This window comes from Harpegnathos saltator, unplaced genomic scaffold (genome assembly GCF_003227715.2).
Source record: "Harpegnathos saltator strain DR-91 unplaced genomic scaffold, Hsal_v8.6 scaffold84, whole genome shotgun sequence".
In the NCBI taxonomy this organism is placed as follows: Eukaryota; Metazoa; Arthropoda; class Insecta; order Hymenoptera; family Formicidae; genus Harpegnathos; species Harpegnathos saltator.
Window position 1 is genome coordinate 131236 of NW_020230693.1, and position 64707 is coordinate 195942.

A 64707-nucleotide genomic window follows, 5' to 3' on the forward strand; every position below is an offset into this window, starting at 1 on the left:
ATTTGCATAAAGATCCCGTGCGCGCCCGTCTGCGATAATTGCAGTCACTGTCGATTATGACTTACACGCGAGACTGCGTTTCGTTGTCTTTATCCGTTCACCGGCGAGTCGAAGTCAAGAGCGAGGGAAAGACGACAACGACTCTCGCGAGATCCTGCGGAGGTCCTCTGCGGTCGCGCGGCCACAAATCTTTGTATTTTTGTGCTGGCTCGTAAATTCCCGATCAGATCATTCGTCTCGTGCTTACGTCGGGGTCTCTCCTTAATTAAATGTCTTCTTTGCCCCGAGCTGGGCGCGCGCGCATGCGCGCGAGTGGTCACATTGGACATCGGTTTCGCTCGGCAAAGAAAATGCAATATCGGTAAATTGACAAGCGGACCGCTCGCGCAAGAGCTCGCTCTTTTGATCGCGACCCATTTCACTCCATCGACAGTTTGACAGATTAAGAAGCCATGTGGTTATTACGCGGAAACTACTCGGATCGCGAATCGAACGTCCCGGCGTGGCTGCTATCAGCGGAACGAGCTCGAATCGAAAGCTTCATCGCGATGTAATGGCGGTCGTCGTCAATATCGTCATCGTCATCGTCGGAGGGAAGTTGATTACGGCGGCGCGCACCGCTGTCAATAAGCTGCGATCTCGGCGATAATGAGCGCCGAGAGGATAAACCGATCTTTTATTATTATGTGCCATAGCGAGATGTATTTATACACCCCCATTATACCGCACCGGGGTGGTGCAAAAGAAGCATGAATCTACCGTGAAATTACCGGCGTCCAAAGAAGAGAAGCGCGACCAGAGAGAGAGAGAGAGAGAGAGAGAGAGAGAGAGACCAGGCAGAGTCTTGTGAATAAAACCAAGCGGAGAGGGAGTAATTAAAAGGAAAGTGCAAAAAGGGACGAAAAAGGTTATCGCGAATTACGGTGACGTCATCTTTCACGTTGAATATTCCACGGGGCTCGGCGGGGGGAGGAGGGCCGGCTCTGTAAATCACTCTGCCGAAATTCGCAAAAATTCCCACGGGCACGGCGAGAAAGAGTCGCCGCGCGCGAAAATTTGCCGTAGGCACATCGTCCCTTCCTCTCTCTCTCTCTCTGTCTCCCCCCTCTTTCCCACGCTCTCACTCTCTGTCCTTTTAATTTCTGCCAAGGAATCGATGCGTACCGTCCGAGTGTCCGATACTATTTCACGGTTGCTCGCTCCTCCCGACGCAGTTCCGCTTCGCATTATTTGCCTGGCGGATATTTATTAGCGACTGACGGGCGCGCACGGGCGAATGAAAAGTGCATTCTGCAATTGCCCTGAACATCGCTCGCACAAAGACCACTTTTCCTCCCGACCGATCGAACTCCACCCTGCGTCACCTCCCCTCCCCCCCCCCCCCGCGAAGTGAGAGCTGTAACCACCGCCCTCCCCCCCTACGGCGACCCGCTTTGCAAATACACTTACTGGCTTTTACTGGTCTACCGAGTGCCGAGAAGTGCGCAATTTCTCCACACGTAATATCTTAACGATCGAAAGGATGAGCCCTCCGCACGCCCCTCTGCCGCTCTGTAATCCCGATAACTCGTTCGCGGAATTCGTCCGTTCGCGGGAATCACCGGAGGCGCGTCATCAGCGTTATATTCTTGCTGAAATAACGCAGCTCTCTCTCTCTCTCTCTCTCTCTCGTGACGATGACGTGTCGAGGATCTTGGCAGTAAGAAACGGGCTCTTTTAATGCGGAAAATGTCGACGACGTGCCCCGAGCCGTCGCTTTTCTTCTCTCTTTTACGACTCTTACCGAGAGAGCGTACGTAATATTCACCGCCGCCGCGTGAGTGCGATGTGAAAGCACTGAATTACGATCGGTCGATTTCTCGGCTACGTCGACGATAATACCCCGGCGTTTTGGCTTCCTTTGCACAGCCAAGTACTCCCATACTTCAGCATCGCATTAATTAGCCGCTTCTCAGGCTACCTACCTACGCTCAGGATAGCGCACTTTCCGGGAGTATGAAACTACGTTAAGGAAATTCCCGACGATTTCGCAGCCGACGGTCCCTTTAATGAAATGAGTTTCAATTTGACTGACGAGAGCAAGAGAGACAGAGAGGCAGAGAGAGAGAGAGAGAGAGAGAGAGAGGGGGAGAGAGAGGGAGAGAGAGAGGGAGAAAGAGAGAGGGAGAAAGAGAGAGCAAACACGGTGTGCAGCGTGTTTCCTTCGCCGGCGATCCCGCCGGGCCTCGTGCGCGCGGCGCGCAAGGGCTGCGAAAAATAACAGGCACGTATTTTTCCGTATGCGCGAAGCACGCAACAAACCCTCGGAAGGAAGCGCGTGTAAATAAAAAACACACGACTCTTATTTTTAGCCGGCTGGAAGCCCAGGAAAATCGACGGCGACGGGCGCGTTAGCGGGCGCGCGTCTCCTCGGGGGCGCACACGGGGCGACACGCTGGTCGATATTTAACAAAAAAGTATTGAAAACACAGCCAACTTGGGGGAAATCCCGCTCGTCCCCGGAATAATGAGAATATTGCGGATATTACGGCGAAGTTGTGATTAATTAACGACTCGCGCCGCGCGGACCGAATCACCGGCCGTACGTTAATGCTTTCCGGTGTAATTTACTTTCTGATACGTTCCCCTACGCGAAGGCGAATTTAATTGGTTTATTCCATATTCGCGTACGGCATCGGATTGATTTTAACTTGCCGCCTTTGCCCGGGCTTTCCGGGGCAAAATCGATAGGAAAGTTCTCTCGACGATATCCGGATTTGCAGACGGAGATGCGCGCCTCGCGCCCGCGCGCGGCGCGGCGCGGCGCGGCGCGGCGTGTAATTGTGAAATTTTCCGCTCTCGCGTTCGTCCGTCCGAACGAGTCGGCGAGAGCGCGAGGATCGAGCGAAGGTGGAAAATCTACCGTCGCCGCCGCCGCCGCCGCCGCGCGCGCGTCTTGTGTTTCACTCGTCGTGCATAATCGCGCGAGCGCGGAGGCAAGAACGCAGGAGCGCGATTACCGTAAAATCGCGGAAGCGACGACTCGTACGACGGACTCTTATCGGCGGGCGAATCGACGCCGGCGTTTCTTGCGGCCGCGAGAGTGAGAAAGAGAGAGAGAGAGAGAGAGAGTACGGGCCGCGCATTATCATAAATCAATTCCGGCGGGCGTCAGAGGACGTCAAAGTGCGTTAACGTCCCTCTTCAACCTCTGCCGGCGCGAGGGCAAATGCTAATTACCGACAATCCCGGCCCCGGCCGAACGCGGAAATATCAGCGGCCGCGCGACGCGACGCGACGCGACGCGACGCGGTCGCGACGTAAATAGAGGATTTTTGCGTTCGGGCGTTAATTTGCGCACCGCGCCACCTGTTCCGTGCCTACTCGCGGTAAAGATATTAACATATGAACGGGCGCCGGTATAGCGCGCATTAACGTGCAATATTCATATGGAGATTTCGCTCGAAGAGTATTATGGATCTAACAACCCGTGGCTGGCCTATTTACATAAATGATGACATCCGGCGCGATTTAGTTCCGCGGTGACTTATGGACCGCCATCGATGCACCGGACGTGGAAACGCGCATCGAAATAGTCTTCGGCCGCGGCGCTCGCCGCTCGCGCGCGTGAGCAGCGCAGCGGGACTGGAGGAGGAGGGTAGGGGGGAAGGGGCAAGCGGCCGTTGAATCGTTCATGGAACGGAATCACGACACGCCGGGCGCATGAATCTTCCAATTTTCGGCGGCCGATTTGATAGCGAGTTATAAGTCGGGCTGTGAAGCGGATTTAATTCGCGCGAATTGAAATGTCGGCACGGGACGGCCGGCGACCGCGACGCTGACGCTGCCGACGACGACGATGACGATGTACGCCTCGCTCGAGTGACGGTACGACTGGGAGAAAAGAATTTAGTGTCTCTAAGAAAACTGTTTAGTTGAGGCATTTTTTTTAATAGCAGCCAGATATCTTGTTTTATATAACGAGATATTTAGTTGTCTCAACTAAATATATTTTTCTGCTTTGTTCTCCGGACCAAATGATTTTGTTCTTAGACTTCGTATATAAAAATTGAGCATTTCAGTTATTGTATCCATAAAAATTACATGATAACGAAATATTATTTTACATAAACTAAAATAATGCCCAATGGATACTATTTTGTCGTTCTGTGCACTAAAGTTTAGATTTTATATATTAAGAAAAAAATTATAGTATTTTCAACAAAATTCGTACGGTTAAAGCTTTTTGGCTGTTATAACAAAAGCTATTACGTTATACGAACAAACCGTAATCAAACAAGATATTTGTTTACAGGAACAAAGCGAAGTTTTGTTGGGCATATTTTAACCAAATTATTTTGTTGTTACAACAAAGTTTTGGTTCACGCAACAATACATTTTTCCTACTGTACATTAGACATTCGACGTCGTTGCAGCTGCAACGAGGGATCCGTGAGAAACGTATAGATGTGTAGGTCGAGTGAAAATGTAATAAAAACTCGATATTTACAACGCGCATTCTCGTCATTTCGACTCTCGGTCATCGTCGCTGATCACCACTTATGATCTCACAAACAGCCCGCATAACAGATTTCACGAGGTCTAATGGAGATCTGGTCCCGGTTCTGAAGTAAAATAGAGACCGGAAGAGATATCGGAGAAGCTTCAGACTTCACTTTTTCACTTGGAGTTGTGTATTTGAAATATTACCGTGAAAAGTGTAATATTTGAAATACGCGCTTCTGAATGAAAAAAGTAAAATCCGAACTTTTCCAAATATTTCTTGCAGCGTTTGTTTATATGAGAATTTTATTTTTTCTTGTTTTTTACCCTATTGGACACAAAAGTTGGTATAAAAACGGAATATATTTGACACTACAAAAGCGCAGCAACACGTTACGGACTAAAAAGGAAGCGCGAGTTCCTGCGATATTTTTGCCTCGTTTCTCAATGGAGAAGCTATCTTTCGGATCAGTATGGCATTCCTGATTAGGAGTATAATCAGATAACCCCGGGAAAGATTTAGAAATTCTAATTGAAATCCGCGCTGAAAAGAGAGAGAGAGGGAAGCTATATGTCGGCTGAAATCCTGAGAAATCTCTACGCGGGAATGGCTCGCGATAAGTGGCCGTTCGACGCGCAGCCAACTCGGTCGGGAGAAAAATTCGTCGAGAACCGAGTCTCGCAAACGAGTGCACGTGCAATCGATGCGAAAATCGCCGTCTCAACGCGCATCGCGCCATTCCTCGTTGCACACGTTGATTGATAATCAACGCGACAATCGCGAGGAATCGCTATTCGCCCGGGATCTCCGCCCCGGGGGTCGGTCCGTCGTGGATTTCGCCCGCGTTCCCGCTTTCCCTCGTATCGATATCGCGCGGAACGCATCGACCACGCATCCTCGGCCGCGAATCATCAAACGGTAATTGCATTGAGTTTTTCCTCCGTAGCGGAATAATTTCACGAGGCTGCGTCGAGCGCGCGCGCACGCTCGCGCTTTTTTCTCGATTCCCCCCCCCCACTCTTCTCTCTCTCTCTCTCTCTCTCTCTCTCTCTGTCTGTCTCTCTTTCTTTTTGTTGTCGCTTTGATTCGGCCGACGCGATATCAGGCAATTTCGCGAGGATCGACGCTCTCGCCGCGCGTGTCGCGATTGCGACGGTAATTCGTGCATTAATTCATCGATAAAATCTTCCGCCCAATAGCTCGAACGTAATTCCAATATGCGACAGGGGCGAGAGGGGGGATAGGGTCGGGGGAAGGAAAGTCGTTCGCTGTTAACGCCACGTCGATTATCATCGATGTTTCGTCGCATTGCACTTAATATCGGCCGATAATACTCGGCAGTGTTTATGCAAAATAGTACTTCTTAATTCACTTATCGGACACGTACGCGCGAGCGAGTGGGGGCCGTTTGGCGCGCGGCGTGAATAAACGACGACGACAACAATTTCGCGACTCCGCGCTTACAGTAACGCGCAAAATGTGTTCTCATACACTTTCATATTAAATCTCCCGTGCGCGCGTTTATTTACGCGGAATTTCCACGCGGCGGATCCGTTTCCCGAGCCGGATAAAAATAAGTCTCGTTCCTTTATGGCACACACACACGTTAAACGCGATCTGTTCACCGCGAAACCATTTCTCCATGTTATTTGCGGGGAGGAATTCTTTTTTCTACCCGCTCCCCGCCCGGAGCGGACGTTTGCGCCCGCGGCGCTCGCGGCGCTGCGTTTTAATCCTCGTTAGCCCTGAGCAGATAAATCTGATATCGCCCTAAATTCCCGACAACGGACGCGCGCGACGCGCAAACCGCGAGATATCCGACAGCCGACAGTGCGGGGAGAGGAAAAAATCAACCTGTAATAACAGAGCGGCTCGGCCGGGGCGGTCGGCCGTGTGTGACGTTTACTTTTCGTTAACCAAATTTGCAGTCGCGCGCCTCGCGCGTCCATAAACGTCGATAATGATTCCCATTCGACCGATGGCTGTCAAAATGACGCGCGCGCACGTGACACGCATCGCGCACGCGGAGCGTGTCCGCCTGTCGCGCGGTGAACTCGCGTCTCAGCGAGGAGCGATTCAGCGACAGCTGGTCGCGCAGAACCGCCTCGACCGGTGAACATCTGGCGCGAAAGATCGTTCTATTTATTTGCAGAACGTAACGAAACTTTATCCCGGGCTCTCTCTTCCCTGCTGCTTCGCAACGTTCTTGCGTTAAGCCCCGTCTACATAACTCGCAGAACGCAGAACGCAGGTCGCACAGTCGCAGACGCAATATGACGTATCAGCGCACGCAAGGCATACGCAGTATGCACTCGCGCTTCGCGTCACGAGTTGGTTCAACTTAAACTTTCTGCGATTGCGTTGTCCTTGCGGTTGCGTCTTGATCGCGTTAACCAATCATAGCTAATATGCAGGGTGTCCCATTTTAATCCGGCCGGCTGAATAAAATTCGAGGATATTTTCCAGAAAAAAATGTCAGACAAATGTTGCTCAGTTCTAAGGGGGACATTCGATGCCATCAACAATTTTGACCTCGGGTGAAGGGTTCGAGGTCATTCAAGGTCAACTTTTTTTTTCTTAAATGGGAAAACCCCTATTTTTCACATCGGCAATCGATTCTACGTGAAAGAAAGTGAAACTTGTCTGAAGCATTTTTTTTATAACGCAAACTAATTTCACTTATTCAGCCTTCAAAATTGAAATTTTCAAACTTTCTGAATTTTTTACTCGAGAATGGTGGGGTTTGGGGGGAAATTGCAAAAGACGAAAAGTTCTTGGAATGCTGCGAGGAATTCGCTCGAATTTTCGCATAGTTGATCGTGCACTTTTTTCCGCCAATGTTCTACCTGTCAGGAGGTACCTCGAAACCTTGAATGACCTTGAACCCTTCACCCGAGGTCAAAATTGTTGATGGCATCGAATGTCCCCCTTAGAACTGAGCAACATTTGTCTGACATTTTTTTCTGGAAAATATCATCCTCGAATTTTATTCAGCCGGCCGGATTAAAATGGGACACCCTGCATTTCGGAGAATGTGAGGTTATTGTCATCGACCGAATTGTCAAAACAACAAGCCGGACTTATTTTGTGGTTTGTTTTTTGTAGAAATTCGCGTATTATATTGAAATTACGGGCGAAAATATTTATTGGACAACTGAAAGGACACGTCATCAATTAATTACATTAGTATATCACAATGATGGCTTATATGCAAAAAGTAAGGAAATTTTTGTCGCAAGTTGACATAAATTTATTGCTGCTGCATTTAATGTCAAAACCAAATATACAAGACACAGATCATGTTGATCCATCATAGACACAAATATAACCTTTTATATGCTGCGCACCACTTTCGCGTTCAATGTGGACACTCGCTCCGCGACGTGATTTGCGAACTGCGAGTGCGTTTTGCGTATCTTGTCTGCGTCTGCGACCTGCATTTTGCGGCTTGCGAGTTATGTAGACGAGGCTTTATGCGGCCTTTGCGCAATACGAGAGAGGAGAGAGAGAGAGAGAGAGAGAGAGAGAGAGAGCCGCGGGCCACGTTAAATCTGCGCGATCTGCAGCTGCGAAATCAGTCGAAGCAGCGAGCGAGCAATTATTATTCCTCTGACAGCCGGAAGTAGCAGCGACTCCGTCGGTGTAACTGAATTTTCCTCCGCCGGGGAGGAGGAAGGTGACGGCGGACGGGAGCGCTCGCAGGAGCAGGAGCAGGAAGAGATTCCTGCGGAAAGTCTCCGCTCCAGGTGGCTCTCGGTTACCACCTCGAGCGAGCGCGGCCGAATGTGACGGACGAGTGTTTTCCGACACGCGACAGCGGAAACATCGCATTTCTCGTCGGCGAGTGCTCCCTCCCTCCCGCTCGCTCCTCATCGCGGTCTCGCGCGAGCCGACAGATATTTTTCCCCTCGGCTGCGATATTAAAGACCTCGCGTGCGCCTCGTCTCGAGATCGAGTACTCGCGCTCGCGAGAGAATTTTCCCGAAGTCGGCTGCCGTCACGCGGCCACGCGACCAACGCGAGCCCTGTGTGAGTTGTTCGTGCAGAAGGGATCCCGCAGCCTCGCAGCGCGTTACATCGCGCCATTTAAGAGTCAATTTATTCCATCCCGTGTGGGCGTAGATACGATTTCCATCCGCGTGAGCGAGCGAGCGAGCGAACGCACACAACACACACGCGCGCGCGCGCGCGCGCGCACGCGCGAAGGTGACGGCACATAATCCAGCAGTTATAATTTAATGGAAAACAATGAAAGCGGCCGACAACGGGAACCGGGTGTTGGCGCATTTACGATTGTGCGAGCCGATAGCGCGGCGGCAATAACGCCGGCGAGAGGGAGTCGCGTGCGATCGGGGCTGGGTTTTTCGTCCGTCCGAAAGCTCTCGTCGCGATATTTTCCACGCCATAACAATATCATAGAACATCCCAACGTTATTAAGAATCGAGCTTCGTTTACTGCCGCGACAAAAAATACAGTAAAAGCGGAGCCATAAAAAGTTTTCGGGATCGAAAAACTTTTATTCGTTTTCCACCCGTCCGCTTTCGTCCCCGCCTGGTCCCGCTCTTTCGTCGTTGCTCTCTCTCTCTCTCTCTCTCTCTCTCTCTCTCTCTCTCTCTCTCTCTCTCTCTCTCTCTCTCTCTGCCTCTCCCTGCTCAACCAACGTTTCGCTTTTCCTTTCTCTCCTCTTCGTCACCTTCGATGGTGGCCGGCGCCTCTGCCGCAGTGGAGAATCCTCTCTCCTTCCATCTCTCCCTCTCTCTCTCTCTCTCTCTCTCTTTTATAGTGAATCTCTGTGATCCCAACTCTCGTTTACTGGAATATCACATCTGCCGTTGGAAATTGAGAATCGGTCTCTGCTTTTAACGCCGAACGACTTTCATCTCGCGACACCTCTCTATTTTTACACGGATAGAAGATCAGCGCGACGCGATGCGACGCCACGCGGAGGTCTCTCCGCTTGAGCGCGCAAGCCGAGTTTTACGCGCGCGTCCGGCTTATTTCAATTTATTCTGGGGTCGCGCAAGGAGCGAGCGCGGGCATATATATATATATATATATATATATTTTCGTGTATGTACACACCCGCGTCACGGTGTCACGCGTAATAAACCACGCGACTTGAATAATAACTAGACGCGGAGAGTCGTCGAGTCAACGAGTCACGCGGATCGTAGAGGAAGACAAATGGCCGAGCTACGTAACGGATTGTTCAGTTTCTCGAAAACTTGCGCCGCGGTGCTTAACGAAGCGGTGAAAGAGAGACGGAGAAAGAGTGACGGAGGGACAGAGAGGGAGAAAGAGAAGTGAGCGAGGAAGCGCACCGGCCGCGCTCCGTCAGGCTCTCGTCTCGCCGTTCGGGATTGAGACTCAACCGCGGCAAAAATTAATTTCGCGATAGCTGGCTATCCTCGCCCTCCGCAGAGGCGGAGGATTCCCTCGTGTCGTCGGCGGCCGCCGCGATTTCGTTTTCTCACCCCGAGAGACCAGCGAGGCTATCGGGCGGCGATGATGGATCTGCATCCTGTGATAGCCGGGCAATTTCCTCGCCGGGTGTCTCGCGACGCGAGAGAGGAAGAAGGAGAAGAGAGCCGCGCGCGCGTCGCGGATCATTTCGTCTTCCTCGGGAGGAAGCCACGCTTAACTGCGTCGAGGAGCCCTTAATATATACCCCCGAGAGTTCTTTCGACGACGCACGTCGCGGCGGCGCTCGCGAGCGAGCGAGCCGAGCCGAACAAATCGGACGCATCCCGGTGGAATGGCGCGTGAAGCAAAAAGAACGTGCGTTTGCGGGCGCGAACGGTGTCTGGCGCAGGGGAGACACGCCGCGCTAGTCAGACAAGAAGCGCCGATGTATAAAGTCGGCGATGCGCGACGAGCGCATCCTTATTCCGGGCGCGAGTTGCCGGATCGAATGGACGCCCGGCCGAATTCGCGCGTAAAACCGTATTCCCGAAACCTCGTGGAATACGAGCGCCCGCGCGCGGAAATGTCGGCGCGAATAAAGCCAACTCGGGGGCTCCGAGTTAAGCGCTGAGCGCTAAGCGGCGCACGATCTCTCGACATCGGCGCGAATCGCCGCGACGCGACGGCTATTTCAGCCCCGTTTGTCTCGTCGCATACAACTGTGATCGAAAAATGATCCGAACTTTATTGTTTAAAAATCGCGGCTAAACTGCAAGTCAAATCCTGCCTTGCTTTCTTCAAGTTAGTACACATGTCCTTCACATTTGGCGAAAGAAGCATGGTGGCGTTCGAAGAGTGGCGGTTGTTTATGTCAGTGAAGATTGCTGTGCGCGGCGATTTTTACGATGTCGGAAGATATGGAGCAGAGAATTTGAGCTTGAAATTTCTCGTTGCGAACGACATTTCGTTCACAGACGCGTGTGCAAATGTTGCAAGAAGCTTGTGGCGATGACTGTTTATCGAAAACAATCACTCGAATGTTACGTTCGAGTGGTTGAAGAAGTTTCGAGAAGGACGAGAATCCGTTGAAGACGACCCACGCTCTGGAAGACCATCTACGTCAACGGATGACGCTCACATTGGGAAAGTGAGAGAATTGCTGCCCCAAAATCGTCGATTGACTGTGCGAGAGATAGCAGATTAAGCTGGAATGTCATTTGGATCGTGTCAACATACATGCCGGTAAGAAACGACCGGAATTGTGGGAAAACAACTCGTGGATTTTGCATCACAATAACGCGTACCATCGCATACCTCGACACTTGTGCGTGAATTTCTGACAAAAAAACCCAACGAATCTCGCTCCGCGAGCACCGTATTCACCAGGCATAACCCCCTGCGACTTTTTCCTGTTCCCCCCCGCCCCCCTACGGAAAAAAAACCACTTCGCGAACAGCGTTTCGAATCGATTGAGAACATCAAAGAAAAATCGCTACGTGAATTGCGAAGGCCATACCGTCTGCCGCGTATGAGCGATGTTTCCAGGACTGGAGCGCTGGCATATGTGCGTTGCAAGCAATTAGGACTACTTTAAAGGAGACTACAAGAATTTTCATGATTGAATTGTAATTTTGATTTTTACAAATAAACTTCCGATACTTCTCGATCACAGTAGTATTCTATTCTTCGTGCCGCTCTATTCTCTACAAACTCGGCCAAGTTACTTTCGGCAAGCTCGTTATCGTTACTCGTTAGTCATCGAAAAAAGTAACTCGTTACCGTCGCTCGCTCGCTCGCTCGCTCGCTCGCTCGAGAGAGAGAGAGAAGAGAGAGAGAGAGAGAGAGAGAGAGAGAGAGAGAAAGTAACGAGACGTTTGCAATTTCCGTTACTCCCTTGCATCAAGTTCGAATGCACCTTTCTTCGAGAGACCCGCTTCTGCCCGTTGCGATACACACACACGTATCATACGTGTGTGCCAAAGTAACGATAAAAGGAACGATAAAGGTAACGGTAACAGCAACGACGATCATACTCGGGGCCGTTAGCCGAAAAATGTAATTGCGTCATCGTTAGCGTCGCCGGGCGAAGGAGAGAAATGACGTCGTTGGCGAATCATTACCGAGAGAGAACAGAACGGCTCGTTTCGTCCGAATCAACGACGTTGCACAAGTAGCGCAGCGCGCTTGCTTGGCCCGATTCGCGAAAGTGAAGTCAACCCTCGCCAATCGCGACGGGGGATGCTCGAGCCCGGACGACCCTCCCCCGGCGGCCGCGTTTCGCCGCGCGGAATAAAAGTTCGCGGCGGCGGCGGCTCGTCGAAGCTCCCGGATAACGCGCTACGCTCACGGCCGGCGTATAAATTACGTCATAATACGCGCAGCATCGCGGACACGTTAATACGTATGCAAGTACGCTGCGCAATCTCTCGCACACGAGAGGACCAATGCGGACAGCGCGACGGCTCTCCTCCCTCTTGGCCATACGTTATTGGTTGCGAAGCGGAGGTCCTGATAGCGCGACGAGCGAGCGAGCGAGCGAGCGAGCGAGCGCGTTGTTCGGAGATCGCGCGTGTGTAGTACGTTGTGTGTATGTGTGTGTGTGTGTGTGTGTGTGTGTGTGTGTGTGTGTGTGTTGAACCGGTTACGAAGCGATGCCGAGCGGCGAGGCCAGATTTCACACGGTATTGTGTGCGTTTCCGACCCGAGAGCAAGAACCACGCACACACACACGCCCTTCTCGCACGCACGCGAGCGCGGATAACGCGTTACGATGCATACGAGCGGTGTAATGAGCCGCACTGTAATCGCTATCGCTAAAGCGCCGTGAGATTTTGCGCGATAGATCGTCGGCGGTCGCGGCGACGACGACGATGAAGCGGGAGGGTCGTGGACTCTGCGAATTGTGGCGACGTGAAAGAGAGAGAGAGAGAGAGAGAGAGAGAGAGAGAGAGAGAGAGAGAGAGAGAGAGAGAGAGAAGGGGAGGAAGGGAGGAGAAGAGAGGGGGAGGAAAGAAAGAAAGCACGTGCTTCGTGGAAACGTGATTGCTTTATTTCGCGCACCCTCCTAGTTCTCCGTCGTGAGTTTGGATTTCTTTCTTCTTAATTAAGAAGCGTGAATTAAGTTGCTGCGCTTAGTGCTAATGGAATCCGCGGTGTTACGGAACTCTGGAACTGCGAGAGCTCTCTTCCTCTTTCCGCGAGCTTGCGATAGAATAATATAATAATAATAATGATAACGCAACGACAACTCCGTAATATGATAAAAATAAGCAAAGGAGCGCTTTTCGCGCAAAGTGCGCGATTGCGATTGCAGGAGCGTACGTAGCTTTTGGCAATGCGAAGAGACGCGAGTTCGCCGCGTAAGACACCAAAACTGGAACGAAAACGTTGCAAAATATTGTTAGAAGCGACCGTTAAGAGAAAAAAAGTAGCCTGCGAAGTTCGCACGGATTAAAAACCGTGGCTCAATTTCGGCAGGATAAAGGAGAGTGGCAGAAAGAGAGAGAGAGAGAGAGAGAGGGGGGGCGAGGTAGGAGGGACCAAAAAGAAAAAAAAAGAAAGATCACCCAGCGGTAAGTGGTAAAACCGTGAAACTATTGAAACGCGCGAGGCCGATAATATCGCGGAGAACGATAGGGTTCCTTTTGGGACGCGGGCGAGGCGCATCCGCGTTGCGATACCGCCCGGCATCGTCGATCACGGCACGAACAAGCCGCTGCGAAACAAAAGCCACCGCCGAAAAACAAACGCAATATCGACGCCGGTTTCAATCATGCTACCGCGTGCCGGCTCGCGTGCCATTCGAGAAAAATTCCGTGCCGATCGAAAGCGCGAGCGCGCGACCGGCAGCTCGTTCATGCTACGCGCGAAGGAAAATGTTTGTTTACGCGCAGTTGGAAAGCAAACGTTCGCGAGAGTGAAAATAATCTATTACGGGAGAGAGAGAGAGAGAGAGAGAGAGGAGGGGGTGAGGAGAGAGAGAGGGAGAAATTGAGAGCAGCGAGCTCGCTAGCTAACGGAGACGCGAGATCAATGGAGTGCCCGTTGGGAAACTCGAGATTTTCCGCATTTTCTGCTCCTCGTCGCTCGCGTGTCCATTGTACGGTGGCACTTTCGCTCGCAACGTGCGCGCGCGTGCGCGCGGCTCGTACATAATGAAACGAAAAAAAGACCTCGGATCACCTGTTCGTGTAGAATAGCGCGCCGGCGCGCGAAGAATTCGCAGCGCCGCCGCTGTCGTTTCGGTCCGCCGAGGCGCGCGGCCAATTTCGTCACCCGAAATACCGCTCGCGCAGTTTTGTTTTCCCCTTTCGTCTATTTTTTTTTTTTTCACCCACCGCCCGCGCCCGTCACGTTGGTTTGTCACGCAAGCAATTTTCGAATTTGTAAATTTGTCGTTCTTCTTTTCCTCTGCTGTTTTTATTTTATTTGTTATGTTTTGTTTCGTTCCCCGCGCGCGCGCGCGTGTGTGTGTGTGTGTGTGTGTGTGTGTGTGTGTGTGAAGTTCTCGGCGGTGTTTCATTGTCGCTTGATTCGTCATGTTTCAAACGACCGTGAAATATTTCACCGGGCCGGTTTCTTTGGCCGCGCGAGCGCGCGTCCGCTCGGAAAACGCGGCTCCGCGGAGCGCCGCGCGAATGATTTATCGGCGCGCGGCGAATAAATTCCGGCGGCTTACAAGAGTCCCGGCTAGTCTAGTTAATACGTCGCAAATAGTGAAATTTATTATCCATAAAATACGTCAATCACGTCGACGCGATTTTACCCGCGCCCGTCGACCGCGCTCTTTCGCCGTCGTCCGTCGCATCGCGCCGCGCCGCGCCGTGCAATAATCTCGTCGTCGACGGCCGGCCGGCCGATCGATAAGTGCGTCGAAGCTAAACTCGAAACATACATATACGTATGCGCCTGTACGTACATATTATAAATACACATGTATGCGCATATGTCTGACCGGCGTTGATTTATGCGACGCATCATGCGCTCGTCCGCTCGCCCGCCCGCTCGCCCGCTCGCTCGCTCGCTCGCTCGCTCGCTCGCACGCGCGGCCAACGGCTTACATTATTTTTAATCTGGGGCTGATCGCGCTGCTGTCATTCTCTCGATACGACTCGCTGACGTTCCGAAGCCGGGACGCAGGAAGCTCCCGTCGGCTCGGGCCGAGCTGAATCGACCGGCGGGCCGACGCGTCGCCGCTCGCCGTAAATGTTATATCAACGTAGAACGTCGCAGGATAAATAAATCCATATTTCTCACTCGCCTCCCTCCCTCGGCGCGTCGTCCGTCAAGCTTCCGTGCGGACCAAGGGCTTAAATAAATAAACGTTAGTCGCGGCCTCGCCGGTAAAGTGATAAACGCGCGCGAGGTAAGTCTCTTTCAATTCGCGCGCCGGCCTCTTCGCCTCCGCCGTGTATGCGAAATCGCACTCGCGATCGCGGACTCGTGGTCGACGGAGGATCCGCAAGTCCCGCAAGTATGATGCGTGAGGAGGCCGGTTCACGGTGGAAAATTGCGTGGACAATGCGCGTAGCGGAGGAAGCTAATGACGGAAATGTTTTTAACCGAGCCGTGCTCGTCAGGAGACAATTTACTGCTTACTGGGAAAAAAATTTAATATCTCTAACAAAAGTGTTTAGTTGAGGCATCTTTTTAACAGCAACCAAATATCTGTTGTTTTATATAACAAAATATTCAGTTGTCTCAACTAAATATATTTTTCTGCTTTGCTCTCTGGGACCAAATGATTTCGTTCTTAGACTTCGTCGTATAGAAATTAAGCATTTTAGTTGTTTTATCCATAAATATTACATGATAACGAAATATTGTTTTACATGAACCAAAATAATGCCCAATGGATGCCATTTTGTCGTTCCGTGCACTAAAATTTAGATTTTATATATTAAGAAAAAATTATAGTGTTTTCAACAAAATTCGTATGGTTGAAGCTTTTTGCTCTTGTTGTAACAAAAGTATCACGTTATGCGAACAAATCGTAATCAAACAAGATATTTGTTTACAGGAACAAAACGAAGTTTTGTCGGGCATATTTTAACCAAATTATTTTGTTGTTACAACAAAATTTTGGTTCACGCAACAATACATTTTTTCCGGGTGCGGGTGTTTCCGGCGGAGTATGCTTTCAACAATGCGGGATACGTTAACGACGGGGACGTTAACGACAAATGTAGGGACGGTGCAAGCCCGTTTTCACGAGCAGATTAATTAATAGCGCCGTCCCGACGCTACGCGGAGTAATAAAATTTACCGTAAACTGCTAATATCAGGGTCATTGGGGGCGAAAGTTCTGTGAAACGTTGGTGGCGAACTTCAGCGCGTAATGACAGCTGTCATGAAGAAAAAAGCGCTGCACGCGGTTCTCGCGGTTTTTCAAAAATGCCTGGAGAAGGGCATTTCGCTGCGCTTCTTCAGGCACGCTGTGGACATGAAGACCCTGTTAGCGGGCAAATAATAAATGACCAATGGGGAAGCGCCAGTCCAAGATGATGGTGCAATAACTTCCTACACTTGGACGAGAGAGTGCCAAGGAGAGCACCTGCCGATGCCCGTGACATTCGTTCTCAGCAAGTGACGTCACCGCTATTAATATCGCTGCCAACGCATGTCTAGTTCAATCTTCCGCCGACAACATTTGCTCTCGACGTTGCCGTTCGACCTGGACTCAGGCTAGCTCGTGGACAGGAGGGATGCCCGCGATATTTTCAGGACGCGCCCGTTTGCTCAATGGCAGAAGGTTCTTCCATCAGAAGACAATTTTCCCGTTGGATTTCGAAGCTTACGGACAAAAACGAAAATTACCAAGGATCCTCCAGTCCACGAACGCGTGCCTGACTCCGGCCGGTCTTGGCTGTTTATTCACGAAAATATTTAGACTTAGGCAACGCAGAGTACGTTTTCGAAAATGGACAGATACACATGTTCGACGTTGAAAGCTGAAATACGTACAGACGCAGAGCAATAAGAATGGCCAGAGTTACCTGCGCGTTCCCGCGGCTATTGGCGTTTTCACCTTGCTCCACTTGGGATATCGACGTTATCGTCGAGCGAGCCGATGTAACGCCATGATACGCGGCGCGTACCGATAATTCGCGCAAATTTACTATTCCGTGTAAGCATAAACAATCGCGACGTTCACCGCAAGGGCAGAATCATGGCCTATCTCTGTACATTTCCCCGTGCGGACCGCATGGTCCACAAATCCCTGCGAACAGTCTGCGATTATCGCAATCAGGATGGCGGCGGCGGCGGCGGTAGCGGCGGCGTTCGCATTCTGCGAAATTTTGCGCCATCCACCGCGTGACTGCGAGGCCACTGTGCCCGCGCGAAAACCACATTACTCACGCCCGTGCCGAATATTTAACGCGCACGTGTGCGAAAAATCGTCGCGAAGGTGCAAACGCCGGCGACCTGCCGTATCAACTTTTTCAACGCGCGCGCGCAACAAGTTCGAACGATCGCGTAATTTCGTGCGTCGCGACACGAAGTCGCGGCCCTACCCAGCGTAAGTGACGCGGCAATCAAATAATTATGCGATCTCGAATAATTTCGGGATCGCCCGTAATAATACCCATGTCGAGCCGTGGAAGCAGCGGTTAATCGCGATTTAAGCGCGCGCAGTTTGTTCCCGCGCGTCCGCGAGGCACGCGAATTAATCGCGAAATGATCCACCGGGAGGACGCAAAGTTTCGCTCCGCGCCGTTTCACGCCGATTTATTCCGCCTCCTCTGCCCCTTGCCTCTCTCTCTCTCTCTCTCTCTCTCTCGCTCGCAGCCGATGAAAATCCGCGTGTATCGCGCGCGATACACGCGGAAAAATAGTCGCACATGTCGCCGAAGACAAGCAGGCCGAGCGATCGCGTTTTGTCAGCGCTTGCGCGCGCGGCCGGCCGGCCGGCGATAAATTACACGTCGCTCAGGCGGAGTGCGATGAATGGACTTCCGGGGAAAATCGAAAATTGCGAGAACTCGCGTAAAAAGCCAAATCCGATCAGCGTTATCATTTGATTTCCGTCGCTCGGCTCAGCGGGCGTTCTTGAAAACCGCTCGCCGGCCGCCGCCGCGCTTTTCCCAAGCCGACCTCGTGACGTAAGCCTGACCGAGCCCGAAAGCGGAGCGTGTAATCCGCGGATAATACGTCATTAGCGATTCGCTGTTTCCTGCAGGATTCTTCTTGCGTTTGGCCGCCGCGCGCGCGCGCGCGCGCGCTCTCTCCTTCGCATCGCTTTTCCGCCCGGCTGAGTGTATCATCATTCGAACGACGTCGGATCGACCGGGAGATACTCGCCGTGAATTAATCGCGTAATTATATCCTCTTCTCTCCATTTTTTCTCTTCCCCTCTCCTCCCGCCTCCCCCCTCTCTCCTTCACTAACTTAAAGAAAGATTTATCGCTCGTCGCTGAGGGCGTCAAACTGCGCACACTTTCTGTTTTCCTTTCCGCTTTCTTTTCCCTCTCGTCCTGATCCTGAGGCACAAGGGCTTCTGTATATACCGCGAAGTTTTTTTTTTCTCCTTTTTCCTTCCCTTTCTCGCTGAGAAGGGTCCAAGTAACGGGCGAGATGTTTGGAATTGCCCTGTTTTTCAGTAATCTTCTTTTGTGGCTGAAAGATTCGCGCCGTTCTCTCATCTGGCTGCGCTCTGACTCTGGCTCTCTCTCTCTCTCTCTCTCTCTCTCTCTCTCTCTCTCTCTTGTGATACCGTTGATAATGAATCTGCCTCGGTATAGCTTATTTTTTATATTTTACCATTTCTTTCTCGCGCGATTCTGCGGCTCCCCTCTCCGCCCCCCCCCCCCAGACGCTCCCAGCTTTGATTTAGAGATACATCGCGCACGAGCTCGACGATCTGTTATTATTACTATTATTATTATTATTATTATTATTATTATTACACGAGATAAGGGACGCGCTTGATTACGCCAATAACCGCGCACATAAGTCTGCTCTCTCTCCATCGGCGGAATATGATACGCTAATATAGTTAATTGGCAACATATCGCAGATAGTATTCCGTACATGTGGCGGCTTGTAACGTAATTTGATTGTCAAATCTGCTAACAGCACGGCGTGTCTCTGCTCCTCTCCCTATCCTCCCTCCCCCCACCCCTCCCTGTGCGTATACACGCGCACACGTGTGTAACGCGCTTTGTGCGAAATGGGATTATATATATTCCGCCCCCGATCGATCGCACACGCGACTTTCGATACGCCATTCCCGCCGTCGTGTGGCAAGAAAATTGATGTCGCGCGCGGCGCGGGCGATGACAAGCGGCGCACCGCCGCGCTACCGCCGCCGCCGCTGCAGCGGCAGATTTACCGTAACGCAATCGCCGCGCGATCGTTGTAATTGAGGCGCATCATTCATCTTACATTTGTCGATCGACGAAATATACTCTTTATTACGGCCGCTCGCGCCAGCGACGGAGAGAGACGGCAGCGAGAGCCGGAGATGGGGTAGAGGGGTGAGGGGGGGGGGAGGGTGAGAGACGCGACCGATCGCAATCGGACCTATAAAGTACGTGACACACGACACAATGCCGGCTCGAAGCGGTATTCTCCCGCTGCAACGTTTCCTATATTCTCCGGCGACAGGTGGATCACGGCGGAACATCTCCGACAATCTGGACTGCCGGGACGCGGGAATGCGTTAGGAATTGTGATTTATCGGGGCCGATATATCAATTCTTTTAGCGTATTACGGCGGCGGCGGTACCGCCGCTCGACTCTTTGAGAGCGAGGAATCAATTATTATGGAGTACGGAGCCGGTTGGTCGAACGAGCGACTGACTGTCGGCCTCCGGGCTCTCCGCGAGACGCTTCCATTTTTCCATCGTTGCTTTTACGAAGTTGCGTCTTTCTTCCACCCCATGCTCCCCCCTCCGGTCTTCCCTTTCTCCCTTTCTTCTTGCTCTCTTTCATTTTTTTTCCTCTTTCTCTCTCTCTCTCCCTCTCTCTCTCTCTCTCTCTCTCTCTCTCTCTCTCTCTCTCTTCATACACTCGGAACTCGCGAAACTTTATTATCAACTTTTGTTATCAAAGTTCCCAACTCATCTCGCGCGACCGGCGATGCGATAAATCTTAAAAAGATAATAAACAGTAATTTCTCGAAAACGCGACGCGCCTTTTGTCTCTAGAAATCGTCGCCCGAAGAATCCCGAGCGTGCTCCCTTCTCTTCCCTTTTTTTCGCGTCTCGCGCTTCGTCGTACACTTTTTTTTTTTCTCGCAAACTTAAATATTTGCGGAGCGTGAGCGGAATATCGTCAGATAAGCCGGCCGAAAGATTGCCAAAAATTTGATATTCGCCGCGGCGGTCGCCGATGCGGTTGGATTCGTCCGCTCGCTTCGCCTCGCTCGTTCGTTCGTTCGTTCGTTCGTTCGTTCGTTCGTTCGTTCGTTCGTTGGTTCATTCGTTCGTCCGTCCGTCCGTCCATCCATCCATCCATCCGTTCATTCGACGGTACGGTATTATGCGCGAAACGCATATCAACGTGTCCGGCCAAACGGCACGCGATCGCTCGGCTCGAAGTTCCGCCGAGAGTCGAGGACTTTTCGGGATTGTAGACCGGCCTACGCACACAATGGCCCGGAATTATGAAAGACCGGGCCGAAAGTTTTGATAGGCTCTTTCTTCCCGTGTCGGAGATGGATTTAGGTTTCGCAAAACTAAAGTTTTTTCATTGTTCCATATCCCAATCCTCTCGCACGCGAGAGAGGCAGAGGGAGCGAGAGAGGATGGAGGGGGGGGGGCGCTCGCGGTGCCGACCTTTTATATTCGCGCCCCGACAATGGCCCCCATCCGAGCCAATGTTATTGTATGCATCTTTCTCGAATTAATATGCCGCTCGGGATATACGGCTCACGCATCGAAATAACAATCGGAAAAATACCCACACGTCCCGGCCTACTTCCGAAAGTATCTATCTAATGCGCGCATACGGCCTGCCCGTATCTCCCGCCCCCCCCCCCGCCGCCGCACGGCGGGGCAAAACTGACATTTTTTTGTTCAAAATGGTCTAGAAACCTCAAAACTTAACGAAATGAGACAAAATTTGTTTTTTATTACTCGTTGAAAGATAACGAAGAAGACTGTCTGAGCCGATTTTTGAAAAAATTCAACCCCAAGGACCTCTACAACCCTATAATCCCATTAGAAAAATACACAACCCAATAACGAAAAACCATAACACCACATAACAACCATAACCATAACCATAACCATAACTATAACAACACATAAATCGGTAACTTCAACTCTAAACCCTTCACCCAATAGCATCAGTCACACCAAAACTACTGAAACGCACAACATAACGACCCCATAACCCCATAACACAAAGACTTATAACGGAATAACTACAAATCAATTACTACAAGTGACAAGAAAATCATAATCCAATAAACCCGCTATAAACAATATCCCCACAAGCCAACAACCTCATACTTGATTTAACCTCAGAACCCAAACCATAACTTGACAACCGTATATTGCAATAACCCATAATTCAATATCCCTAATTCACCCAATAATTCATAATTCACCCGGTGGTGAAGGGGTTTTAGAGTTAAAGTTACCGATTTATGTATTATGTTATTTTTTGTTATTGGGTTATGTATTTTTCTAATGGGATTATGGGTTTGTAGGTTTTTAGGGTTGAATTTTTTCAAAAACCGGCTCAGACAATCTTTTTCATTATCTTTCAACGAGTAATTTAAACACAAATTTGTTTCATTTCGTTAAGTTTTAAGGTCTCTAGACCATTTCGAACAGAAAATGTCAGTTTTACCCCACTGTGGTCCGCGAGCGATCGATTTTTCGGCTAATTCGGGAGGGAAAATTCGGCGACTTCTCCCCGACGACGACGACGACGACGACGACGACGACGACGACGACGACGACGACGCCTATGACGATAATGCGCCGTGCGACAGATATCCATGATTTATCCGCGGCTGATTAATAATCTCGCGACGAATCAGCGTGGATACGCGCTGGATTTCACATGGTTAATGTAAAGTCGGCTTCAAAGCAATCAAAGAATCCGTTATTAAAAAGTAATGCTGCCAACCGGGACGGCCGTATCTCTGTGAGGGAACATTTTCGGAATTACGCGCGCATTTTACATTAATGGATCCCGTGCGCTCACGCACGATACATCGCGAGGGTGAAAGAGGTCCGAAAAAATGTCAAGCACACTAAGGCCGCTGCATAAAATCTCTCGCTCGCTCGCTCGCTCACCCGAAATTTACAATTGTCGACGGCAGCGGGGAGAATGGCCGCGAGAGCGTTCGCGATAGTTGCAGTTTCGCTCGCGTGTCGGAAGCGCACGCTCGCGAAAGCCGAAAGAAATCGGCGTCGTACAATTGTTTTTCATTCACGAGCGAACAAATAATTAATTGCCCCGAGTTTCTTGAAGTACGCTCTTGCCGCGAAAGAAACACAGCTCTCGCCCTTCCGCTCCCCCTCCCCCCCTCCGGCGCCGCGGCCCCCGCCGCTTCCCGACGTTACGGTAAGGAAATCATGGCGAAAGAACTGAAACAATCAATTACCTCGACGGATCCTAATGAGAAAGTTGTTTCTCTTCATGATAGAAATTTAATATGCCGCGCGCACTCAACTGTCCGACCAAATTAAGTCTCCGCGTTGTTTGCTTAAAGCGCGCGCGGCTTCTTTCCGCGAACGAGAGAAGTGCCGTTTGCGCGAGGAGAGAGAGAGAGAGTTCGTGTCTTTCTTTTCCCTCCGCCGTGGAGTTTAATCGAATTCTTCTCAAAGGAGCGCGTCTCGGGGTGGAAGGGGGGACGGAGGGAGAAATCGAAGCGCGTTCCTCCGTCGTGCACGGGCGATCGATTTTCGCGGGGCGCGCGGCGTCGCCGCAAATAGCGACGGGTTTGCATGCATTTTCCGGTGAAGCGCATCGAAAAATCGAACGAATTTATCGCGAAATGCAATGACACGAATACGTTAATTGGATACAAGTTGCCGATTGCTTTTTTCCTTTTTTTATGTAATCTCTCTTTTTCGCGTCAAACCTCCGAGCGCAAATAAAACACGAGCGATGGGTCATTTTTGTATTTAATTGCTGGATCATTCCCTTATCTCGCAGTGGCAAATTGGCGATAGAGGTTTGTCGGCGGTAAATTGGTTGCGTCCAATGGAGGCTGTTGAACATAGCATAGCGCCGCCAGGAGGTACATGAGCGTGTAAACCCGCCGATACGAGAGAGGGAGGGTGGGAGGGAGGGAGGAAGGGGAGAGAGAGAGAGAGAGAGAGAGCACGACGCGTATAACGTTATTCCTCATTTTCCCTCTCACCTCTTTCCCCCTTTTTTCTTCCTTTCGCCGTCCGTCATAATTCCCGTCACTGGGTCACATCACCGCGGGTGCATTCGTGTCGCCATTAAGCGCTGAATTCGTCCGATTTTTATCGTAAATATTGAGTGAGGCCGTTACGTCGGATTGACATGAAGTGATCAGTGAAGAACTTATATTTAGCATTTTCGACGCGAAACAGAAAAGTCTCCACCTGGAGAGAGAGAGAGAGAGCCGTTCTCCGTCCGACGCGATATCGTTTCCTTGCGACCGCGTCGGCGCGGCGCGCTACTTTTTACAAGGTTGCAAGGATATGATGCAGCGGAGTCTGCGGAGAAACGACAGCTGACGGGCGCGTCGGGCGATTCCGTCGGCGAAAAATAGGAGGGCAGAAACCGGCAGAATGTTCGGCAGAATTAACGTCGTGGCGCGTTACCGGGAGATAACCGTAATTTCGCTCTCGCTCACTCGTTCTCTCTCTTCCTTCCTCCCCCTCTCCCTCTCTCTCTCTCTCTCTCTCTCTCTCTCTCTCTCTCTGGTACGTGACAAATATATTATGTTTGCTTGTGTACGCGGAGAACGCACAATACCGTGGCACGAATCGACCCGTGCGAATGCAAACTGTGGCAATTATTCGAACCGCAGCTGCGCGGAAACTTTCCCGTAACAGATCGCGCAACGATTAATAATCTATATTAATTACAGTAAAACGCAGATATGCAATTTGAAGACGATAAAATCCCCCGCCGCCCGGGCCCCAGCCGGGCCGGGCCGGGCCGGCGCGCGCGCGCGCGCGCGCTGCGTCTTCGACCGCTAATTATTCTCCGAGAATTACGCCAGCCGCGACAAACATTTTGCAGCAGTCGCAGCAATAACAAGCTTCGCGCCGTATTTCACGCGAGCGGATTCGCGGCGGATTGAACATCGTCTGTCGCGTGTCCGGATCCGGTCCGTAACTGTGTCTCCCTCTCTCCCTCCGCTCGCTCTCTCAGCGGCCGTTCCTCTTCATTATTTGTATCTCACCGCAGAGAATAGAGAATTTGTAATGCACACGAGAGACACGAGAGGGGGAGGGGCCACAGGCTTCTATCTTCTCCGGCGCGACGCGACGCGACGAGACGAAAGAGTCGTCGTCGCGCGCGCGCGCTCACGCTCGCGCTGGTCGCGCGGCGCGTATAATTGAATTGCAAATCGTAACGGGCGCATTTGTTACTTCCAGCATCGACGAAGACGGGCCGTGGAACGCGACGAAGGAGATCATAACGCCGCACAACGACACGTTCTACACCGTCGACAACCTGAGGCCATTTACGGTCTACAGCTTCCGAGTGGCGGCGATAAATGCGCTGGGTCGCAGCAAGCCCAGTCAAGCGTCCTACTACATGGTGACTCTGCGCGAAAGTAAGTTCCCGGCGATTTTAATCTCTCGCCGCTTTTATCGAATGCCCGGCCGATATATCGCGCGCGCGCGCGCTTTTACCGGGCCGCCACCCAGCGCCACCGTGCGCGGGGCCGTATTCGGCCAATTGTTACACGCAGTACAGCCGCCGCCCGCGTTTCAGATAGCAGATGCGAGAGCAGCGTATTACGTAATCCGCGCGCGAATGCGAGTCGCGCCGAGTCGCGCTCGAAACGCGCCGGCACGACGAGCTCGTAATACTCGTCCCGCCCGCGCCTGCTCGCACATTTCTCGCGATGATTTCGCGCGGTAAAAATTTACTACCTCGGCGGTCAGTAATCTCGTCATCGTGCGACACCAACGCGATGCACTCGCGAGCGGGTCGGATGAAGGAAAGGCCGCGCTTGAGTATCGCCCGCTCATCAAGAATCCCGGTTGTTTCCCGGCCGGCGGATTTTCGCCGCAAGATATCGCTCGCGAATGAAAGCATCGCCGATACCCCCCCCTCCCCCCTTCCGCCGTCCCAGCCACTGCCCTCGCTCTGCCGTCACTCCTGCCCCGCAATGTCCCAGAAGGCGAGGTAATAGCGAAGTTTCCGGGCGGAAGCCAATATCGGCTTTAGGATATCCTCTCTTGTCGCGCTCATCTGCGCGTCGGGCCGATTCAATCGTCCAAATTACATCTACCTACTGCATCTCCCGCGGCTATCAAAACGAAGTTTGTCCCTCTCGACCGCGATGACACCGAGGCGTCGTGCTAAATTAAACGGTCGACACCCTCCGGTCGTTAGCGCCGACGGCGGCAGGAGGCTCGGCGGCGCTCGAGGCGGAGGGGCTTGGGGGAAGGGAAGAAGGGGGTCACAAAGCGTTTGACGCCGCGAGGAAGAAAGTGACGAAACTTTGGAGAGGAGAGAAAAGTCCGAGTGCAGCGAGGAGAGAGAGAGAGGGAGAAACGGGCGGAAGGAGAGTGAGAGAAAAAACGAGAGAAAGAGAGTGAAGGGCGCGAGGGGGTTTAAGAGCGACACGGCCAGTTCTTGGCATCCATGAGAAGAAGCCGTCCAGGGCGGCTAACTAAAGAGGCGCTAATTGCAGCCAGCAGCCGGGGGAGCGCAAGCAGGCTCTAGTCGAGCCTATTCTTTTTCTTCGCCTCCTAATTTGCCCTCTCTCTCTCTCTCTCTCTCTCTCTCGCCCTCTCTTGGCTGCAACCCTTTCCTTCCGACGACAACGTCGGCGTTTCCGTCGTTCTCGTCCTCCTCCTCATCGTCATCGTCGTCGTCGCCGTCGTCGTCGTCGTCGTCGTCGACGTCATTCTCTCTGGCACACACGTTATAAAATAGGTTGAGCGCGCGCGAGACGCGAGCCCTATAAATTCCGTGAGCGCACGCTAGGAGACGGCTAGCAATGGCTGCGTGTATACACACAACATATATATACACTATATATATGTATATATATATGTATATATATAGTGTACATACACACACACGCGCACACACGTGCGGACGGCAAAGTTTGCGAGGAGCTGAGGACAATCTCCAGCGCGGCCGCGCGCGCGCGCGCGCTGCCCTTTTCGACCCGCGGCTCGGATTCTCACGCGTTCCGATCGCGCGCAGGGCCAATTACCGCGCCAGCGGCGCGCGAAGGGCCGACTCGCGGTCTAACGGGAATTAGGTGGCTGGTGGAATGTAACTATCGCCTGTGGAATCCGGGTTCATTTTTAATGGCGCGCGCGGACGGCCGGCGGCGCGGCGGCAGCGCGGCGGATCGAATGAACTGAATCCGAGACTCCGTCGCCGTACGACTCCTTCCTCGTACTACTTCCCGGCGATTCGCAAACGGCTGCGGCCTCGCGCACACTCTCAATTGTTCACATTTCGCACTCGGCGGTCCTTCGATCGCTCGTCGAGCAGCCGGTCAATCTTTGCCGGGTTAATTAGCGTAATCCCTCCGATAACGAACACTGAACACACCCTGCGCTATTATCCGCGTTTCCCTCTCCCTTCGTAGCTAGTGAAAAGTTACCGTTACCGTCTATTGTCATCCGTCTATTGTTAAATCAGACTCTACGGCCCGGCCGGTTTCCGAGCGACTTTCTACAATCCCCGAAACAGGACGTTTCTCGTAGAAAGAAAAATGGCGGAGAGCAGATCGCCAAAAGGTGTCATATAATCCGTTATAATCACGACTTGGCCAGTTACAAAAGCGGTGATGCGACGCCGACAGCGTGCTGTGAGAGATGAAACGATTTATTAGCTCCGTTATGTCGTTTCGAGCACGTCCGTCGAGACTCGATTCGGCTTCTATTGTGCTTTCGTGCATCGCTCTCAGCTCGCGCGAAAAATCGGAATGTGATGTCGTCATGCGCTGGTCATTTCGAACGGGAGGGGGGGTGGAGGGGGAGGAGAGGGTGCGCGACGTGCGCCAAGTGCCCCCGACGCTATTGAATATAAATATATCGCACGCAGCGCCGCGCGACGGCCGCTGCGTTTCGTCGATCCTCAGCCGTGAGACGGAAATAATTATTCGTTTATCGAGACGCGCCCGCATCGTCGTGCCGCGCCGCGCCGCGCCGCGCCGCGCCGCATGCGCATCATGCGGAAATTCGCGCGCCCCTGTCAATAATTAATTTAAATACGCCAAAGCGTCGGAGCGGCTGCTCTCGGCGCGGCCGGCAGAAAAATTCCACTGTAATATCGTCGGCGGAACCGCGCGCCCTCGATACGCGCGATTACACACCGCGTTCCGCGAGCTCGCCATTTTTGTAATTTCCCCGTCGCGATATCATTCGCGAGTCGACCGATTCGGCGAATTAGCATCTCGAGGCGCGGCGTCAGCGCAATAAAATTCAAGTAATTTCGACGTTCGACGGACGGACAGGCGTTACCCCTCCCAGCTCCCGCCCCCGCCCCCCTTCCCCCCCCCCGCCTCCTTCTCTCGCGCTTTCTTTTTTTTTCGCGGTGGCGGCGCGGCGGCGACGTGGATTCGAAACCATCGAACCGTCCCCTCGCCAATCACCGGTCCGATACATTAGAATGTATTCTAACGCGGCCGCGAAATCGCGGCGTCCAATCTCTGGGCGATATCGGCAGGACGACCGCGCGATACAGATATGCGAATAGCTACGAGTATTAAAAAGATTTTTTTGCGGGATGCAACGTGATCGAAAAACGATGCGTGCTCGACGCCAGCCAGCCAGCCGGCCAGCCATCCGACCAGCCAGCAGCCATGGTCGGTTCGCGGCGCGCGGATAAAGTACAGTCGATATATCCTTGCGTCGCCGTTGCGCACGGCTATCGTATGCACTCGGGATCGACGTATCGCGTCACATGCGGAAAAGGGTCGAGCGTTTTCCACAACGTTCGAGTGTTTCGCCACGTTCACCTTACGTCACCTGCGCGATTTCTCGCGAGAGACGAATATGTAATAACGGAGAGGGAGCAAGGGGGAGAGAGAGAGAGAGTGAGAGAGAGAGAGAGAGAGAGAGAGAGAGAGAGAGAGAGAGAGAGAGAGAGAGAGAGAGAGAGAACGTCTCGCGCTGACGTGGGGACGAAACAGGGTGTGCAAATTGGTTTCGTTTACGCGGCAGTTACCAGCAGTTATTTCCAACATTTTCGGACTCGTGAGCGCGCACGCGTGCACGTGCGCGCGCAAAGTGATCTGTCGAAAGTAAATTTCTTCCGAAATTCCGAGGCTCTCTCTCTCTCTCTCTCTCTCTCTCTCTCTCTGTCTCTGTCTCTGTCTCTGTCTCTGTCTCTGTCTGTCTGTCTCTCGTGGCGATCGCCGGGCGGGATCGCGCCGCTCATCCTCGGCCGCTTAGCCCGCTTCGGGGGATCCATTTTTAATTACGAACGACACGGCCGCGTTTTAGATTCTAACGAGAGCCGCGCTGTGTCGATGCGCTCTTCGAAAAACGATACCTTCCCCCTGCTGCGGCACGATGCTGCGGCGCGATTCGTTTCAGTTTGCCGCGGCGTACGAGCGGAATGCAGTCGATATGCCCACATCGACATCGGCGATCGACGAGCAGCGAGTAATGCGTCAATATTGACAGGACGCGTAGACAGGTCACGTTTCGCAGCGTGGTGCGGTCGGACGACCGACCGACCGACCGACCGACCGACCGACCGAACGACCGAACGACCGTTCAACCGTTCGACCGTCCGTCCGTCCGTCATTCGTCCGTCGTCGTTCGTCCGTTCGTCGTTCGTTCGTTCGTTCGTTCGTCCGTTCGTTCGTTCGTTCGTTCGTTCGTTCGTTCGTTCGTTCATTCATTCGCTCCCTCTCCCGTTCGTCCGTCTGTCCGTATGCTCGCTAGGTAGGTCGCTCGGTCGTCGACGTGCTCGACGAGCGGGCGCAGAAACCCGCGCATTGGTTTATGCCACCGGATTCTAATTCGTGATTCTAATTCGTGGCTATCGGTGCGGTAGGCCGGCGTCGGTGTAGTGCGCACCCGTGGCCAACGGCACGGGAATTCACGATGGCTCAAATGAAACCCTCGTGCACCCGGATCAATAGGGCACCACCGACGAAACTTCTCCTACCACTTTACTCACTCTCTCTCTCTCTCTCTCTCTCTCTCTCTCTCTCTCTCTCTCTCTCTCTCTCTCTCTCTCTCTCTCTCTCTCTCTCTCTCTCTCTCTCTCGCCGGGGCTCTCCAATACGTACACGTGGGGCGCGCGCGCCGGTCCTCGTACCCATTTCCGGACCTCGTTCGCCCCGCTCGCCATAAATATACAGCGCAACCGAGCTACCAATTAGCCATCGGGACACCCGTCGCCACCGCCGTCGGTCCTCTCCCCGCTAAGTTCATTCGGTGCGGGCGGCAACGCGGCAATCCGAAAATTGCAGGAGCTCTCGGCTAGAAAAGGGCTCTTTTTCTCTCGCCGTGCCAGGGGCCGAGAGAGAGAGAGAGAGAGAGAGAGAGAGAGAGAGAGAGAGAGAGAGAGAGAGAGAGAGAGAGAGAGAGAGCGCGCGCGTTCCAGAGCCCCGGATGAAAAAGCGCGCTCGCTCGTCTCTTCGCTAAGAATTTCACGGCGGCGGTAGCAGGACTTGTGCAGGAAGGACGTCGCGCGAGGAAATGAGACCCGCGTGTGAGACGACACATACATACTCGCGTCCGACACCGCGCCGGCCGGTTCTCCTCCGCAGCTCCAAGTTTAGACGCGTCGTCGGATGTCGATCGCGACGCGCGACGCGCGACGCGCGTTACAATCGCGCGATGTTATCGTTAATCGATGGCGCGCGCGCGCTTTGGATGATCACTCGGTGATTACGTCGCTAATTGCGTGTAGCAGGTAAGTAAAGGGGCGATTAATACGCGAGCACGTGTAATAACAACGATGAATGAAGTACTCGACGGCCTAATCGCCGATTGCTAGCTCAGCCGTGAAATTTGCACGCTCGTCGATTAGATACGGATCGCGCATCCGCTATAGACGACCGATCTCCGCGTAGGATAAATGGAGATCGCAGCCTCCCCCGGCAACATTCAAACCAAGGAGGGGCAGAGGGAACGAGAAATAGAGATAGAGAGAAGGACAAAGAGAGAGAGAGAGAGAGAGAGAGAGAGAGAGAGAGAGAGAGAGAGGGTGCTAGAGCGAAGGTGGAAAAGAGTGACTGGTATTGTTGCCGCCGCAACATCCACGGACGATGGGTCCCGGGTAAGTTCATTCGTGGACGAGAGCAGTCTGGAGAATCGGGAAAGAGCGGCTTCTGCCCGCTCTGTGTGTGAACTATTTTCGATTCCGACGGGGGCTGATAAAGTAGTGAAGGGACTCGGATGCAATAAAGGCGCGTCTTTCCGCGAGTCACGTTTCGACGCAGCGTGGAACCCGAGGAATCTCTATACCGGTGACCCGAGCAATTTATTTCCGCCGCCATGACGTTACGTAACAACAATACTTTGTTCTCGAGCCGCTTAATAGTGCGGGGAAATGCTTCGCGAGACGATCGCCTCCGCGAGTTCACCGACTTACTGCTCGATTCTCGCGATTCGACTGCGAATCGCGGCCGCGCGGCGAGACTCGCTCGAGCGACTCGCGCGGGCGACTTGGTCGTTTCGCGTGTCGGCGGGGAAATTAGCAGCGGTGCGTATTTCTCGCGAAAAGCACGATAATTAAGGACGTCAATCGCGACAGAGGGAGGGAGAGGGTGGACTGCGGCGGTGAGACGACGTGAGATTTCGTATCGGGACTACGTGAGTGCGTATTCGCCGCGTCGTGTAACATTCTTACGCGACGCTATCGCAGTGTTGTATAACTCGTTGTTGTTCTTTTTTCTTTTGCTGTTTTCTTTTTTTTCTTTTCTTTTCTACGAACAACGTTAGCAACCGTTTATACGAACGGTTTGTCACGATTAAGCGTTCCAGCGCTTATATACGTGGAAATTGGTACTTCGATAATATATCACGGAAGCGTAAAACCGGCGTTATCGTCATAAACACGCCGACGTGGTAATAATAAGTTAACGCAGATTTAGCGCTAGTAAAAAGTGCAGCCAGCATTTATCGCGACGTTAAATTGCTCGGGCGAAAGTGGGAGGCGGTAGCTCCGCCTAAAGGACTTATCAGTCTTTCCTCTCGCTCTCTCACTAATAATCTCTCTCTCTCCCGCTCGCTCGCCCTTCCCCCGCCGCCCTTGCCCCGGCTTATCACCGTGTAGCAAATTATAAATTTTTTTTGTGGCGAAGCTGAGTAGCGTGATGGCTAATCGATCGTATTATGACCGGCCTTACGACGCAGCCTCAGCTTTCAGCGCGCGTTACACGAGAGCGCCGCGGTTTCTTTTCGCTTTAAAGGTCTCACGGAAAGATCGCCACACAAGGTAATGACGAGGCGATTAAGACACAAATCGGTTCTCCCTTTGATTAAACACGAATCGCGCGCGGGGCCATTGTCAGTGTCGACAACTTTCCTTCGGCCACGAGGCTCGGAATATAACAACGCGATAATTGCTTCTCATCGAATTACCGTCGATAAATAAATTACGGCAGCCGACGTATGAAAAGCGAAGCAAAGAAGTCGCGCGCGCGCGCGCGCGAGAGAGAGCGAGAGAGAGAGAGAGAGAAAAGAAACGAGACATCGGCAAAAATGCCGGCAGATGAAAACTAATTAAACACTGATTAAATAAGTAATTGCTAATTGATCGACGGGAATCGTCCTCGCTACCGCGCGAAGTCTCCCGTCGTCGCTCTTTCTCCCCCCTCCCCCCTCTCTCTCTCTCTCTCTCTCTTTCTTTTTCTCCTTTTTCCTCAACCACGTTCTCTCTTTCTCAGAGCGCGTCGTCGGCGCTCCCGCGGTCATACTCGCGCAATTAACGCGCGATCGTGCAATTAACGCTTCCGCCGTCATTAACGCGCGCAGGCTTGGGTTAACTGAGCGGCGGCGGCGGCGACGACTGACGTGCAACGCGCATTAAATGTCTCGGCATTATTTCTGCGACAATTTCTCATTCCCGCGGCCGAGTCAGCCGACGCTAACGTGCCGACGCGATAGCGTCCGCGCGGCAGCGCGCGGGTTGTTTCAGAAGTGACACGCGGATGCTAATTATTTCGAACGGCGAGGCAGCACGAGCTCCTGACGGGGACAACGCCGAGCACGCCTCCGCCCTCGCCCGTGCCGCCGCGATAAAGGGACCCGAAACAAATTACACCGGCTCTAAAATTATTACACAGTCATTTTTTAGCCGCAGCCCACGCGCGCTCCGTCGCGCGACGTCACGGAGATTGAACGGCGTTACCGTTGCCATTCCGAAAATCGTTCCGCTCCTCCTGCTCCTCCTTTACCGCTTCCTCCTCCTCCTCCTTTTGTAACCCGGAGTTAAAATGTATGTCGTTGGCGCGCGAGCGCGACCGCACGAAGGAAACGGCATTTAATCACGAGGTGAAAACGCGCCGTAACCGAGCTGCGCCTTCCCTCGTCTTTCTCTCTCTCTCTCTCTTTTTCTGTTTCGTTCTGTTTTTTTTTTTCTTTTTCTATTTCTCCCTCTCTCTCTCTCTCTCTCTCTCTCCCTCTCTCTCTTTTTCTGTTTCGTTCTGTTTTTTTTTCTTTTTTTATTTATCCCTCTCTCTCTCTCTCTCTCTCTCTCCCCCTCTCTCTTTTTGTTTTCCACTCGCCCTCTCTCTTTTCATTCACGCGTGAGAAAATCCGATCGCGTCGCTGATTAAGTTTGTCGAGTAACTGCGCGGAGGAATATAATTTCCCCTGGCACGCTTCGCGTAGATTCGCCGCATCGACGCGCGGATTTAAATGTAGTTTACGCTCCTCGGGCCTAAATTAAAAATACCAAAGTCCGAAAACAATCCCGCGGTAGGATCGATGGACGATGCGCGTGCGGCGATAAACGATACTGCGTACGCCGGTAAACATTCGTCCGCGCGTATAAAGTGACACGGTTAACATTGATTGAATGATTTCGATGAAAATATGTATCCGATATATCTAGGGGGGGGAAAAAAAAAAAACACGCGCAGCCGCGCGTGCGCGCGGCCGCGCCTCGTCAACAGCTGCGCTTTATTACGCGTATATACTCGCTCGCGCGAGATTTTATATGTCGGCGGCTCGTGCACACGCGGAAACTTGAAATTTCCAGGAGAGTCCCCGCCAGTTTGGAAATTTATTTCCACGATTGCCGGTTAAATATTACCTTTTAATTTTTCTCTCTATTCGTCCGGTTACGTATTTACCCGCGTTCGACGATTCGAAGCAATCACAACTATCGATTTCCAAGCGGCGGCGGCGGTGGCGGCGGCGCGGGCGGCCGCCCGCTTCCCGGCAGCAACTTTAAATATTATTTTTGCTGTATGTCATACTCCCCCGTGTCGAGCGTTGTTTTTCAGAATCGGCTTTTTTCCTCCGCGCTCATGAACCGATGGATTTTTATCGTCTGTGCGGTACGATCCGCGACGACGAGACCCGAGTCGAAAGCTCGCTTCTACATCTTGATCCTGCAAATTTCGTCACGCTTCAGGCACCAATATGGAGAATATCGCGACGCGACGCATGCAGGCGTCCTCGTGTTTTTTATTTTAATTCTAAAGGATGTATCAAGTAAACGAATAACTCGCTCGACTGCGGGCAAATAATCATGTAAATTCATGGACCTCCGACTTACGAGGCAGGAATTCATGAGTTTACGATTATTTATCGAACGACGAGGCAAACGAGGCGAAGTGCCGGCCTTGCAGTAGATTCGGAATCGGCAGACTGGGTGTCTGCCTATTCTTGCCAAGTTATTCGTCAAACGCTGCGCAACAAAGAATCGAACACGCCCGAATAAACGAGATGTGTCGCTACCCGCATATCCCGGTGTCTCGTGTCCTTCGTCCTTCGTCTTGGCCTCCAAATCCAACGTCCTGTCGTGGCTGCTCGGTGGAACGCTCACTGCCACTGACATTCGCGTAGATACGAGAAACGCGCGTCAACTAACGCAATGGCCGACTTGATCGTTCCGCGCTGCCGACCGAAAGGACGCGCACAATAACACTCGGCACGAGGCTCCTCCAATCATACCAACTCCTTTCGAGCGATTGACACGAAGCTACCGCACTGCGACGAATGTGCTGCTGCTGCTTTGATAGTTTTCTTTTCAGAACCGTCGCAAGTGCTTCTTCATCTTCTTCTTCCTCTCATTGATACCGGTCGAGCACTCGTCGTGTGCTAAAGGCCAGTCATCGGCCGAGAAGACGTCAGAGAGCTTGAAAAGTCGATTCCCAGTGCCTGAAGTCTCGATTCTTCCCGGAGTAGCTCGGCTTCGCTTCAGCCTGATACGACAACGCGCGGGTTATCGGAACGCGCCCGAGGGCGCGCGTGCATTGTCCCGAAAAATCAAAATCGGGAGATTCGGAGGCCGCGCGCGACGATCTCCCGGATGGCCGTAATACCGTGATCCAAATACCGAGACATCCAGGTATCCAGGAATACAGTTTGGAATACAGCCTGTGTGTGTACAATTTTGCTCCGCGGGGGAAGCAAATAGAGATGAACAGTATCGCACAGAAATACACACCGAAATAACTGACGCGGCCGGGAGCTGTCAGCTTGAACACTTCGATGAAACTGTCTCTTCTCTCCAAAGATTGCCTCGGTATTTGGATTTTGGCTATTGTGGCTCTCGAGGAAATTGCGCTCCGCTTCTTACGCCTCCTCGAATCAACGAGTCTAGAAATGATTGTGAGCCTCGCGAATGCTGACTCGCGATTTTAACAATGCCCCTTTCTCGCCGCCGCCCTTCCTCGATCGATCGAAGAAAATTGTGACAAACGGATTACCGAGGTAACGAGCGCGCGAATCGTGAAAAGATTGCGAGCAAATGATGGGGAATCCGTTATTTTGCTCGCTAATTCCATCAGCTGGCTTCGTCAATGATTTAATATCTGCTTATTAAGCACCTAATGAATCTCTCTCTCTCTCTCTCTCTCTCTCTCTCTCTCTCTCTCTCTCTCTCTCTCTCTCTCTCTCTCTGTCTCTCTCTCTCCTCTCTTCCTCTGCGTTTGGATAAATTGCGTTATTAATACGTTGCTTATTGAAACGAGCGAGAATGCGCGACGTGTATAGATTTCAATGAAGCTGATAGCTTTAACGATTCGACAAACGTCGACAAGCGCGCGCGCGCGCGACGACGCTTACAAATAATATATCGTTTCGCGCGAAAGCCGGAGCAACAACGGAGAAAGAAACTTTTCCTCTCGTAATTCCGAATCTCTCCCAGTCAGATTTTATCCCCGCCTTTATCCCTGACATTTGGCCCGTCTCGCTTGTCCCGAGACGTTGTTTCCCCGCACGGGATCGTAGGAATTTACAAAACGTGTATGATTGTTTGCAGTACCGGAAGGAAAACCGACCATCACGGCGGCCCACAATACCTCAGCGACGTCTATTTACTTGGCGTGGAAGCCGCCGAGTCGCGACACCATACACGGCGAGTTCCTCGGATATCGCATAGGATACCGACGACGCGAGAAAGCGGACGAAGAAATGACAAACATTTATATTCGTGATCCTGCCGTCGACGTAAGTCGCGTAAAATATTTTATTATCTCGCGCGGGGCCGACAGCGAGCGCGCGAGCGCCTTTGTTAAAAGGAACAAGAGGAACGCACGTGTATCCTTCATCCTCTCGCGTTACAGAATCACAGCATCCACAATTTGGAGACCTTCACGCAGTATCTCGTTTCCCTGCAAGTGTTCAATCCGGAGGGCCACGGGCCGGCTTCGACCGTGACGGTGATGACCGACGAAGGCGGTAAGTGAAGGATAAGAATAGAAAGGGGGAATAAAAGCGCAAGGGGGGAGGGATACAAAGAGACGCCTTTTCCGCGTGCTCGCGTGTCGCGAGTCGCGCGAAACGAAGCTGGTACAATAGGATTCCGAGCGTGACGTTTCGAATCGAAGCCACTGCGGCACGAGATAATGCGCCGCGTACCCGAGTACGGTAAAACAGAACACGGTATCAGTCGTGATAAAGCGTTGAGTGCGCGGCGAGCTTAGCCGCAGCTGCAATGCAAGACCTCTGCATTGATCGCACGATGACGGGCGAGAATATCTCGCTTCGCACGTGCTTTGCCCGCCCGCGCGCGCGCTCTTATTTATATATCGATATCGTCTGCGATCTGCGACGAAATTGTCAAAATGAAGAGATTAGCTCGACGCGAAGACGCCGCGTTTTAATGAACCGGCGAGGAGTCGTGTATTCTTCGCGCAAAACGCCCACACACACACACACACACACGCTTTACTTATAAAGAAAAACCTACTCGGTATCTGACAATAGGGAGTTTTTGCAATACCGTTTCTCGGATACGGTAAACATAAATCGTGAACGCTATTCGCGAAATCGGAAATAACGCGACCAATAGCATTCACGATTAACGTTTACCGTATCTGAGAGACGGGAGTATTGCAAAAAGTGTCCCCGATGATGAAATATAACGCTAGAGCCAACAGAACACACATTCCGACCGGGCTGAACGGTCGGTGAAATTCAATAAAAGATGAAGTATCGCGCATGTCTCTCTTTCTCTCTCTATTTTTGAAACGCATTTCTCTATTTTTGAACACGCATAGACAGGGAGAGAGAGAGAGAGAGAGAGAGAGAGAGAGAGAGAGAGAGAGAGAGAGAGAGAGAGAGAGAGAGAGAGAGAGAGAGAGAGAGAGAGAACGTCATTGGTGATTCATTACGTCCCTGCGCATTCATCGCCGGCAACTTTCTAGCTGCTTCGGCGCTGCACCCTCGTTGACCCTCGTCTACGATAGAACGTCATTGTGAACGTCGGAGTTTCTTCGTGCCAAGGAACGAGCACGTTCCCATAGCCGTAGCTAAGGATTCCCGAGACCCCCCGTATTCATTGTGAACATCATCACCGTTTTGGAATCTCAGAATCTCCCGGCTGCTCGAGTATCCTCGCCCGACGCGTTCGGTGCAACGCGCCGGCAAGATTGACATTAGAGGAATTTCTTTCATGTATTGACGAGAGAGCTTATTCTCTCTCTCTCTCTCTTTCTCTATGGGCTCACCGGCGAGACAGAGAAAGAGGGAGGAAAAGAGAGAGAGAGAGAGAGAGAGAGAGAGAGAGGAGAAGAGAGGAGAAGAGGAGAGAGAGAGAAAGGACACGAGGTAAAAGAGCGAGAGGACAGAGGCAGCTGACTCAAAGACCCGAGAGAGAAAGAGAGGAACCCGTTCGTGGGAGAGAAACGAGCGGTCGCTGGACGGCAGAGAGGGGGAAGAGCAGAAGAGGGGAGCGTGACAGCCGGCGACCGTGCGACAGAGGAAGCCGTTGGAGAGACAAAGAGGGAGAGAACGAGAGAGCAGTAGAGAGAGAGAGAGAGAGAGAGAGAGAGAGAGAAAGGAGTGAGAGAGAGAGAGGGAGGAAGAAGGAGAGAAGAGGGAGAGAAAGAGAGAGAGAGGGGGGGGAGAGAGAGAGTGCGAGCGGGAGCAGCTGCCACGGCGTTTCGGTCGGCGCCGCGCCTGGTCGACGATCGATTTTCCCCGATTTTTCAGCGCGGGTCGAGGGAAGTACCTGCTCGAGTCGGCGGCCGGCGAACACGCCGTGTCGCGCGAGCCGGTTCGAGCGTCCTCGTCGCCGTCGTCGTTCGCTCTTCACCGTCCCCTTCGTCACCGTCATCGGTATCCCGGAGACGACGACACACGCGGAACGAAGCCCGTTTACACGCGCGCACGTGTGTCTTGGTTGCGGTCGCACGTGAAGTTGTTAAGCACGAGTGCACGCGTGCGTGCGTCTGTCTCTGTGTGTGTGTGTGTGTGTGTGTGTGTGTGTGTGTGTGTGTGCGTAGGTCTGTGTGTATGCGTGCGCACGTTGGGCCGCGGCTTGTGTGTGGGTGCGGGCGAGTGCGCGCATTCTCCTCGTGGCGGGTCGACGTATACGTGCGCGTAGTCGGAGTCGGAGTAATACGGGCTCTCTACATGGCGTAGCGCAGTGCCGGATACGCGCACCGAGTCGCGGATGTACGCGGGTTTAAAGTACGAGTCATACGAAGCACGCGCGCGCACGCACGCACTCACCGCGCTCTCACATGGGCTCGTGCATGAGCTCTGTCGCGTGAGCGCGAGCGCGAGCGCGAGCGCGGTCACAGTGCAGTGCGAGTGCGCGTGTAGTCGTCCGCATGCACGCGTCGCGCTCGCGTACGCGCGCAGTGACAGTACGCGAGCTCTCGCTCTGTGTACCTCGCGCTCCGTTTCTACCCGCAACGTGCCGAATCGGAAGTGCGCTGATCCTGCCGGTCCTCTCCCGGCATAATCGGGCTTCGAGTCGCGAGTGAGTGTTTCGTGAGCGGTCGGTGCTTGCGGTGAGCGCACGACGCGGAGCGGAGCGGAGCGGAGCGGTGCGGAGCGGTGCGGAGCGGAATCGCGCGGAGCGGAACCTGTCCGCGGACGGGACGAGCCACATCTCGGGAGAAAGAGGGAGGGAGAGAGAGAGGGAGAGAGAGAGAGTGAGCGAGCGAGCGAGCGGGAGCTCGCCGAGATGGCGGCGTGCCGTCGGTCCCGACGACGCCTCCTCCGGCTCGTCCGGTGACGCCTGGGTCGAGAAATCGCGGAATATATCGCGCGGCTTCCTGGGCCTGGGTGTGATCCTTTGTTCGGCTCGTGCTACGAACCGCCGGGAGGTTCTCCGTTCTCCCTCGTCGGAAGGTCTCGGTATTCCGAATCACTTCGGAGCGGCTGAAGGGAGACAGAGAGAAAGAGAGAGAGAGAGAGAGAGAGAGAGAGTGAGTGAGAGGGAGAGAGAAAGAAAAAGAGAGAGAGAGAGAGAGAGAGAGCGTGTGTGTATGTGTGTGCGTGCGCGTGTGCACGCCTCTGTATGCTGTGTGTGTATGTGTAGGAGGGAGAATGAGAGAGAGAGAGAGAGAGAGAGAGAGAGAGAGAGAGAGAGAGAGAGAGAGAGAGAGAGAGAGAGAGACGGGGTCGAGAGGTCGATATGACGCGAGCGCGAGATGTGTACGTCGAGCAGTGCCAAAATGAAACCCGAGCGGCGCATTCGGAATACTCCTAATATTCACCGACACGCTCGCTCGCATTGAGCGAATTTTATTTTCCCTACGCCTTTCCCTGCGCCCCTCTTTTAGGTCCCTTTTCGTTTTCGTCCGGTCCGAGAGACCTCGCAAGACACCCTATTGAAGTCTCACGGAAAATCTCGAAGGTCCCTTTGTGTGTCTCGTCTCGAGAATAGAACGAGGGAGGAGGAGAAGAGGAAGAAGAAGAAGAAGAAGAAGAAGGAGAGAAAGAAGTTCATTACGGCGCTCTCATGGAGGAGCGCGAAAGCAACTCGCACGTTCGTTGTGAGGAAAAATTGCTCCGCGGCTGAACTTTCTCTCGATTTATAAATTTTGCTCGGCAACGCTCGGGATTGAATTCGCGTAGTTCGTCGTAGCGAACGCTCGTCGCGCCGGTGACTTATCGGGGAGCGCTAATCAATTTGCGCGAGATAATACGTATCGTCCAGCTGAAACCGCGGAATAAATCATAGCCACCACACCGCCACCACCACCATCATACCAGCGCCTCTTCCTCCCCTCCCCATTTTCCTCCTCCTCCTCCTCGAGCGTCGTTTCAACTTTTGTTCGTGTTGGAGGCAATTGCGTCGAGAAACGTCAGTGTAACGTCAGTTTCCCAACAATCTAATTTGACACTTCGCTTCCAGCATCGCGTCAGTAGTCGATGAAAAGAAGAAAGAAAAAAAGAAACAAGTGAAACGCCGCGTGAGTCACCGCGATTACCGCGGAGCGGCGGCATAAATTACGATGACACAGTATCGACATTCAGTTTACGTTCGCATCCGTTTGAAGCACGCGAGGGAAAAACAAAAAGAAAAAAAAAAAAGAACAGCATTCGCTCTGCGCTACGGGCGCGATACAACGTTCATGACTCAACCTGGCTGCTGGATGCTGATGCCGTCGAATCGACGGCAGACAAATTACGAGACGAAACAAGAAAAGTGAAAACACAGGAAGGAAAGAAAAAAAGGGAGGAAAGAAATCGGAGCGGAGATCGGAGGACGAATGACGAGCCTGCGAGGCGACGTTTAACCCGTGACGAGGAAAAACGGCGATCGAGCGTCATCCCGTCGTCGTCGTCGTCGTCGTCGTCGTCGTCGTCGCGCGGCGCGGTGCGGCGACGCGACGTCGAGGGAACTCGTCGCAAGTTCGATCGGTGAAACTCGGTGCATCCATCGCGCTCGCGGACGGAACCACGCGGCGAAAGGACGCGGGGAAGTGACGAATCGCAGGGTCGACGGTGGCGAGCGGCGCTCCTGCCGGGGTTCCTGCCGCTGCTCGCGGCTGAAAAATCGCGTCTCGCGATCGAGGTCAATCCATTCCGTGTCGCCTCGCGAATCATCGCCCCGGACCGTTCCAATTTCCGTGCGACGTGCCGCCACCGCCGCGCCGCCGTCGCCGCCGCCGCCGCCGCCGTGCGCGCCTTCCTCGTCGATGCTCCGCGCGAGTGCACCGCTGCGCGCGTCCATGCACGAAACGCGCCGCATCTGCCATCGGTCCTCTCGGTTTTTTCCTCCCGTTTTCATCGCGACCGCCGCCGTCCGCTGTCGACCGCGAGGAATCGCTGATTTCTCTCCCTCTCTCTCTCTCTCTCTCTCTGTCTGTCTGTCCCTCTCTCTGTCTCGAGGCTCGCTCTCGTCCTCGTATATCATCGTCGACGCGCGACTCATATCCTCCACCCCGTCTCTCCTGATTACACGACGGAGGAGACACGCTCGCGCAGTGAAATTCCGGAAAGCGAATCCTCAGAAGCCTACGCGGCGATTCCCCCGCTCGTTAGCGCGAGCCGCGCGAACGAGCGTTCAACCCTGATAGCCAACAACCCGTCCGAGGAATCCCTCGACGGTGCGTACGTCGGTGGAAACAGTCCTTTCGCGCCGGTGAGATCGTAGCCTGGTCGCGGCGGAATGGGGCGCGGTCCGCCGCTCTCTCGTTCGTCGCTGATTATGCTCTCTCGGGGTTCCGTCTCTCGTCTCGCGAATTAACAGCACCGCGCCGCGTCGCGGGATTAACGTGGGAACGGTGCGCGCCGGCCTCTCGTCCTCTCCGTCATTCCTGTCTCGCGCCATCGGATTCGCCCGAATATTCGGCTCGGATATTCGGCGGCTGACCTTTGACCTCGTTCCACGTCCCCGCTGCGGCAGCGCCCGCGTTAATGATTATTATGTCTCGATTATTGTCGCTCGTGCACAATGCGCGCAGCCGCTGCCGCTCGCGAGAGCAGCGTCGACGCTCGCTCGAGAAAAGGAGCCCGCGACAAAACGTGGTACCCCTTTATGAATCAATCGCGGATCGCCGTTTTAAATGCCGCCGCTCGCGCTCGCGCGAGCGTGCACGCTTCTTCCTGCTCGCTTCGTCATCTTCTTCGGGCCGACGCGACGCGGAGTTTTCGTGGCCGCGCGCGCGTCTCGATATTCGGCTCTCTCGCCCGGCGATTATTTGTCTATCTCGCGGCGCCAATTAGACGTATCAAGCGGGATATGGAACTGGAGCGCAGCACCGGCGCGCTGCGCGCTCCTTTGTGTGCGCGTCTCGCGCCGCATTGTGATCTCTCGCGATCGGCCGCGTCCTGTCATTTGCTTCTTTATTCGTCGCAAGCTCTCGGCGAGCGCGCGCGGAGCTGACGTTTAATTGTTCGCGCGCGCTGTGTATTGAGAAAATCCTCAGCTCTCTTATTCACGGTCTCGCTCGCTCGCTCGCTTCTCGGTGACTCGAGTTTTCGTTCCCCCTGCCGATCGCCGGGAGCCGTGCGACTGTTCTCGGCAGTTTGGCGAATTCACCCCGCGCCGCGCCGCGCCGCGCGCACGTCGACGTAATTGATCGCGCGGGAAAACGATCTCGCAAAGCGCGAAGCCCCTGCGGGGCGGGGCTTCCTCGAGCACGAGAGAGTCTGGTGTCTTAGCGCTTCATTAGCGCCGATATTCGATGCCGCCACGAGGCGGCACGCGATCGAGAGGAATGCCCGGGCTCTCCGCGGCGCGGCGAGGCAAAACTTCGACTTCGAAGTTGGCCAAAGAACCGTATTCCTCGGCTCTCGGCGGCGCGGCGGTCCGCGATGATTTCTCTCGCTCGGCCTGAAACTGACGGACGGTGGGTGATGCGTTTCCGCCAACTTTCCAATTTTTATTCGCGAACTAATGTCCGGTCTCGACGAGACTCGACCTGACGCGACGCGTCGTCGTGCCCCATCGTTGTTGTTTACGACGCGGTCCTGTACGCGTGTGTCCCCTAGTTTCTATCCACTAAAAAACACAGAGGGGGGAAGTCGCTCCGCAACATTCCAAGGGGTCCGAATAATTCGTCGCTGCGTGCATGTGTGTGTGTGTGTGTATGCGTATGAGTGTGCGAATGTTTGCACGCGCGCCTCCTTCCGTCGCGGTGCGACGCGATCGTACGATCGATGTTTTGAGCTTTGCGTTACCGCGAGAACTCGCGATAACGACGCGATAATATTTCGCTCGCGCGGCGATCCCATCCGTGTTTCTAATCTCCTCGCCGAAACGAGGCGAGAAGGGTGAGATAGTGAGTTAGGTGCGTGCGGGGGGGGAGGGGGGAGGGGGGGCGGCGTTATCGCGGCCCGCGCGCCCGCGGTGATTGTGAGAAATTAATTAACAGTAAAATCGCTCGCTCGCTCGCTCGCGTCAGTGTCGCGTTCTGTCGCGAAGCTCTCGGCGCTTCTTCCGTGCGACCGCTCGCGACTTTCGATTCGCGACTGCCGTGAAGGCTGCCGGCCGGGTCTCGACTCTCAGGATCCGATCCTCGAGGACGGGGGCGGTCCATCTCGCTCACGCCGCCGCCGCCGCCGCCGCCGCCGCCGCCGCCGCCGCGCCGGAGCGAGCGTAGCTTCCGCATCCGCGATTCCGCGCACGCTCCGCTCTCTCCTCCGTGAAGAAGCTCGACCGGGCTGCGGGACAGCGGAGACCCGGAGACAGCCGGAGACAGCCGGAGACAACTACCGGCGACGACGAGTCACCCGCGAATAATCACTGGCCAGCGATTATTCGCGGCGGACTCGCACACGTCGCAATAAGAAACCGCTTGCTCACAACAGGACGACGACGGAAAGCCGTGCGCGTTCGCACGCAGTGCGGAGATAACCTGCGGTGACGCGCAGGTCCTTGCGGCCACGGCCGGCCGGACGGACGGACGGACGGTCCTCGGCGAGAAATTCACGGCTCGTCGATAAGGACCCGGCGTGAGCGATTCGACGAGCGTTGCCTCGCTCGCCGAGGTCGCGCGCTCGTCGCGCGATGTGACAGTGACAATGGAACGACGGCTGCCGAACAATGCGTCATTATGCGCTCTACTTAGACGCGGCGAATAATAATTGAGCTAATCACACACGCGCGTAGGAGCGCGCGCCGCTCTCCGCCGGCGAGGATGGGCGAATTCGTGAAATAGCGAGAGCGGACCTCGGAGACAGAGAGAGAGAGAGAGAGAGAGGGAGAGAGAGAGGCAAGCGTGCGCACTCACGCACACACTCGCGCACGCAAGAGCGCGGCGTTTTGCAGCTGCAGCTGCAGCGCAAGGGGAAAAAATGTCGTGGGCCAACGTGGCCAGTGTCGCTCAACTGGCGCTCTCGCTAGCTCTGATCCTGAGGTTCCTCGCCGCGACCGCGGACCCGATCACGCAAGCCTACGAGCAGACCTTCGAGCGGACGACCTACATCGTGCCGGCGTCTTCCACGGAGAATGACAGCGAGATTTATCGAGGTAATTCGCGGGAGAGACACGCGCGCCGCGCGTCTGTCTCTCTCTCTCTCTCTCTCTCTCTCTCTCTCTCTCTCTCTCTCTCTCTCCGCCCCCCTCCCTCTTGTTCTCTTTCCCTCCCGTCCGTCCACGAGGAGGAGAAGCACCTTGCGACAGACCGGATGACGCGGCGCGGCGCTGCGTTTCCTGCACGGAAGACGCGCGCGAGACGTTTATCATGGCGAGAGAGAGAGAGAGAGAGAGAGAGAGAGAGAGAGAGAGAGAGAGAGAGAGAGAGAGAGAGAGAGAGAGACGCCGCAAACAGAGGGGAAATATAACGAGGGAATGTAGGAGCGCAGAGAGCAGTGTGCGTGATCGCTGCGTAATGGTGGCAATGAAGCGAGCGATGGCAGTCCGGGGGGAAATGACGGGGAGGAGGGGAGGGGGGGAAGGGTACGTTTCGACAAGGCAATAGCGCGCGCGAGCGCGACAGTCGTTACGATCGAGTCTCTCGGCATCTTCCGCGGCTTCTGCCGGACGGATTCTCGTTGTTTTACGCGTACGCGGAGGCGCACTCGCCTCCGCGGACACTTTTTGCGATCGCGACCCTTCGCGGTCGCATGATGGAGCTGCGCGCGAGGTGAGCCGTCGCGACAGCAGCCAAAGTGACGAAAATACACTCGACCCGCAGGAGTGCGGCGGGAGAAAATGTAAAGTAAAATGTCACGTATGTTTATTACGTCCTCCTCGGTTCTTTGTTATACTCCTCAGGTTCACCCAACCCAACATTGATAAGGACCTAATAGAGTGAATGAAAGGTAATCCTAAGTAAGTCGGTCCTTATGTCCTAACGACAAATGAGTAAGACCTTTATAAGGTTATAATGATTGGATCCACATTAGGACCTTAATGTATGATATAATACGGTTCGGTTAATCAGGTCCTTGTCGGGGTCTTATTTATTGTATCCTAATACGATTTGCATTACCAAGTTGTAGCAAAACAATTTTTGGGTGTTATTTCCAAATATAAAGATGTTTGCATTGAGAAAACACTTTAGATCACTTGAATATATCTGTAAAATGCTATAGGAACTATCCTTCTCTTAGCAGTCGATAAATAGTTGTAAGATTAACGTGACACGCAACTTTTCTCTTTAACACTACTTTGTGTCTTGTCACCTTGTGATACTTTATGATATCTTATGATATTCATTTTATGCTTTTTTTCCGAAACATTTTACAAGTATGCCCATGCGATCTAAAATATTATTTCATGCAAATGTCTTTTTATTTCGAAATGAGATGAAAGAATTCTCAGCGTGTCGTTTCTTATTTCTAATGCCATCGTCCAATATAACCGTGGCGAGTAATCAGGAGCCATGATTTGAAAAAAAAAAAAACGTAATAAGGATTCCATAAGGTAACTCAATAAGGACCTGACCATGAATCCTCACCTAAGGTCCTGATATCCACGCTGCGTTACATGACTTACTAGGATAGTATTACCTTATTGGGACCTGATGTCCAAATGAGGTTAACCTGATCAGGATCATGGGATAAATTTCTAGTCGGATATTTGCACCGCTGTATTTCAGTTCCTCCTAGGATCAGCGCGCAAGCTCATGAGCAATGGCTCGCAACAATGGTTGCTTCAAATGCGCTTCAACTTCCAAAGTGAACAGTTCAATCGACGAGTATTCACTTTGAAGGCGTCACGAAGCTTGCGCTGCTCCGGACGAAACAACGCGATTTCAATTCGATCGGAAAATCCGAGGCTCCGGCGAGGCTCGACGAACGAGCGATCGCGGGTCGCTAATCAGGCGGCTCGGCGATTCCGCGAGTCTTTAATCGCGCTTTCTTCAAAGCGCGCTGAGAATGTCCCCACTCGCCGCGCGATGCGATTAGAGACACGCGCGGGTTTCCCACTAGGAAATGCCCCGCGCTCGTCGCCGTCGCCGTCGTCGTCCTCGTGGTCGACGTCGTGGTCGTCGTCGCGTATTGCGTTACTCGGCACGCGACTACCTCGTAATCACCTTGCGAGTAAGATTGTCCACTCGTGTAATCGACGCTTAACTCATTTCCCGTTCCGTTTCGATTTCGCGGAACGAGGTGCAACGTACGTGCTCGTTTCTCGCTCGCTTGAGACGCGAGTTTAAGGACGCGCGTCTCTCTCTCTCTCTCCGTCTCTCTCTCCGTCTTTCTCGCTCGCTCGCTCGCTCGCCTTCCTTCCCTTCGAATCGCGCTCACCCACAATGCGCACACCCACGGTTGCGCAAACGCTTTAAGTGCGCACTAACGCGTACGGAGCCGTACACGCGCACGCGCATGCGCACGCGCGCGTACGCACGCACGTGCGTTGTGACACACAAGGCGCGAACGGTTGCATGGCGCAATCCGTTGTAATTGCCGGCGAGGCCGTTGCGGCTGTTGCGGGGAAACAACGATATTTTGTAACGTTTTTATCGCGGGGAGTTCGCTGGAAACACGCCGGTAACCGCGGATGCGCCGACGCGATCTTCTCCTTTCGCAAGAGCGTAATAAAGGAACGAAACGTACATCGAGCCGCCGCCGCCGCCGCTGCCGCCGCCGAGCTGATCGCGTCATTCGCTTTTTTGCGCACGTGCTATATAGACGGCGCGCCGTGCATCGCCATAGCAACGATTATCTACTGACCTCAAGTGTCTCATCGGGCTATGAAATTATGAGAATACGCTCATCCTGCCTGAAAAGCGCCCGGCGAGCGCGTAACACGACGGCGCATTATCGTCCGCTCTATTTTCGCTCTCAGGATCAAGGTCGTCGTCGGCGGCCTAATCCGGACGAGCGAGAGAGGAAGTCGTAGGTGGCTGGCACGCCACCGCACGCGACTCGCGCCGGGGAAGCCCCCTGCAGACGGAAACGCAGTCGTTCAAACGGGGGTAAAGCTCATAGATTTGCGCGCATAGAGATGGTCTCCGAGACTCTTCGAGACTCTGCGGAGACCAAGTTCGAGACTGAGACTCGCCGCAGGTTCGATCTTTGTCCGGTCTCAACTCCTACCGAGCGGGTTGGACAATGATAACACGCCACGTGGAAGAGGAACACAGTCGTCCTTTGTACCTTCGGCCTGTTCTCTCCCCCCCCCCCTCCCGCTTCCGCGGAAGCGATGAACACTTTCGGGACTCGGGCGGAAACAGCGGCATGCGGCCGCTGACGGATACTCTCTCGGTGGGAAAAAAGGGGCAAAGGAGGAGAACTCGCGCAAGGTTGCGTCGCAGCGAGTGCGAGACGGAGAAGAACACGGCGACCGCTTGTCGCCGCAGCTCTCATCAGAAGGCGTAGTCTGCGCGCACAAGTCCGTGACCAGCTGGAGCCACGATAGGGAACATTGTCGCGCGATTATCACACCGGCCCGGCCTCGCGCGCGCCTTCGAAATTTCGCGTCTTCGTGCGCGACAAGATGCAGCAGCTCGCGGAGGATGGCTCCCCCCTCGTCGCTTCGGTCAGCTTCCATCGCGGCAAGCCGGCTCGCGCGTATGTGTGTGTATGTCGCGTAACGCAAACGAGCGTCGAGCAAAGATTCGTACTCGAACGTATCAAAAAGAGAGAGAGAGAGAGAGAGAGAGAGAGAGAGTTGCATTCGATCCCGGCGTAACGCGTAACAGGGCCTGCGAGATGCAACAAGCCGGCGCGACGCAAATCCCAGGCCGCGCGACTCCGGCTTGTCGGTGCTCAGGGCAAGTAGACTCGGAGTGGTTTCTTATCGACTGTTCCTTTCACTCGTGAACCGTTAGCCATTGCGAACCTATCCTAATAAAGGCACTTTCGCCTACTTGACTCTCCCCGGCTCCGTGGAAAACGTTAATCCGCCCGGATGTTGGCATCCGAGAGACGGACCCGTCTCTCCGCCACCTCCGCTCTTCCTCGCCTCGTACGAGGCGCGTCGTTTAAATCTCGCTCCTCTCGTCGCCCTATCGCCGCGAGAACGGCCTCTCTTTCTCTCTCTCTCTCTCTCTCTTTTTTTTATAACCTAATCCACCTTCAACATCCTCAAAAACTATACAAGGAGATCATCTTACGAGCCGATGTTACGAGACGAACAGAAGCACTAGAGCTGCACCGGATTTACTACAAATCCCGCAGCGCGGAACAGAAATGTTCAAACGCTCTTTTAGAGTCGCGGCTGTCTCCTTGTGGAACAGTCTGACTGGGACCATTAGAGCTTCCGACTCGACACAGTCGTTCAAAAATGCACGATATACGAGCATCTCGTCGCGAGATCCAATACGAGCCCCTCTTATAGTCGCGCTAAGCTCGGTACTGGCAACCGTTTTTACCCTCCGACTGCCTAATTGTTGCTTTTTATCAATCTATCATTCTTTACACTACTACTTCTTTGTACAATTCTTTTTATATTACTTTACGTTATTCCATTTCTTGTGAATATGCTCACCTTGCATTATTCTTTCAACTGATGTAAACTCAAAAAATTTTCTTGTATTATTTTTGACTTCCTCGTGCTTGAGGGGGAGGGGGAGCGGGGACTCTGTCCCAGAGCGCTTAATAAATAACGCTTTCTCTCAATCTCTCTCTCTCTCTCTCGCGCGCGTTCCTCCCCCGCCCGTGCCTCCGCTCGTTCGCTCGAAACAGGTCGTTCCTCGGCCATTCGTCACGGGATACGACGAACGTATCGCGATTAAAGCCATGAGAGCGCATTCCGAATACGTTACGACGTGTTTCGCTTTTCATACTACGTATCGGTGGCGCGCGACACACGGCGGATTGCGGGATCGCGACCTTGCCGCGTCGTGCGCGCACGCACGCACGCACACACGCACACGCGCGCGCGCGCGCGCACACGCATGCGGTCCATAATCGTATTCGTTTTTCAGGCCGATAGTAATAGGAACGCGCGCGTGCACGGGCCCGACGTGTGACATCATACGCGGTGTCGCAGCTCGTAAAAGCTCGAGGAAGGTAAACCTCGGTGAAGGTCCCTCCCCCCCGTCGCCGCTCTCTTCAGCGCGGGCGCGTCGTCGTCGCGCGTCGTTGATCCGAAACGCGACTTGCTGTCGAGAAGAGCGCGCTCTTGGCAGCGCCAAGACGGAGAGGCGCGATAACCGCGCGTTCGGGAGGGAAAGGTCACGCAGCAGGCAGAGAGGCGGCCGATCAGCGAGCCGGCGCGCGAGAGCGCTTCATCGCATTGTCGCCGCCGTCGCATTGTCGATAAGCCGCATCGAAAACAGCTCTCGACCACCGCTCAGCGAGACCGCTCGGTAAAATGTGTGACCGATCATCGCGCGTGCCTCGTCGTGCCGCCTCGGAGCCGCCGCGTCTGCACCGCGACTTTCCCTCCCCCCCCTCCTTCGCGCGAACGGCCAGCGTCGCACGCTGATAAAATACTTGCGCTTGATCATGTGTGATTTCTGATTACGTGACATCGGCCGGGCGCTTTCTCGCGTACTCCAATTTACCACTGATTGCCACTGTAACAGGTGCGCCCGCTTGCGAGAAATGAATTTTCAGGAAAGAAGCCGGCCGCGCAGAGGTATGCGCGCGCGATATTTTCCAACACCTGCCTTCCACACGGCGCCCGTGTGGAAGGGTTATACGCTCGGCGAGAGCAGCGTAGCGACGGGATTGTTTGTTTAAATATATACAGAGCTTGTGAGATTGTATTTTTCGCCAATCGGGGAGGGGCTCCTTCACGTGAGGCGATGTCTTTGGAAAGATTGCTTTCCTTACATGGAGTACTCGTGTGTGTGGCGCAAGGAAGTGGTCGAGGGGTCTCGTGTGTGTGTGTGTGTGTGTGTGTGTATCTGTATTGGCTGTATTGGCTTTGTTTTCCTTGTATATCAGGAGGAGGAAACGCAGGAGGAAACCTGAGTTTCGACTGGAAATTCCTCGTTTCTATTTTTCCCGCTCGCGTACTGCGCACTGCGTCGTTTCGTTCCGAGCGCGTTAGAGGCTGTCCAAGCAAGTTTAGTGTCAATGATTTCACGCAGCTGAGGTTAGAATGCAAATCAATTTGCACGCTTTATACGACGCGCACACCGCGCGTCGTATGGTAATGCCGGCAACCGCCGCGGCGGAGATGTATGAATATTCAATCAATTTTATCTCTCTTATGAACGCCTCGACGGCCATTTATTCATCCGTGCTATTTATTCGCTTTAGAAAATGGAGATGCAGCGCGGAGGGCTTCGACTGCCGATATCCCCCCCCCTCCCGCTGTGCTCGAAGCAACAATTAAATATTCCATCCCGACCGCCGGGGCAGGGAGAGGGAGGGAGGGAGGAGGAAAGAGAGGAGCAGAGATTTCGAGCCGCGTTTTTCGAGCCCGCGCCTCGTCTCGGCGCGCCGCGACTCTGCGAGCGATATGACGAAATGGAAAAGTTACCGCGGGCTCTTTTGTCTGATGAGGAACTCGCGCTTTATTTTTACAGCGCCAACAAAGCCGGAGAATCTCACCTCTCGCGGTATCACCGGGACGACCATCGAGCTCTCGTGGTCGGAGCCCGAGAACGCCAATGGTGTCATCGCTGGCTATCGCGTTTACTATATGCATTCCAACTATACGGACGTGAAGATGCACATACCCGACAAGTCTACAGATTCCGACGACACGAACATCGACTTCGTCCTGAAGGAACTGAGTGAGTACATATACATACGTACGCTGCGCTGTCCGGGCTTATACCCGGGCAGAAACCCGTCAATTAAGTCAATTGCGAATGAGACTGCGAGCCACACGAGCCGCCGCGCCGCCGAGAGCGCGAAGCGACTTTTTTACGGCCTCGCTCGCTGCGAAGAGACGATGAAGTCGCTCGACTCGAAAATCCGCTACGAATGAGAGAATCGAGCGCAGGCTCGTCTCGAGTACAGCCGGTACTCGATCGCGGGTCGCTTAGGTGTTCACTTCAACTTCGTTTTAAGGCGCGAAAATGGAAGGACGTTCAAAATTCTAGCCGACCTGCCCTCCGGCACTCGCTCCGCGTCTCTCTCCGCCGAGTGCTTTTAACAGCAGATAACGCGAGAATAAATATGTAATTTTCAGTCGACAAACAGTCACATAAGGGCAATAGGCCACTCAGGCAGGTCGGTGTACTCAGCGCATCGATAAGCGGGGCTCAAAGGATTCTTATCAACGCGCACGTTTTCTCTCTCTCTCTCTCTCTCTCTCCCTCTCTCCCTCTCTCTCTCTCTCTCTCTCGTACGCGGGCAATGCAGCCGGACGATGCGTCATTAGATAATATCGTTAATCTGTTATATTTCGGATGAATAAATAGTTGCCTTATCACAGTTGTGAGAAGATCTCGATAAAATTGTTGGACAGCTCGTATCGCGCCGTGAGGAAGACCGGAAAAGATAGATAGAGGGAGAGAGAGAGAGAGAGACAGAGAGGGAGGGAGAGAGAGGGAGAGAGAGGGAGAGAGAGAGAGAGAGAGAGAGAGAGAGAGAGAGAGAGAGAGAGAGAGAGAGAGAGAAATAGTTGCGCGTCGAGCCTAACTCGCGCAATTATCGCTCGTAACCGGCGCCGGTCGTTGTTTGCCGCAGAACCGAACACCGAATACAAGATTTGGGTGAAGGCTTACACACGGAAAAACGAGGGCGAGCCTTCGGACCAGATAATTCGCAAGACCGACATAACAGGACCGAGCGCTCCTCTGATCTTAAATTTAACTTGCCAATCTCACGAGTCCATCTACGTCCATTGGGCCAGGCCGGCCCTGTTCTGGGGCTCGATCGACTACTACTACATCAATTACCGGCGGGAAAATGGCCGATATTACGAGGAAATCGAGCTGTCAGCCGAGAAAAATCATCTCGAGAGCGGGGTATGTAACTCACTGATGATTTGATTTCACTGATAACCTCCTAACAAATGAAGGCAATCACGCCTGCGCACTGCGTAACGTCGCTTTAACACGGCGTGATTTCATTCAATTTTTATATATCATCTTGACAACGTGGGGAGACGTCCCCACGTTGTCCCCTCTTTTATGATTTCACTGAGTACGCAGAGACAAATGCCCGAAATGATCGATAAAAATCGATCGCATCGCGTAACCGCAGCTCTGAAGCAGCTGAAGCGACGATAAGTTATCGTCGCGAGGATAATATTTATCGATGAGGGAAAACCCTGACTTTCACCTTCTTACCTCTCCCGCTCATCTTTCCCTGCGCAGTTCAACGTTCACCGTTAATCCAACAAGATCCCTGCGAATTTCTGCTTGCAGACAGTTATTCCCAACCTGACGATGAACACCGTGTACGAGGTTGTGGTGCAAGGGGCTACCAAGAGCACAGTGGACAGTCACCTGATCATTAAGGGCGAAAGCTCTATACCGGCGAAGGTGTTGGTCACCCGCGACTGCGACAAGATACCCCCTTTGATGCGTCGCAGCAGTAAAGATCTCAGCGCCGGAGTGATCGCCGGAATGGTCTGCGCCTGTATCGCCGTGATGCTGGCGATTACGTCCTTCGTATTGTGGAAGTGAGTCTCGCTTTGACACGCGGTGTAAGCTTATCGCGCGCAGAGAGAGAGAGAGAGAGAACTCCAGCATGTCCGAGTCGATTATCAAGCGATTGTATCCTGCATCGCGCGACCGCGCGCGCATCTAAACTCAACAAAAACCTACGCCGCGCCGCGGCGCCGCGCAAATCCGGACTTTGCTCCGACATATTTCGCACGTGGACCATCTCCCGAGCGGCCGAGTCAGTGAAACCTGACCGCGGATGCTTGTCTCCGATCTCTTCCTTTGTACCTTCCTCGTCTCCGCGAGTCGCGCGGCGATGATTCCAATCTCGAGAATCCTGAACGCGCGTCGACAGACGATTTCTGAAGAGATCGAATCGATCGAAGGACACAGTTACACGTTAGTCAGACGCGCAGAGGTTTCGCGTCATCTGGATGACTTCATGTCACATTCCTAATTCCCTCATCTCCGCGGGTCGATATTGGATAATGATCGTCGCCGAGGAAAACCGGGGAAAAACGGCGGAATAACCGGGCGGGGAAAGATCAATCTCTCGTTTCCCTTCACGGAGCGTTACGAAGAAGAATCGTCGGATTCTTGGAAACGTCGAAACTGCCAAGTGACAAGAGCTCCACTTTCTCCCGCGTAAATAACGACGGCGGCGTGCTTCGATATTACGGGCGATCTTGCAAAGTGCTGTTTCACTTCCGCCCGGGCCCGATCCAACGCTAAGGGACGTATCATTTGTGTTACTTGGAAATTGCCGAGACCGGACGGACAATCGGTATGTTCGAGCACGCCGCTTCGCGATCGCGAGTCGCAATTCGTCCGAGTATACGGCGCGAGCAATTAGAAAGTTCCCGGCGGTGCAATCACGTGCACCTTCGCACGCACGCATACCTGTTTTTCCCATTCAAGCTTCTTTCCCCACGCGCGGTCCCCCGCGCCGCTGCAGCCCGCTTCGTCCCGATAACCTTCTCTCTCGATTTACGTACCTCCGCGACCGCATCTCTCTTCCTCGAGAATGGCGCGTCGCTATGCTAAATTCCTGCATGAATTAAGAGACAGGCGAAACATCTCTGATCCCGAATGCGACATTTACACGCGCCCGGGGACATCTCGAGTCGAGCGTGAAACCATTTCTTCCAAATCGCGTAACGCAGCGCTCGCACTGTCCTATGAAGTGTGTGTAGTTTGAATAGTAGTTGAGATTATTTCTAGACCGTCGACCTTCGCCTCGAGCGCGCCTCGCTCTGGAGAGCAGCGAGCCGTCACTCTCAGTCACCGTCGCCGAGCGATACGATTCAAATTTATCGGACGCGACTTGCGAGACACCGTGTATATATACAGACACGAAGATACTTCAATATATCCCACCTCTCCGACGGCCCATACTCCGACGTCTCGTTATCACGCGAGATAACGAGCGGTGACTAGAGCTAAGTATGGTCTTGCTACAGTCGGCGGAGGAACTCGCGCGCCGTGCGGAGCAGAGCGGAGCGGAGCGGAGCGGAGCGGTGCGGAGCGGTGCGGTGCGGTGTGTGGAGCAACGTGCGACGCAACGCGACGCGACGCGACGCGGCACGCCTCGCCTCGGCGGACCGAGACTCCTGTGCCGTTTGTGCCACGAGTGGGAACGCGTGTGCCGTGAACTCTCGCGAACCGTCGCTCTTCCTCTCGGCGTACCGGCGTCGTTCGGCTGACGTTTCAAGAACGGCTCGCGTCGCGAAGGTTCGTTCGGCCGCGGACGGGCTCGTTTTCTGGGTCACGGACGGGGCCCGAGACGCTCTCGGTGATAACTCTCATTGTACAAGCGTGTCCCCCCCTCCTGCTTGAGTTCTCTTGTGTTTCGCTTGGTGTTTGGGAGAGACCTTGCCGATGATGGATGCTGTCGTCGAGATCAGGCCGTCGAAATGAAGAAGTTTCTTCGCTTGTAAGTGCCCCCGACGAGCGCGGATATCGCGAGAAGGTCGCGAAGAGCACGAGAGAGAGAGAGAGAGAGAGAGAGAGAGGAGGAGTGCGCCTTGTGTGTCTCTGCGTGTGCCTGGGAATTATTACGGACCTCGCTATCGATTCTGGACGTGTATCGATATTTCATTTCTATCCCATTAACGAGCGGACGCGCGCGCGCGTGATTCATCGGTATCACGAAAGCTTGGGGCTGAAATATTTCAACTATCCGACATCGCGTTGATTACTCGCGATTTATCGAAGTGTCCAAATCTCTCACACAGTTTCCAGCGAAAAAAGAAAGGAAGAAAAAAAGGAAACATACGTCGAGAACGTGCGCGCGCGCGCGAGAGAGAGAGAGAGAGAGAGAGAGAGAGAGAGAGAGAGAGAGAGAGAGAGAGAGAGAGAGAGAGAGGACTGCTTGAATATCGCGACGGACGGGGAGAGCCACGGGATCGACATTTTCCCAGCGCACGACATATGTCGTAGCGACGTCACGACTCTCTGAGTAACCTTTGGGAGATCTTAGCCGTCGCTTCTGCCTCATAAAAGATTTATTAAGAAGTGGCCCCGCGCAAAGGCACGTCGGGGATGTGCCATTCATATGCCGCTAAGGTTGCGATCCTGAGCAGCGCGCAGACAATTTCACGCGCCGCTCGTGAATAACAGGATCCATCCGTAGGACCCGGTTCCTCTTGTCCGCACAAAGCTAGCGCGTTCAGTCGCGCGGTTCCACGTAGGTTTCAAATTATCCATGCGAAACGAGGCTCACCCTTATTATCCCGTGTCTCCTGTGCGAAACGAAGTGTATCATTTTTGTAGAGCGTGCTCCGCGTGAAAAGTCGTGTGCCGTGCAATCGCATCGAAAGCGACGTGGGCTGCTCCTGCGCGGATCTTGCTGCGAAGTTGCAAAGTTGCACGCTCGTGTGTGTGATACCGTGCGATTATGTAGACCCCGTTCGCCATCGAAAGCATCGTGTGCGATGCGCGGCGAGGGAGGAGACCCTCGTGACCTATCTTGTATTTATGCAATTTTATCTTATAAACCGCACGACATCGCCGGTTAACATAAAACAAACCCAGCACCCTTCGCCGCTACACGCACGCACGCACGCACCCACCCACCCACCCGTGTATCTAGGTCAAGTGATTCAGGTCGTATCACTTAAAATGAGTGTCTCTTTGTGAAACATTCCTCACTTTCCTTCTGTTGATCTGATGATCCTATCGACGAGCAGTGAACGACGGCTGAAATCTTTCGACGCATTTTCTTCCAGATCGTTCCGTCCACCTCCCTAAAAATCGCTTCGTCACTGAGACCTTTGTGCTTATCTCTTACCGTTACTTTCTGTAACCTGTAACCTGTAACTTTACTTACCCTTCAACGATTCTACGACGCGTACCTGCATGGAACACCAGCAAGTTCTACATCTTCTCTTTCTCGGTGGCAGGCCGATTTTTAGGAAATGCTTCCACACCGCCTACTACTATCTGGACTACCCGCCGCGAAACGTTCCCACTCTTCAAGAATGGGAAAATAGCGAGCAGGACGGCGAGAGGACCGCCGTGGCCGTCCAGCAGTTCGTCCAGCACGTCGCGAGCCTCCATGCCGACGGGGACATTGGTTTCAGCAAGGAGTACGAGCTGATACAGTCGGAAACGGGCGATTACACGGTGGAGAATTCCCAGTTCGCCGAGAACAAGGCCAAGAACAGATACCTCAACATACTCGCGTGTAAGTGCCACTGACGACATGCTGCGTCCGCGCGCTGTACACCGTCGCGATATAATATTTCCAAAATGAAAGCAAGCGTCTTAATATAGCGCGCTGACGTTTCCCGTACCTGCGAGAACCGTCCTATTTCCGACGGATACTCCCGTTTACTATCAGCCAGCGGCTGATTCGCTCCGTTTAATTCCTCCCCGCTGATACCTTCCGCCACTTCGATCGACCACCACTTTGATCCGACGGGGAGCGCCGCGGCGTATCGATAGCGAATCTACAGCTGCCGAGAGAGAATAATGAGAGTCGTGATTCGCGACGTTGCATCGGAATGGAATTATGTGCGATTCGAAAATGTATCTCGCGCGGCTGTGAAAGCGCGAGCGACGGCGCGCGGAAGGGAAGAATCAACGCCGCGTTGTTGCCCCCGAGGACAGGGAGGGAGATATCTCGATACGAGAGAGAGAGAGAGAGAGAGAGAGAGAGAGAGAGAGAGAGAGAGATATCTCTGCTTCAATCGTACGTCGATTTTTACTTTGGCCCGAGCGTTATCTATATCTGCGTATTTAACTAAAGATTGAAAGATAAATTGTATGGCGCAATCGAAACTCGTGCTTTTCGAGAGGTCGATGATGAAATGCAAACGACTGCGCAGGAATGCATATCCGCGCCGGCCGGGCCGGCCTCCCGTTCTCCCGACTCGGCTTTTTTTTTTCTTTTTTTTTTCTAAAAGGCATTTTCTTTTTTAATTTTCACACAGACGACCATACCCGTGTGCAATTGCTGTCCTGCGGCGGCGGGCCCCCTAAAAAGGGTCAGGATTACGTCAACGCGAATTACATCGATGGCTGGCAAAGGGCGCGAGCTTACATCGGCACCCAGGGCCCACTTCCCCCGACGTTCGACGGCTTCTGGCGGATGGTCTGGGAGCAGCGCGTGTCGATAGTCGTCATGATTACTAATCTGGTCGAACGTGGTCGTGTAAGTGCACACCTGATACCGCGTGCGAGGACTTCTCTCGACTTTCTGAGAAAAAGATGTATATTCACCTCGGAAACTTCACTGCGAAATTCCGACTCAACGATATCGCTAAGCAGTATAATATTTTTTATTTATTTATTTATTCATTCATTTATCTTCTATCCTGGCAGCGGAAATGTGATATGTACTGGCCCAAGGAGGGTAGTGAAACCTACGGGTATATTCAAGTAACTTTAGTGAGGGAAGACATCATGGCTACCTATACCATCCGTACCCTTCAAATCCGACACTTGAAGGTATATATTTAAAATGCGCATACCCGAATTATGAATTCTTCTCTGGAGGAGCCGAGATCCAAAGAGATCCGGTTGAACGGAGGAGGATGCGGGCGATAAAAGAATGAACAGTGAGTCCCAATGAGAAATCTCTTTGGAATTTTTAAGCAGATCAAGAAGAAGAAAAACGGGACCAATGTAGGCGAGCGTACTATATGGCAGTATCACTATACCGGCTGGCCCGATCATGGTGTGCCCGATCATCCGTTGCCCGTACTCAGCTTCATCCGGAAATCGTCCAACGCCAATCCGCCCGATGCCGGGCCCATCGTGGTCCATTGCAGGTGACGGTCGTCGCAGTGACGAACAGTTCTGTCTTTCCTGTAATCCTTCTCGACGAGATCGCCTTCGATCGAAAGCGAGCACCGACTTCAACGTCGTGTGTTACGCTCGTCGCTCGTCTTTAAAGATATATATTTAACCGCGCTCTAGATAAGATGTAGATACAGTATCTGTATACACCGCGATTTTTAACTTGCCGTCTCACAGCCGCGAACTTGTATTTCCTCATTGCGCAGCGCCGGCGTCGGGCGAACCGGCACGTACATCGTGATCGACGCGATGCTGAAGCAAGCCAAGAGCAAGAACGAAATCAACGTGTTCGGCTTCCTCAAGCACATCCGCACCCAGAGGAATTTCCTGGTACAGACGGAGGAGCAGTACATCTTTATCCACGATGCGCTGCAGGAGGCGATAGAGAGCGGCGAGACGAATATCGATGCTAATAATTTAATGCAGCACGTCCAAGACATGTTGTGTCCATCGAACAACAAGACTGACGCGTGGAACAACATCGAAGCTCAATATAAGGTGACTTGCTCGTTGGCATCGAGAAACGCGCGCGCGCGCGCGCGTTTGTGGAGATTCAATCTCACCGATTGCTTCCTATCCTCGTTAGCTGGTTACCTCGTGGAAGCCCAAGGACTTCAATCTCGTGTCCGCCACCAAAGCCTGCAACGTCCACAAGAACCGCAACATGGACATCATCCCCATCGAGAACGCGCGCGTCCACCTGACACCGAAACCTGGCATCGACGGCAGCGACTACATCAACGCCACTTGGGTTTCAGGTAATTCATACAATCGCATCGTTGGACACGCATCGTCCTGAAAAAAATACCTACCGAGATTTAACCTTTCTCGGTACGTGTGTGTGCAATCTTAATTTTCCTACCTTTTTTTATTCATTGTTATTTATGTTTCAAAAGTAATCTTTCATTTCCCGCCAATAGAGACTTTTAAACATATCGATAGTATAGTTACTTCATCGAAAGTCGTTACCGAATTGCAGGATATTATTCTCTCGGTACTTCTTGTATCACGATTACTTCCCGGGAAATTGTTGTTCCCCAGTCTCCGCGAATGTCGAGATTTTGATTTTTCAGGACAATGCGCACGTCAGTCGTAATCGCGTAAGGGATGTTCACGCGCAGTTTCCTGATCGAGGTACAACAGCAATGACAACAATGGCGTGTTTTGCAGGTTTCCAACGCAACCGTGAATTCATCATAACGCAGCACCCGATGGAGAATACCATAATGGAGTTTTGGCAGATGATGTGGGACCATAATGCACAGACCATCGTCATGCTGACTCAATGCAATGAGGTACGCACCTCGAACAGGATCGCGATTGTAAATCACAGTTGAGCGGCGCTTTAACGGAACGAGGCGATTTAATGCGATGAAAAATCTCTCACCCGACAGGAGTACCCGGAGTTTTGGCCCATCGAGGGGAAAGATCTCGAATCGGAGACGTTCCGCGTGCGACTGTGCGGAACGAAGGAGACTGTGAACGGGACTATCCTGCTCGAGGTCGCGGTTCGGTCGTTGCAGGACGACTACGAGCTGAGCGCGAGGATCGTCCAAGCGCCGTCGAATCAAAGCGGACTGTGGCCACATAACAACAATCCGAAGACCTTCGTCAACATCATCCAAGACTTTCATCGGGATTATCAAAACGGTCCTATCGTCGTGATGGACAGGTGGGATCCCGTTCTCGCTGGAGCGCGACACGACGACGGAACACTTACGCGTCTGTTATTTGTCGCAGGTATGGCGGAGTCGAGGCGGCACTCTTCGTTCTGTTGACCACCCTGAACAAGCAACTGGAATTCGAGCAAACCGCCGACATTTACATGTTCGCGAAGCTGCTCTACATGAAGAGACCTGGCGTTTTCCGCTCGAAGGTAAGCTAATGAGCCCAAAGTATCGACTCGCTTGGTACAACTTCAGCTCGGGAGCACGTAGAAAAGCACGCGAACATGAATAAAACTTAAGCGCCACGTAAATCGATCGACCGCAGTCGAGATTATTCTCCTTCTCGCCTCAGGGACAATCGATATCGTGATTGGTCAATTTTCCTACCGCTTAAGTCTCGCGTTCGCGATGCGAACGAGGGAATGAATGAGGAAACGAATGAGGGAAAGTAAGAGAGAGAGAAAGAGAGAGAGAGAGAGAGAGAAAAGATTGTTCTTACGTTCTACGTGATTCAACGTCGCTCAACAGGAGGACTATGTGCTGCTATACCAGTGTTTGGAGTCCATGCTGTCGACGAAAGGCCGCGCTGAGCCCGATCTGTACGCCATGGCCAACGGACACGTCGCCACGCTCAATGACCCGAACGAGATCAGGTCGGCTTCATCGATTCAACATATGCCGCTAGATTATCCATCCAAGTCATCTGTCATTTGCGAGTACGCCACGGTAGAAGTCAGTTCCGAATACCTGCCCGACTACACCATTTCCATACGCGTGGATCACCCGCTCGAATCATCCAGCAGCCGTGGGAGCGAAACTTGCCTCTCCTCCCACGGCAGCAACGATCATGTAGTGCCGGAGAAAAGCATGGTGGTGTCGCAGAGAAACATTAGTTATCATAATCATCCACCCGGGGTGTCTGTAATGGTCGATGCTAACGGTTATATCACAAATGGCAGCATGCGCGTACCTACCGACAGTATGGAGCCCAGCTGCAAGATGATGCCGCAATGATGCCGGCCTATCTTCGGTTGCAGCGCACCCACGCGAAGGTCGGACCCGCTGTAATCGAGCTTCCGGTCGCTGGAAGTTTAATCTCGACCTGGTAAGTTGTCACTGACGCCTAGGCGCGCGCGCGCGCGCGCTCGCGCACTCCTCATCCGTGGGGAGAGGAGTCGCCCCGTGAAGGTAAATACGCGAGTTTAGTCTAGTAAGAAGCGGAAAACACAGGGAAAAGCCATACATATGTGTCTGTGTTCTCCGTGCAGACTGATCCTCGCACGTCGCGCAGGAGGTGATAGTCCGTATCCAGGATGAGCTGAAGGATCTTCGAGCGGATCTTAGTGTACATAGGGCTACGTGAACCGTTAAACCGGGCGGCAGAGAGAGAGAGAGAGAGAGAGAGAGAGAGAGAGAGAGAGAGAGAGAGAGAGAGAGAGAGAGAGAGAGAGTTTTGATATCGATAAGGGACAACCCCATTCCCGGCTAGCGGACAGTGCCAAACAAAAAGAGACAGAATTGCTGATGCACGCTGGGTGGGTGATGTTTATCTTTATCCATCGTGTAAGTTTATGTTGTTTATGCATTGTATATATATAAATATTATATATATTTACACACAACCTCATACACATACACACGTATACAGACGCGTACACGCACGCGCTCGCGCAGGCACATATGCATACACACACATACATATATATATATATATATGTGTGTGTGTATATATGTATATATATATATTTATGTATATATATATATGAATGTGTGTTATAGCATAAGACTTGCGTGCACAATAGTACGTGATATATAATGCGTATATATATATAATTCGTATGTATAACATGAGTGTGTTGCGTGTCCGTATGTGTGTGTGTGTGTGTGTGTGTGTGTGTGTGTGTGTGTGTGTGTGTGTGTGTGTGTGTGTGTGTGTGTGTGTGCGTGCGTGTACGTCGACATCCGACAGCTCCGAGTTGCCAAAGAATCAATGCGATTAGCCTAATTCTTAGGACGATATTACCGCGGATGGATGATGGGTGTGTGTGTACATATTCCACATACGTATACACGTGTATCCATTGTTCTACGTGTTAGTTTAAACGCGAGGATGCACCGTCGGGGCCGAGTCCTCCGCATACGAATCAGGAACGTCGCGCGCATTACGACTATACTAATTTTAGCGTCTGCCCTCTCTCTCGTTTCTCATCCCCGACGCCACAGCTTATCGCGTCACACTCCGTTTTACTGCCACTTACAGCGAAGATAAATATCAGCAACTTGGCGAGCGGATCCTTGCCCGTTGATCGTTGATCCTCGAACGTTTGCATTGCGTTCGGCTCGAGAAGGATCGAAACGGACGCGCGAACAAATCAAATCAAAACGTGTAAAAACTATAAACGATAACGTACCGCTTCACCGAAATCCCCTTCACGCGCGATCCCCGTGAATGCGGACCGAACGCACAACTTCGTAGAGAAGACTTACATGGCTTTTGATAACATCTAACGCGCAATACTATACGATAAGGTACGATCTCAGACAATGAGAAGAAGGTGGAGGCGAGGACTTGACCGTGAGACGCGCGTATCTCTGGCGGCTGACGGTTCGTGTCGGGGAGAACGACGTCAGCGGAGAACGCGGAGAGCGAAAGACGCGCTGATTCGTCGTTGTTGGTAGTTTGTACACATTTCCCACCCTTACTGCTTCCTACGTCGAAAGGAAGGACGCGTGTTTCAACGCACACAGAGGAATATATCATTCTGTTGCGAGCGGTCGCTCGCGCTCGGTTTAGTTTCCTTCTGGTAAATTACGTTAAGTAAGGTCGCCTTCTCAACGAAGAATATTTTTCTTGTATGATACTCGAAGGAGAAGAACTTACACATATATTTCCTTTTTAAGAATATCAGAAAACTCGTATGCTCTACGTGAAAAGCAAATTGAATTTTTGGTTTATATCCTCGTTTTACTTTTCCGTCCGGATGCTCGAAATATTAGACTCGCCAAGATTCCGTGCGTATTTCAAGTTTTTTAATTTTTGATCAGATTTGGGGTTACATTCCGGATTGAACACTCGTGATAAACTCATGTTGACAGATCTGCGGATGCACAAACTTACGAAATATCTCAAGAGCAAGTAACATTCGCTCGGACGCAATATGTGTTTCTCTGTGCGCGCTAAAGCAACAATTTTCGCGGCGATGACAATCGCGATATTCTCTCATAATTCCAGTTTGCCGTTAATTATATACGTGTGTTAATCGAGAACTCCGAAGCGTACTCCAAAGTGAAGTGGCGCTCCCGTCGAATTCGCGTCGATCGACTTCCGTGCTTTTTACATTGCTCAGACGACGACGCACGCTGACACCAACGCGCGAGAGAGCATTAATCATCCATTGCCTTCTCATCGAGATCATTCGAGTGTGCAGTTAACGTCTCCGTGGAGTCAATAACGCGTGCATTCGCGTACGCGTTGCAACTTTCATCTGCATCTCAAACGATGCGCACACGAAGATGGACGAAACGTGCAAAGCGTGCTGCTCAATTTGCCGCGTTAATTGGCAGCAGAGTTTGCTTGACGGAAGGCTAAACGGAAGGCACGAGAGGAGATATCGAAGAACCGTCGGTCGGTCGGTCGGTCGGTCGGTCGGCTCCGAGAATATTCAGAATTTGCAAGTGCACCCTCGCTTGTCCGTTGCACACAATGTAAAAAAAAAGAAGGGGGAAAAGAAACTGAAAAGACTAAACTCGATAGAATGTATGTCTGTCCCGTCGCTTGGCCTAACTCGCGTGACTTACAGACAAATCCTATACTTTGTTTCTATACTTTGTTTTTCTACACTACGTTTGGTTAACCGGCCAGTTGAGAGGGCGAAAGATTCGGAAAATCGGCTTGTTTCAACTTGTCGAAACTCTTCACCAAGTGACGTCATAATTTACAATATGTAAACTTTGGATAACATCGCCGCCGTAGTAATTCTTTTCCGTCGTGTTCGATCACGTTTTCGTCGTAGCCGGGCAAACGTTTGGGACACGGGATATCGAGTAAAGATGTGCGTCGTATTGGGCAAAAGAGGGGAAGAAAGTGTGAAGAGAGAAAGAGAAGGGATGGACAATCTCGCCGCGTCCGCGAGTATTCGGCACTTTCCTCTCGTCGTGCGCGTACACGTACGCGTCCACTCGCGAAGACTGAGAAACAACGCGTCCCTTTCACAACCGCTATCCCTAGACAAGCTACTGAGAGAGTGAGAGAGAGAGAGAGAGAGAGAGAGAGAGCGAGCCACCGGGCGAAAGGGAGGGAGCAGAGGCAACGGGAGTGCAAAGTGCAAGTCGAAATGTACATAAAAAGGAGAGGACAGGGAAAATCGAGAGGGAGAGACTCTGGGTGTTTCGTCACTGCCCGCTGTGATTAGCCGTGCTAATGAAAGTGTCGCACACGCGCTCGTTAGGGGAAGATCGCGTTAACGTCAGTATGTAGGATTTTACGAATTGCGTCACGATAACGAAAGAAACGCGCCTCGTACGCGGAAGGCGCAAGACTGAACGAATCGGAAACGAGAATCAATTCTGCCAAGGCGCGTTCGCTTCGCTTGCATCGCAATCCGCGCAGCGTATCCGCGATCGTGAGTAGAACGGCGGGACTTTTCGAAAGAGGAGCCTCCGCCTGCCGCCCCCGTCGTTCCCGCCGATAAGATCGAGATCGAGATCGAGATCGCGCCAAGAGACGCTTTTTCCAAACGCTTGCGCGACGCGAATAGAGAAGCGCGCTCTCTGAAACGGACGAACGAGGCGGACGAGCCGATCTTTCAGATAGGGATTCACGCTGAATTCACCCGCGCTGATCAATGTACATCTCCGATCGATCCTCCATGATTGATTACCTCGGTTCGCGCATAATAAAACCGGAAACGAACATCTGTCGAATGCTATCGTTCAAACTAGCGATTACACATGTAAGGAGAACGTGTCTTAATTACGTGGTATTTAAGTGAAAAAAATCGACAGAGAAACACGAGAGGAGAAAGAAGCGAGATGCGATCGAATTGTTGTACACTTATACGTACGCGTGAGCGAGAGAGCGAGAGAGTGAGAGAGAGAGAGAGAGAGAGAGAGAGAGAGAGTGAGAAAAGAGAGTGTATACTAGTTACGAGGATGATGTACGTACACGTCCGACAGCGACAGAGGACACGACGACTCGACACACGCGAAACACGCACGAATTCGTCGCGCTAAATATGCCTAGAGACCGATATAAAAAAAAAAGAAGAAGAGCAAGGAAGAAAGCAGATATATATTATATATAAATATTTATGATATGTGAGAGAGCAGCGAGATCGCGAGGAGTAAGATAAACTGTGAACGTGCGCGGCGAACGAGGAATCGCGTCCCGCTTCTCACGATCTTCACTTCAACGGGGGCCGCGGGACGGGGACGGGGACGACGGCTGCCACACACATCGGGAGAGAGATACACAATTCCG

The 64707-nt window shown here is 52.8% G+C and overlaps 1 protein-coding gene across 4 annotated transcripts; it reads left to right on the plus strand.

The window, feature by feature from the left end:
- The first annotated feature begins 24429 nt into the window (after positions 1-24429).
- On the plus strand, positions 24430-60628 carry LOC105187345 (Protein tyrosine phosphatase 99A). Of its 4 annotated transcripts, XM_025307226.1 has the most exons (17): positions 24430-24609; positions 35427-35614; positions 35731-35845; positions 50227-50436; positions 51338-51618; positions 52021-52277; positions 55662-55945; positions 56694-56914; positions 57085-57210; positions 57361-57533; positions 57768-58059; positions 58148-58319; positions 58732-58856; positions 58956-59233; positions 59302-59437; positions 59757-60333; positions 60497-60628. In XM_025307226.1, exons 1-16 carry the CDS (start codon positions 24591-24593, stop codon positions 60240-60242), a joined length of 3363 nt encoding a protein of 1120 aa, XP_025163011.1. In that variant the 5' UTR covers positions 24430-24590; the 3' UTR covers positions 60243-60333; positions 60497-60628. The 4 variants fall into 4 exon arrangements, with proteins under 4 accessions (XP_025163011.1, XP_025163012.1, XP_025163013.1 ...); XM_025307227.1 differs by lacking the exons at positions 24430-24609; positions 35427-35614; positions 35731-35845 and adding exons at positions 37912-38406; positions 43163-43823 and having other exon boundaries at positions 59757-60628; XM_025307228.1 differs by lacking the exons at positions 24430-24609; positions 35427-35614; positions 35731-35845 and adding exons at positions 37912-38375; positions 43163-43823 and having other exon boundaries at positions 59757-60628.
- Positions 60629-64707: the final 4079 nt, after the last annotated feature.

Bases quoted from the DNA above. Each gene is read 5' to 3' on its own strand.
- LOC105187345 (XM_025307226.1), top strand. The intron at 50,437-51,337 runs GTGAGTACATAT...TGTTTGCCGCAG, and splicing joins CTTCGTCCTGAAGGAACTGA to AACCGAACACCGAATACAAG. The intron at 56,915-57,084 runs GTAAGTGCACAC...CTATCCTGGCAG, and splicing joins ATCTGGTCGAACGTGGTCGT to CGGAAATGTGATATGTACTG.